This window comes from Ochotona curzoniae, unplaced genomic scaffold (genome assembly GCF_017591425.1).
Source record: "Ochotona curzoniae isolate NIBS_2020 unplaced genomic scaffold, NIBS_Ocur_1.0 contig_4612, whole genome shotgun sequence".
NCBI lineage: Eukaryota > Metazoa > Chordata > Mammalia > Lagomorpha > Ochotonidae > Ochotona > Ochotona curzoniae.
Genome location: NW_024466343.1, coordinates 12,975,489 through 13,047,577, shown reverse-complemented (window position 1 = coordinate 13,047,577; position 72,089 = coordinate 12,975,489).

Sequence of the window (72,089 nt, the reverse complement as noted above, 5' to 3'; positions counted from 1 at the left end):
GATTTCAGGAACATAGTTATTTGAATGCCACCACTACTTCCATGGTTTGTATTATATGGAAGCTGGAGTCAGCAGCTGGAATTGAGAGTTGTGTTCAAGTGCTCCAGTTTAGGATGGAAAAATCTTAACCACTCAGCCCCATGCTGATTCTTAAAATGGGTCTATTTTTAATAGAGGCTCTTATCCTCAAGAAATTTATGGCTTACTGATATTCAACATATACATGTACACCTTAAACATGCTTGACAATGTATAATTATATGCCCTTTAATATACGGTCTTGTGCTACATAGCTGTTTCTATCTAAACACATACTAAGAGGGTCCTGTAAAATGTAGTAGCTGTTTTCATTTATGTACGTGTACTCTACAATGCTCATGTAATAATAAAATCACCTAACAATACATTTCTTAAAACTTCTATTATAAGCTATGTATGGCTGTAAATGCAACAGATTTTCAGTGTCAGGGCAGTACTGTCTGAAATAGCTGGAGAGCTTTGTGGAGAAAAGCTAGCTCTTGAGTAAGGGATATACTTAGGGATACTGGAATAAAATCTGATTTGTTGGTGAGAAAAAAACAGCACATAGATTTGAACACATTTATTCTGTAATTAATAATAAAGCACTGAGGCATTTAGTGAAGTGAAGTGTGTGTGAGAGAGAGAGAGTGACAAAGAGAGAGGGAGAAGGTTGTGTGAGTGGGTTGGGCAGGGGAGAGAGTGAGAGAGAACAGGGAGTGGAGGGAGGTGGTGGATTTAATGTAAGAAACTAGTATATGTGATAGTGGAAACTGGGGAGTCTGAAATCCGCAGGTTGAGTCCTGCAGCAAGTATGTATCATGGCTTGAGTTGAGAATTAGTTTGGAGGCAAAATTTCCTTCTTCATAGGGAATGCCAATCTTTTTATCTCTTATGGCCCTTAATTGATTGGGTGGGGCCCATTCATATTATGGAAATGAATCATCAGCTTTCTCCCAAGTCTACTGATTTACATGCAAATTTAATATCAAAATAACCTGCACAGTCACATCTAGACTGTATTTTACCAAACAATTGAGTAAAATGGTCTAAGCTGAATTGGCTCATAAAATTTGTCGCTGGGTCAATTGCAACTTTATTCTCCAGGTAGGAGAAGAGGAAGAATTAGAATGGAGTATAAATAGTCTTGATGAGCAATGGAATGAGCTTTGAAAGAGTGTTTCTAAATGTGTGGAGCAGGTATCGTTACACAAAGTTAAAAAATCATTTTATTTATATAAGGTGAACAAATTTCATACATTTCACCATAGAGATATAGGAACACAGCAACACCTCCCCACCACTGCTCATGAGCCCCATCCATCCACTTGACTTGTTCTTAAAAATGTTTACAGTGACACGATTTTAATTGGCTTCACAATCATAGGCTTAATGCTCCCTTAGGTAAGGAACTCAACAAATAGCAAATAGAAAAAAAAATTTTTAAAGCTACCACTATCATTCAAGAGTATAGTCAAAGGTTGTAACAATAATCAAATGTCAGAATCTCATTTTTTTCTCATACACATTCCTTTTCTTGTACTCCTAAGTTTAGGTACCACAGATGAGGGAAAACCTGTGTTATTTGTCTTTTAGTGACTGGCTCATTTCACTAAGCATAATGGTTTCTGGTTGGATGCATTTTGTTGCAAAAGACAGGATCTCACTTTTTTATGGTTAAGTATTATTCCATTATATGTCCAATATTCCATTATTCCATTATATATCACATTTCCTTTACCCAGTTATCCATTGCTAGACACCAGGGTTGATTCCATATCTTAGCTCTTGCAAATTGAGCTACTATTAATGTGGGAGTACAGATGACCCTCTCATATACCAATTTTATTTCCTCTAACACAAATGTTTTCTTGCCACAGTCTATAGAGAGGATTTAAAATCCCATCATTCTTTCTCCTTAGTTCATTAACTCTACTTCTTACTGAGCAACAATGTGCCAGGCACTCTGCTATGACCCAAGAGGAAAAGAACTCTAAACCGTGTTGGCCTAAGGGTTCTCCAGGGTGTTCACAACTCTGCACTTGTAGCTTTGCAGAAGAAATTAAGAGCTGTTTCTTACATTTACTGAATGTGTTAAAAAGTTATTACGTCTTTTTATAATTTATGCATTGTAGAATGGAAAATCAATTGACTCTTTGTGCTACTGAGAGTTTCCTGGAAATGAGGGCAAGGATTCTTGGCACAAATAACAGTCAGGGGTGGCATTTGGCGTTAACACTTAAGATGCAACTTACATCCTGTGTTGAAGCCCCTAGGTTCAAATCCTGAATCTGCTCTTACTTGGAATTTCCTTGTTTATGCAGGTGCTGGAGGGCAGCAGGGGACGGTTCAGGTAGATGAGTCCTGATCATTCCTATTGGAAGCCTTGTTTGAGTTTCTAGCCCTGGCTTTGGGTCTTGTATTGACCTGGACTGCTGAAGAATGAACCAGCAGATGGAAGATCTCTCTTTGTCTTTCTGCCTTTCAAATATAATAAATAAGCAATAGAAATTTAAAACAAATAAAACTCAGCATTAGTACTTATGTTGTTTCTCTCTATTCCTTCTTTCCAGGAAGAGGAGTCAAGGCCTCTACTCTAGGGTTGTTCTCAATAATTGGTTCACATGTTTGACCTTGCAGAGCAGTTTGAGGAGCTGTCTCTCTGATTCTTACCTTTCTCCTCCGCCCCACCCCCACATTCTCCAATAAGCAAAAAAAGGCCTGCACACTTGGACAAGGTTCACCTTTATAGAATCCAAGGATTCTATAAATGCCCCATGAAAATAGAATCTCCACAAACTCTTTTGTCCTGATCCCTAAGAGCCTTGCAGAAGTTTCAATTAGAATGACAAGAATGAAAGTTAGAAGAAAAGAATGTTCTTCAGGGAAAATAAACTTTAAAATGTTTAGCATATTGTTACATATGTTTCCACATCTGTTTTTTCCATATTTATCATGCCAATAAAACATGCACCTGTTAGATTTTCATCACAAGCCATATTTTTCATCTGTCTTGCCTGGCCCTGTCACAGGACAGTTCTCTCTTGGCACTCACTTGGAATTTTGGTCCTGAGTTGGGCGTTGGATGTGATTGGAGTGCAGGTGATATCTTTTGACAAATATGATCCATTCACCTCATTAATGGAGGGGCATATTGGAGGTGAGCCAAAGAGGATGAGAAAAATTTATATAAGTATGTAAAACTCTAGTTCCACCTGAGTGATATATAATATACAATAAAAACCATATAATTATACCTATTTCACAGTATTTGGCATAAGCATATGTGTATATGATCATATGCTAGAAAATTCAATTTTATTATATTTAAATTGGAGATCTGTTATGATTGGTGGGAAGACAAGAGATAAAGGGAAAATCTTTTTTAGGTATTTGTCTCTTTTTGGTCTTACTAAATTCCTAACACAAATGAAAAATGGGTGGAAAGTATAATGAACACATCTTCATCTATTTATTATGTAGAAAGGATCACCAATAAGAGATCAACTTGCTTCACCATGCCCCTGTTGCTTCCAAAAATCCCTCAGGATTATTTTGAAGAAAAACCTAGACGTGCTGTCATTCATCTGAAAACATTGAACATTTATGTATGTGTATTTATAGATGTATTCCTTTTATGACATACAGCATAATGACAACTGAAGCACAACAGGGCAATATTAAATATTCACTTGATATTCAAATTTGCTTAATTATATCTTTTGTTTAAACCAGAATCCAAAGCTTACACATTGCACTGAGTTACTTAAATATCTTTAAATCCTAATACTCCTATTTTAATCTTGCAGTTGAAGAAACTGGGTTATTTGTTCAGTGAAGTTGTTCATATTCTTAATTGTGCTGAATGAATTCCACGCTGTCACATAGCATACGTTGTACCTTCTCTTTTTCCCCAACGTGCAATTCCTATAAAGAAGACATGTAAAATTTGGTCAGATTTTGGCTAGACCTATTCTCAAGAATACTTCATAGGTTTTGTGATGAATGTTCCACTATGTCGTATCAGAAGATGTTATTCGGTTTTCTTGTTTCTCTTTGGGTGATGCTAAGACTGGTAGGTTTAAGTACTCTTGGGTTGGTCCATCTTTATTAGTGATCATTGCCTTAGACACACTCATATTTTTTTTTCTGCAGGGATTGCAAAATGATGATATCCTATGTCAATCATCACTCTTTTGGCCAATGGAAGATAGTTGTTTTTCAAGTTTTTCTTTAATATGATCAGGTTTTTTAACATAAAAATGAAGAATTACATTTTCCTGAAGTACAAAATAACGTCGTCTTATTGAAAGGGAAACTTGGCTGCATTGGTTTTTGGAAGCATTGGTTTGGCTTGATAGGACTTGAAGGACATTTCTAAAAGATAGTTAACTTTATAAATAAAATCAAGGACAATAGAAATTAAACACATTTGACAGCAGTAAAGCAAAATGCTAAGACAATAAAGTCTTTAAATTAAAAAATAATCGATAATTCAAAATTTTAAATACTGTAACTCAAGTTTAAAGTGTCAAATTAGAAAGATGAGTAATGAACTATCTGTAAGTATTAATTTTCACAGCAAAACAAAAGAAATTTTCTTTTGGATTTAAAATTATTTGAATAAATCATTTGATAATAAGATTAGTTAATGAAACTATTAAATAAAATATTTAAGGTTTGATTAGCATAGATTTAAATTGTATAATATAAGACGTGTAGTTTATTTGGAAATCACGTGAATATCTTCAGTAAACATTTCATACCTTAGACTGATTCCCCAAGGTTAATTTTCTTGATTTTCATAGACATTTATTTGACTATATTTGCTTGTAAGTTCTACTTGTGTTAACTTTTGCTGAAAGTGAGCTAGATGATATCCGAATGTTCCTCATTCCAGCAGTTATTTCTCAGATAAAACTGTAATAATGGGGAGGGAGAGAAGAAGGGGATTAGAGAATAAAGGGGAATGAGGGAAGAAGGGTTTTCCTCTTGGAATTATACCTATGAATTGCATATAATATGTTCACTTTATATTAAAAATAAATCATCAGCAGTCACAACAACAAAGAAGCGGAAAACACTTTGCATAATACTGAACATATTAGGCTCCGGTGTTCACATCTGTAGTCTCAGAGAATCTGGCTTGTTTGCTCAAGTTGAATTATGGGGATAGAGGCCCAGAGTGATAGCATAGTGGTTAAAGTCCTTGCCTTGTACACGCCAGGATCCAATGTGGGTGCCGGTTCTAATCCTGGCAGCCCCACTTCCCATCCAGCTCCCTGCTTGTGGCCTGGGAAAGCTGTTGAGCATGGCCCAAAGCTTTGGGACCCTGCACCCGCGTGGGAGACCCAAAGGAGCTCCTGACTCCTGGCTTCGGATTGGCTCAGTTCTAGCCGTTGTGCTCACTTGGGGAGTGAACCATCGGACAGAAGATCTTCCTCTCTGTCTCTCCTCCTCTCTGTATATCCACCTTTCCAATAAAATAAATAAAAATCTTTTTTAAAAAATGAAAAATGGGGATAGAGAGTAAAAGGCAAAAAAACAAAAAACAAAAAACAAAATAAAACAGAAACCATTCGGTTCCCCTTGAATTACATGCCAATCACATATTTAATCACAATTTTATTTTTACTTTTTTGTAAAGTAGAGCAGCAAGAGAGAGAATCCTCTGTGTGCTGATTCAGTCTCCAGATAGCCACAAGAGCAGTGACAGATTCAAGCTAATATGAGAACTTAGGCTGGGCCTCCTGTTTGGGCAGCAGGGACCCAAGCACCTGAAACATCACCTACTGCCTCTCATTAGAAGAGGTTGCGACCAGAAGCACAGCCACGATTCAAACCCAGACACTGTAACATGATATGAGAGCATCCAAAGCTGGATTATAAATCCATTGCCTGTTATATATTTGAAATAATTATTTTTCTCCATATATTGATGAAAGACTTCTATGGATAATTTTTCAAAAATACTCATTCATAATCTTGGTAGGTATTTTCATACAAGCCAAGCCTTAACATCATTAAAGATTCATATTTGATAAGTGGCATTATAATAATTTTGAAGAAAAAGAAAGCAGAGAGTTTAGCCTGTGGAAGTTCAAGTAGCTTGCAAGGGACAGAGCCAGAGTTTGATCCCGGACATCTGTTCAACTCGTAACGCTGGCTTTTCCCCTTGGGTCACTGGCTGGATAGCCATGTTTAATAAGCAAACTGGCTCAATTTTCAGGAAATGTGCTATATCATTATCAATTAGCTGAATTTTGCAATGATTAGCTATTACAACGAGTTTTATTCTTTTTGAAGAATGCACTGTCTAGCAGATAGGATCTGATGATGAGGTACATGCTGCATGGCCTGTCCCTTCTTTGTAATATTAAAGAATGTGGAATTATACTAAACAGTGGTAACCTAGTATTGTGCTAGGTGAAGTAGAATTCTGTAAGGTTGTGCCAGAATTCACCAAGGAGTAATGTGCTTGGAAATCCAACACAGCCGTAAGTAACTCAGTCCAATGTCTGCGAAACATTATTTATTGTCCACCAAAAATGGTAACGTGTTGTCCTTTGGTGTCGCTTAGGCCTGGATTTTAAAATATATACATAAGGTAAATCAGTGAGAATAATTTATTGTTCCTTGAAATTGGTTACATAGTCCCAATGATATTATCAAAGCAGAAACTCATAAAAATATCGATTCACTCTGTATTTTGCTATAAAATTTAAATTAAATCAAAAACTTCCAGAATATACATAGGTATATGTTTGTGAATACATAAAATTAACAGCTGAAGTAAAATGTATTGTTCTTTTCTGTAAAAGTCTTTTTAATGAATTCATTCCTATTAGTGGTGATTGTGAACAAGGCCAGTGAAAACAGGTCTGGCATTGTTTCCATCTCAAACATTTGGTAGACAGTCACAAGCATCTTGACTCTTAATAGCACCAGGTATTTTTTGAGTGTTTACTGTATGTTAGGTTTTTATTAGTTTATAAGGAAATAATAAAGAATAGGAAAAATTTCTTCTTTGTCTTTTGTCACTTACAGCCAATGAAGAGAGACACATAAGTCACCAATTACAATATTGTGCGTTAGGTGTTTTGTTTGCTCTCAAAGCATGTGGCAGAGTCATCTGACAGCCTGGGGTAACATTTAAGAGAATTCGTGGAAAGCTTGCAGGAGACAGGGGACAACTTGGAGTGAATCAGACTCAGGAGTGATGTAGCTATGCATAGTCCAAAGCAAATAGCCTCTTAGGGTAGGCCTACAAGTCAGGGGAAGAATGTGATTTTTCACTAACTTACGGGAAGGTATGTTTTAAGAGTCTTGTAAATGTTCATGTATTTGGATTCCATTGGAGGACAATGGGAGAGAAAGTAAGAAAGGGAATTGCTCCAGTTTGCATTTTAGAAGCACTAATTGGCTGCTGAGCAAAATTAATGGAAGCATGCAGACCCAGCTGGGAGGCTTTCGGATGACCTTGGTAGGTTGCTGGTGGCCTCATCAGGAACTCTGCTTTGAGAGAGGATGAGCAGATGCTGATGTTCTTGATGAGTGGCTGTCAGAAACAATTTAAGGAGTCAATGATCATTTGGATGAGGGCACAGAGACTTAGAGTCCAGGATGATGCCTGGTAGCTGAATCAGTGGAAAACAAAGAATCCAGGAGGAGTAAAGAGCTTCCAGAAGAGGAGGGAGTTATGGTCTCATTTCTTGACAGTCTGGATTTGAAGTGTGGGGAAATCCTATCTCCCTCATATCTTAGTGTTTTCCAAAGAATAAGCTCATTGCTTCTGTGAAATGACTGAGATGATGAACTCACCTAAGCGTTCAGAAAATGTAGGTAGCATCAGAAAATCATAAGCAGTCAAGTTTCTGATTGCAACCTTTATAATATCAATATAACTGTGGTCTTACAATATACATGTAGAGCACATAGGGAAATTTTCAATAATTGTTTCTGTGACTAAGAACAATGAAAATGGACAAGCTGGCATGGCATTGTACTCTTCTCTTCCTAAAATTATCAGGGTTTAATTGAAATAGACCTAGAGCTGCTGCAAGATGTTGATGACTCAGTCTCTAGGACAGAGGAGAGTATGTGAGCTCTCTGAAAACTGAGAAAAAAAAAGGCAGCAGGAACAATAGTAGCTTAATCAAGACAATTCACATTCCATTTAAATCACTCATTTATAATACAGTATACAATACAATGATTTTGCTGTTTTCGTGGATAAGAGCAACTTTCTGCACAGCCAATTTCAGGGCATTTCCATCAAGTCAAGAAAAAATTCTGTAGACTTAGATATATCACTTCCCTGGGCCTTTACCCTACCTAGAAGCCACTGATATATGTTTTTTTTCTCACTAATATAGGCTTTCATATAAACAGAGTCATAATCTATGTAGTACTTTATATCTGACTCTTTATTAGCACGTTTTGATGCTTGTCCACATTGTAGCATGGATGAATAATTGATATTTTTATGTCCCATTTTGCTTTGATATTTGTGGATTGACATTTGGATTATTCCTAAAATTTAGACATTCTTAATACTATTATTCTAAACATTCATACATCCATTAACAAATTCTTAATTCGTGTGTGTATCTCCTAGCCTAACAAAGATGGTTTACATTCATGGGATCTCTCAGAGGCTATGTTAGCAAGCTGAAGCTAGGTAAAGTTAATAGCTCTCCAGCAGCCTCCAAAATCCTAGGCATGTCACAAAGTCAGAAACTTTTCATTTAACCGTTACTTGATTTATGTGTCCCATGGTAACCTTTTTTCTCCTTTCTTCAGGACTCAGAAAGTTGAAGTTCTGATACTTTTCAGAGTCTGCTCTTCTTAGGTTTCCAACATTTCCACTACCTGTCTTCTCTGATTGAAGCTTCAGTTTGACTGAATAGTTGATAAAGTCACACACACACACACACACACACACACACACACACACACACACACACAATGTAAACAATGCCTTAACCACAAAAATTTCTTTGCCTTTCCAAGCAGGCAAATTGGGGTAAATGAATCTTGCTTTGATATGGCAGTTTCTTTGATATTTGAGTGTGTGCCTCTTGGACAGAAAATAGCAAAAGGACAGTGCCAAAATTGATTCCTGCAGTTGACTTGCTTAACCTGGGTGGAACTTTCCTGGCACCACTAGAAACCAGGCAAAACCCTGATATAGCCATTAGAGTGGGGCTGTGCAAATAATGAGTAGTGTGAGTTTGAGGAAGTTTTTATATGACTTTTTGCTCTAAGACTACTTGAGTTGAAAGCAAGATTGCAGGAGGAGGTGTTGTGGTCAGCAAGCATTTAATGAGAGTATATTTTACACGTCATGTTAAATGCCAATGTTCATAAACAAAACAATATGACAACTGTTTTAAGATCTCCATCCTTAGAGGGTGAGGCAAACTTGAATACATGTAATTTGGCTTAAATGTCGGTTTCCCAGCACTGGATCTGTTTTGTACAACCTGTGTAACTGTGCTTATTTTGACATCATTCACTTTCACATGCTGAAGCAATTCCCAATGCAACCAGGACAGGAATATGAAACTCAGCTGACCATGAGGAACAGTCTTATATATGTGAGCCAGCTTAGTTGTTTCTTGTACCTAATATTTTTTCCATTTCTAGACTACCACAGTCTTGCCAGCACCAGTATCACCACCCCAAGTGCAGAGACTGGAAATCATACCTTGATGCAGTTACATCTACATGTGCTCAGAACTGAAAATGCCTGCTGAATAAAGGCATTGTTTTTCAGGCACCAGAGAGAATTGTGTAACTGAACATTCAGAGATTTAGGAATGTTCTTCCTTTGACGGAAAAGAGGACAGCAAGGACATATCGTTGCTTCTGTAGATTTTAAGGTTAATTCATGAACATTTTCATCTAACCTCCAGATTTTTCTTCAGATTTCATATTTGGTGTAGTTTCACATGTTGGCTTAACATGGTGATAGAAGTGAAGGCATGGACCCACTGTATCAGCATTCCATGTCATGGCCTAGTTTCTTAAAGTTGGCAGACTGATATATTTGTATCCAGTGATCATTATAAAAATAATAACAAAATCTTTGTAGTCTCTTCTCTGCCTTTGGAATGCACATCATCTTTTTTTTTTTTTTTGCCCCTCCCATATTCCCCTGAGAACAGTTTCCACTGAATGAGATGCAGTGATGTATGGTTTTTCCAAGCTGTATCTCTTTTAGCTATTTGGGGCTTAGAAAATGATACCCCCAAATAAGACACTTCGATCTGCTGAATCCTTTGAATACAAAAGCCCAAGAAGATCCTTATAAGCAAGTTCTCTCTGGCCTCCCGTTGACCTGTCTTCTCTGATTAATGGGTCCCGACGTGAATCATAACAATCAGAATGTTTTCATACCAAGACAATCATAGATAGTAGAATCCCTAACCCTCAAAGCAAGTAATAAAACCTAGAAATGGTTTTCCTTCCCTTTCCTCTTTGAGGACTCATTCTCAGGACATATATCTGGAACAAATGATACATAGGCAAGAGGAGTCTGAATAGACTGATTTTTTGGGTTCCTGTCCATTCATTCTAATGCCATTAGGCTCTTTTCCAGTCCAGTCACACGGCTACACGACATCATTACCAACATAGCTAAAGGTGCAAAGTTCCCACAGTTTTGGTCCTGAATACCAAGAAATACTCCTTAAAGAAGGAAGAAAAAAAAAAAAAGGAAAAAAAAAACCTGAAACTGAGGTTGTGAACCATGGATGCAATTTTCTTTATTTAGACTTTAAAGTGCTTTCTGTGCTAAATTAGAATTTTGAGTACATAATACATATCTGTGTGTATCCACAAGAGAGTGAAGATTAATGAGGGTGTCAAGAGTGTAAACATTGTAAGTAAAAACATAGGAAGAATGAGCTGTGAGTGTGAACAAAGGATCACCAAATTGCTTCAGGGTGGGAGGGCAGAGAGACTCCATTATCAGAGATATGCTGAGTTGATTCTTAGAGATTAGAACAGAAAACCATGGAGGAAAGGGCAGAGAGAAAGTAGAGCAGGGAAGAAGACAAAAAGCTTGGAAGACTACAAAAGAACATCATTTACAATGAAATGAAGCTCAGTGGTGACAGGAAATATAAGAACACCTGCAAATGAAGTGTTCAGATGATTAAAATTTTCACTAACATCACTGACGGGCTGTTAAATGCACTTTACTGGAATATTATTCCACAAATATTTAAATAAATGTGATCTCATATCTATAAAAATTTCTAGAAAAAGGATGGTGAGTCACTCTTCCAAGCCTTGGTGCTATGTGGTATTTACCTTTACTGGAGCTGGAATTTCCATGCCTCTTCCCTGCCTTTGGATTGGAAACTCAGTCACCTCCTGTGCATGCGCAGAAGCCCTTGCCAGGCATTCTGTGCAAAGCAAGGAGCTCTCAGTCTTTTGAGAAGAGTAGTTGCTCCGTTGGTGCTGATGCTTGTGTCCCAGGAGCTCGAAGCAGAGGATTGCAGAGACAGCTCTCAGGCCACAGAGGAGAGCGCTTGGTCAGTTGGTACTGGTTTTAGGAGTGGAGGGGAAACAGCACAGCAACTGGCAGCAATCACTACTGTTACAGGCAAGTTTGACCAAGATGAGGGAACAGTTCATGGGGAATTGTAGGAAAGAAGGCAGAATTTTGCTGTGTGAGAAGAGAGACAAAGAGAGAGAGAGAGAGACTCCCATCAACTATTTCGCTCTCCTAAATGCCCAAAATAACCAAGGCTTGGGCCAGGACTGAAACAAGAGCCTGGAATGCAACCTGAATCTCCCACGTAGGTCTAACAGAGATTTAATTACCTAATACATCTCTGCTGCTTTCCAGGATTTGAATTAGTGGGAGATTGCAGCCTGCAGCCTGAACCAGGGAGTAAACCCAACAATTCTGAGGAAGGATGTGGTCATTTAAAAAGGCACCTTAATTACCAGGACAAACACTTTCTCTGTTTTCTCTGTCTTGACTCTGACATGTACGCGCTTCTTGAAGAGGTTTTCATAACTGTGCTATGTGTGAGAATATGCTACCATCGGCTCTAATTGTCTATGTCCATCTTTTATTCCCCTTTATATATTTTCCTGTTTCATTTCATTACATGTATTTTCGCTTGTTTCTTTAGTATTTTTCTTCTTCTCAGACCACACATTCTGCAAAGGCATGGATTTAACTTTTTGTTTCACACCGATAGCCTGCAATCTCTGCTATATTCTCAATAAATATTTGCAGAATGGATGGATGAAAGCTTTGATGCCAATTATGTTACCTCTTTGCAGTATCTTCAACTATAAAATGAGAACATAACTTTACCTTCTTTGAAGTAGGTCATTGAGAGTACATAAAGTGCTCTATTTGTAAGAATGATTTAATGCATTTCTTTGAAAGAAATGCTTCTGCAATTCCAATTATCCTATTGTCTTAATTCTATTCACCCACATATGATCTTCCGCCAGACAGTAAGGGACATTTAAAGGAAGAATTTGTATGCCATTCAGGGACCAAGCCACTCATGCTTACCTTTTTTTTTTTTTTACTTTTTTTTTTCCCATTTCAGGAAGCTTGCTTTTCCTGTGGTTGTGAGTCTTAAAATTCGATTTATGGATACAGACTTCTAAAAACTTGTTGCTGTCTGCAAAATTGTTGTAAGGGGCAAAAATGTCATCTGATCGGAAAACTTCATGTAGTAAAAAAGCAGAATGACAAATTATCCATTTTTAAATTTTTAGCCAAATTGTTAAAATGGCAAAAATGTATTGATAGAGAAGCCGCAATATTCAGAATTTTCTCTTGAGGACACTATTAGCCCCAGTGCGGTTTTTTAAATTGTTCATTTTAGGAACTGAGTTAACGCTGAGGGAAGCGAGGACAAATCTGGTTGAATTTTTAGAGGCAAAGTGATGGCAATGCTACCTATTATTTACTCTCCTCACTTTGTTTCATGACTCCCAATATTTCCTCTTGACCTCTAAACAATTTAGACACGGGAACAAATCTCAATAGCCATGTCAGTTTCATAAATAATTACTGTTAGGGGTAAATGATGAGACTCTAGTGTAGAAAATCTCACAAGACCTGAGCAGTTTTGAGGCTACTTTTGCTACACAAGTTACATTAACTGGAGCTCTGTGTTTCTGTAGAGAATATACTAGCATGTAGAACTAGAACTACTTATATTTTCTTTTAATTAAAGTGTTTAAGTGTGAGCCTTGAGAGACTGGAGGTTTGTTTTTTTTTGGGGGGGGGGGTATTGTCTCCTGGAGCAATCTTACAACATGAAAGGCATCAACTTTTCCTTCAGTGTCTTCATCTCCTCTTCCAATGGTTTATTCAATACTCACATGTTTTCTCTTGAATTTGGGACTCCATATCTTGAGCTTCATCATCTGGTAAATGCGATAAGGAATGAAGTATGAGTCTGCTAGAGGATGAGACCTAGCCCTATTTACTCCTATCCAAGGTACGACATCAGCAGCCAAAGGATACTCCAAACCCCAATGTGTATTCAAACTCCTAGCCAATGTGTTCTGATTGCTCAAATAGAATACGGAGTAGGTTACTGTTATCTTCATGGAGGTAATCCTCTGTGGTGAGAAACACAGTTGAAACTGAGAAAATAAAATGTTTAGCCCTACATATGGCTATCATCACACAGAATGTACAGTGAGATGAAACCTAGTCTTGCTAAACACAATCAGAGTAATGCCATGCACTTTCTACTAAGGAATATGTGGTAAATCATACTGTCACATCTCCTAGATTAAAAATTAACTTGAATAATACAAAAGATTCATCTGTTAACACATTTCTGTCTCAAATACTCCTTAAACACTGCCTAGGCTGATAATGCTTCCAATTGTTTTAACAGTTAGAGGAGAAATAATTAAGTAGATGTTTTAATTAACACTAAACAGTATGGTATTGAATTTGAGTACACTTCAAAAAGTTAGTTTAAAAATGGAACTAAAAGATAAGCTTGTTTTGGTGCTAAAAAGCCTGGCATTTATGCATTTAAGAGATATTTTAAAAGTCCATCAAATATATGTATTAAGAAAAATATGCATGATTGTTAGATGGTTTTGCACCAAAAGAAACATTTCAACTCCTTTTTCATAATATTCCTGAAATATTCTTGTATAGGTGTTTTTGGTATTATTTGAGCACCTCTTCCTTAACTCTGCATTTCGTTTTAATTTTATCATTTTTGCTCAAGGATCAGCACTTTTGATACTTAGTGATCCTTTAAAATTCGTCTAAGTATCTATCTACCAGCAATGACTCAGCCGATTACTCCAATATAACTTTCACTATATTGTATAATTGTATACTTTTCCTTATAATAATGTAATTGTATAAATATATACTTATATAAATAAATATTATATAATTTTATAATTAGGCTTTTTACTAAAGTCATTAATTTGCTTCATTTTGCCCCCAAACCCAACTACAGTTACAATATTATGGAGCTTTCATATAAAGGCAGATTGAAATAGGTTAGTCAGTTGACTAGTTAGTGACTGACATAAACTTCAGGCCAGGTAATCTTACCTTCCACCTGACTGTCTTTCTCCGACAAAGACTGTTATTCCCTGATTATTTTATTTTTCTCCTGTGTGCAAGTGATTAGGACTGGCACTTCCAGGAATGCCATCTGCTTTCCTTTGGAATTGATTCTTCATTTTTACATGAACATTGCTTCCAACCTCAGCTCCTTTAGAACACGTGCATTTTAACCTCAGGTGACTCTAACTTGACATTGCATTGTGGCAAAATTTCTCCTCAGATCACATCAACTTATCCTCCCACACACATTTATGAATGAATTCGTATCTTTGAGTTTATTCAGTTTCCTAATATTAGTTCTTTGGCATTTTTCGGTCATGACATTTTTGGTAGAGTTCCCTATCATTCTCTCCCCACCTCTTTTTTTGATGTTAAGCCATAAGGTTCCTTGCAGACAGTAGCTCAATAGCAATTGACAGACAACAGAAGTGCAGAGGCAAGCTGTCTCCTTTTGTCTCTGTCTTATTGCTCTAGGGACAAATGGATTTCTTTTTCTGTTGATGTAGTGCCTGTTCAAGGCTGCTCACATTAGGCCAAACACATTCTGAAACAATTCTTGTCCTTGGAATTATGACATGATTGAGAGACATATTACAAGCAAATTGTTACTTGTAATAGTTACAGTACTGGGTTTGGAAAACATGTATTTGTTTGTTTATTCATTCATAAATTTATTCATGATATAGTTCAATAGGTTCAGGGATTTTCCTTTCCACTCCCCCACTCCCACCTTACTCTTTCTCCCCATGTAGTCCTTCAAGGAAAATATTTACTCCTTAAAAAATATTTAATTTCTGTTTTAAATTTCTATTTCTTTAAAAAAACATTCTAAGAGAGAAGGAGAAACAAAAACAGAGTGGTCTTCCATTACTAGTTCACTCCCCAAATGGCTGCAATGGCTGTTGCTGGGCCAATCCGAAGCCAAGGTCAGGAGCCAAGGGCAAGAGCTTCCTCTTGGTCTCCCACTTGGGTGCAGTGGCCAAAGGGCATGAACGAACCTCTGCTGCTTTCCCAGGCCGTGAGAGGAAGCTGTATCAGACATGGAGATGCCCATGAGTTGCAACTGCCACAGGCAGACGCTTAGCCTACCCATGCCTTGGCATCAGGCTCAACATTTAGTTTTATTTTTTGAAGTAGAAAGAATTTAAAGTTATTCCTATAATATTACTTTTAACATTTACATTCCTGAATAATTAGATTGAGCACTCTTAAAAGCTAACCTTGAAAAAGCTCTGTTCTGCAATTTCATAGTTTAATTTCTAGAGTTCAGTTTATTTCTCAAATTTTTTCACTCCTGGGAGGCTTAATGTGTCAATTACAGTGAAGGTTCTGGGGTTTTAGTCTGCTTACAAGCTACCGAAGTTAGCCTGCCAGTTTCACAGCTGACAGAAGAAAAATGGTGACTTTTAAGTCAGACAAAGAAACATTTATCTCTTAAAGGAATATAAGAAGCCTATGAAATAACATTTACACCAATATTTAAGCCCATTTTGTGGCAAGAGCTAAGGAACACTTGCATAGAGTATGCCATGTTGCAGAACTCTGAAACCTAAATCTTATGGAAGGTAAGCGTATCTACCCAATCTTTTCCCTCAAGGGGGACATGCTCACTATAAATCTGTCTTGAAAAGTAGTTCACATTGTGCCCATCTGCCCGTCAACTCACAAAACACTAATAGAAGAACATCATAGAGAATTGTCTCCTGACAAAATAATTTTGTCCTCATATCAAATATGTGACTCTGTCCATATATAAAGTCATAGCAATGACTTCCCACAAAGACCTCATGTCTTGGTCTCAGTCAAGCCAGGTAAGAGATCATACAGTGTAGAAGGCAAGTGAGTATTTTGTTCAGTGAAAGCCGCAAAAAAAGGAGAGCCTCAGTGGTTGCTGGATAGAAAGAACAGTTTGGTTAATAGAATTAACAGCATTATGGTCTATGGGGAATACATGTTAATGGGGAGAACAACTTGTGGGATAGCACAACCGGACACCCAAAAGCAATTGAAGAAAAACGAGGTGGTACTAAGGAGAGAATGGGATAGCAGAGGGAGATTGAGGCACAAGACAAAATGTTGATGAATGAGAAAGAGAAAGCAAAACTCATGAGATTTTATTTCGCTTCCATCTCTCTCAAAGAAACCAATATTCCTAATGGAATTAATTTCAGTAAATTATGGTTTGTGAAACAATTCATCTTATATGTGTTTTTTTTTTAAGTGTAACATTATTGAAACATAGGTTCTCTCCTCCTCCTCTCTCTCTCTCCCTTTTTCTTTCTACCTGATATATGGCTGCTTTGAAAGTACATACTACAGAAACCAGATGGTTTCAATGCCTAATGTTTACTATTTGCCCTGGTACACTAAAATTGCATGACACTTGATTAGATCAATCTAATTTAATGGGTTAAATCCTCAAGAGTGTGGATACCTACAGCAGAAATCAATAATCAGGCATCAAATTCTAGTCTCTCTTCTTTGGAGACTATAGCAAGGCCACATTTTCTTGACTCCCTGACTGTGAGTTGTGGCCATGTGACCAACCTCTCTGCAGTGGGACCTGAGTAGAAATGATAGGTAATATTTTGCAGACTCATATATAAAACCCTCCACAATACAATGTCTGCATTTTTTCTGTTCTAACTTCCTGAGAATCTTAACATTCAACATGATCAGAAAAACCACATATTTAAGCACAAGAGGGCCTGGGTCTCTAACTTGCACTGCCATCACTACCTTAACTGTGGACTATTCATAAAAAGGAAAGACATTTATTTTTAAGCTGTTGAAAGGTTTACATGTATCAACTACTCAGTGCTACTCTAATACAAACTGGGAAAGAAGACTGAGTGAAAACCCATCCTCTATGAACTTATGGGAATGTTTTTCCCTAATGTTGATATCAAAATATGGGATATGAATAATTATCTTCATCATGGATATTCTACAATGTCCTGCAACCTTTCTTGATTGACAAATCCTCAAAGAAATAGAGCAAAGAATGCTGTCTCCTGTTTCACTTTATGGAAGCCATAGGAAGTCAGCCATGTAATCTCCTGTCCTTTCTGGCAGCTGACACAAACAGATGATCATGGTGTCACCAACTAAATAACTCTAAGACTCTAATCTTGAGCAAGTGGAACAAACAATACTGTAGCATAGCAGTGCACACCCAGTTGTGGAGAAGAATATTACATCAGCAATGTCTTTCTTTTTTTAATTAAAATTTCTTAACTGTATAAATTCTATGTTTGATAATTTTTACATATTTGATTAGGGTGTGAAGGGTCAAGGACTAGAGGAAAGTGGGTGGAGCCATTGTTTTGACATTTTCCTTTTTCCTTCTTGTATCTGGGGGAGGGGAGAGATAAGGGAGAAGCCACACCCAGTACCCCAGCCATCCCAGGGTCTCAATGTGGGGCATACTCCGAGGGTCTTGCTTAAGCAGTTTTGATAGTTCAGCAGTTCTATATTACTGCTGATCTTGCCAGGCTAATCATGATGAAATCTTTCCAGACTCCACTAGCTGAAATAGAGTCCAACTTAAAGTCTCCATTTGCCCAGCTATTCACTGCCAATTCTTTCTGGAATAGTTGATCAATTTGTTCTGCCCTTAGTCCTCTGTTATGGCACCAAGTACCCTCTGCAGACTCCAGTGTACTGCCATTCTCTCCATGTGCATCTGGATATGCTGTCCACTGCTCCATCTAAGCCACTGAGGTTCAGCTCTGACACATGCATTCCACAGTCAGACCATGGAATCTGCAATTTCCTCCATGGTTGGAGTTCTGAGTCCAGTGGTTCAATTGGGGGGATTTCTAAAGAAACTTCATCTGAGGTTATCCCAGACCTGATTCTTGTGTGTGCTTCCCGATACAGGGTCTGGCACAGTCTGTTGCCCAAATTGGCTTACGCACACTGTTAGTTGCAGTTGCTGGGTTGGTTGTCTTCAGCCCTATCTTCTAAGCAAACCAACAGGTGTTACAGTTCAGCCCAATCCTGCCCACTGCAACTCAGCCCCCACGCAAACCATTGGGAGCTGAAACCTATTTGGAGCAACCCAAACTAACCCCCACCATGCTTGCCTCCTTTTCTGGTTCCCATGCTTGCCAGTCTGTACAGGAAACTGATCCTGTCTGTCCCACATGCCATTCATTCTTACACATGTCAATAGGCATTGAAGCTTAGTTTAACCCAACCAGCCCCACTATCTAGCCCACACATTTGTTGGTGGGTGCCACTCTCTGTCTAGCCATGCCTTTCCCAGTCCTAATTCGCATGCTCACCAGTCAGAGTGGCAACTCAAGTGGGAGGTGCCTACTGTTTCCGTCCTGTGCCCATTCCCACTTCTGGATCTTGCACTCTCCAGGTGGTACTGAAGTAGCTCAACAGAGTTTTTCCCCTGTGTCAGCATCTGCTAGCTGATGCTGTGGCAAAGCCCAACCAATCCTCACCTTCTCTGGCTTATACTTATATGAGTAGGTACAGTCTGCCCAGCCTGACTTGTCCTTGATCCAGCTTACATGCAGGCCAACAAGTGTTGTAGCCTTGCCTGGTCTGGTCTGCCTCCAATCCCAGCTCTTGCACTCATCAGTGGGAATGGTGGCCCAGCAGGGCAGCTCCCTGCATTCCCCTTACTGGGTTCTCCCACTCTTTCCTGGGTCTCACATGTGCTGGTTGGACACTGCAGCCCAGTCTGGTTTGGCCTGCCTCACCTCAGCATTCATCAGTGGTTGCTGTAGCCTGGCCTGGTCCAGCCCATCCCCAGTTCCAGCTTATGCTATGGGATCTAAAGCCTAGCCAGCTCAGCCAAACCCAGTCTTGATCATAATGGGAACTGGCTGGTATTGCAGCCCAGCCCAGCACGACCTACACACCATTCTGGCTCTCAGATTTGCCAGTGGGTGATATAAACTGACCCAGTCTAGCTCGCCTCACACCTGCGCCAAAGGTAAGCCTGCGGGTACCATTACATGGCCTGATCTAGACTGTTCTCTTTCTTGATTCTTGCACTCACCTGAGAGGACTTTGTCCCAACAGAGGAGTTGCCAAGCTCCTCTATCACAGCCTTTCCCAATGCCAGATCTCGCACACACCAATGAGTCCATGGGCCAGCCCTACTTAGTCTACCTCCCATCCTAGCAGGAACAGTGGCCTTTCCTGTCTGACCCTGACACATTCAAGTTCTTACTGTTGGGTGATACCACCCAGCCAAGCCTAGTCCATACCCAGACACAGATCTTGCATGACTCAGCAGGGACAGAAATTTAGCCCAGCCTATCCTACCCATCCTGGTTCTCACAAGCTCCAGTGGGTGCTCGAGCTTAGTCCAGTCTTGCATGCTCCAGACCCAGTCTGAATCTGTGCCAAGGGAGACTGAGTCCATTTCCATACCAGACCACAGCCACCTCTCTGACCCCCACGCTTACCTATGGGATCCACAACCCAGCCAGGGTCTGCCTTAGGCTCTCCAATCAAGCCTGATCCCAGCCACAGATCTCGCGCATGCCAGTAGTTGCTCTGACTCAGTTTGGCATACTCCTCACCTGTCTTGGCCTTTGTCTGAGGATGCTTAGCCTGGCCTGGCCCAGCTGGTCCCCAGTCCCAATTCTCACTGGTATGTGCTGCAACCTGGCCCTGCTGAGTCTGTCCTCATCCCTGGCTCATGCAAGCCAGTGGGTATGACAGCTTGGCTTGGCATGACCTGTACTTTATTCTGGTGTGTATAAGGACCATTACTAATCATTTGTTTGGCTGCCTCCTGAAACAGTCACTTTTACAGAACCCACCTTCTTCAGATAAACTCCACAGTCTCCTCCTGGAAATTACACTTTGGTGACTGGCTGCTTGGAGAATGAGTCCTCTGAGATCCTCTAACTTCTTCCTGGATGTTTCTTTCTGCCAGAGACCAGCTCCAGCCGAGTTCAGGACTCACTTCAGAATTTTATTTTTTGCTGATTTTATAATACAATAAATCTCTTATCACATAGCATGCAATAGTTCTAAAAGCAACATATTCCAGTTTATCTCTGAGAAATACACACTGTTTGCTTTGGTCAGCAAGGCCTTCAGTCACCATGCATGGCCCTTCCCCTTTAGCATCATCTGCTATGCCTTTGTGCTTCAACCTATCTTCCCCCAGCACATTTGAAGTTGTATTGGTGACTGAATTAAAGTTGGGAGGGATGGTAAATATGGTAACCAAGAACTGCAGATATCGTATGGCTTTGATAATAAGTGAAATTTAAAAAAAGATGAATACAAAATTCTGTACATAAGTATCAACACTCAATGATAATATGTGCAGAATACAGCAAAGTTGATTCTTAATTAACTCAGGAAAGCACTACTTTTAATAATTAGAATCATTATCACAAAACAGAACTATCTTACTGGGATAATATTCTGTCCTCACTGGATTTTATAAGTAGAGGCTGACTGGGTACTCAAAAAGGCTTCTTTGGAGAGGATGCCACTGCCTGCCCTAGTCCTACCCATGAATGAAGGCTAGGGGAAGCAGCCACTGATCCAGGTGTTTCAGAAGTCAAGGTCGGTGGATGTAGAGCATTATTATGGTATAGAAATTGCTCCATTCTGAAGCTAGAAGTCAAGCTGGCTTCTCAGCATCAGAATAGGCTTTGGTTCAGAGACCCAGCAAGGTGGGGCATTATTGACAGAAGAAAATGTTTCTGAGGGCATTTGGTGTGAAATATTCCCAAAAAGCATTATAAATTAATCCTCATGGAAAACACCAGAGCATTGGTTGGCCTACCTCATTACAGTTTTCTTAATGTATTTGCACTGAATGAATACTTGCAGTTCTTTTAGAGTTCTTTTAGAGTTCTCTGAAAACCTTAATCTGGCTTGATGAGGAAATGGAAATCCTGGCCTTGGTTCTGTCTTTGGTATACCGTATTTTTGGGGCTCTAATTTCCTTTTCTTCAAAAATAGGAGTTTGAATAGATAATCATCCAGACACTCTGGTGACCTAAATTACATTGTGCTTTTTCTTTCTCTCTGTGTCACCTCTCAGAGAAGCAGGGCATGCCTTTTCTAGCCTTTCATCTCCATGCATGACGGCAGCTTTAAGGCTTGGACCAGATGCCTCTAGCCTGTGGCAGGAAGAAATAGACTGGTTGAGTGTTGCCAAACCTCTGGCCCACACTAGATATTTTAGTTCATATTAAAAAGTAAATCTGGAGCTGTTTAACATTCCCAAGCCAATTGCATAAGTTTGCATGTCTCTGTGTGTGCACAACATGCAAGTCTTAAAAACAAAGTGTTGCATCCAGTCCAGAACCTAGCATTTCCCTCCAGCTGTTGGCCTTGGCCTCACAACAGGCTTGCAGCCTGTATTAATAGCTCCTGTGAAATATGTTACTTCACTCAGGCAGTAAGATTCCCAACAGCTGCGGGGAAACATCTTTTCATGACGACAAGAGACAAACAAGATTCTTCATCTGGATAGGGCCTGGGGCCCAGGGTCTGTGAAACAACACTGAAATCTTTCCTGCTAGACAATCAGTGTCACTTTATCAGTTACTGGATAAAATAAGTTTCTGCCAGAAGTCCGTATGAGATGCAAATGTTTCTATATTTTTGTATCATCACTTACCTATGATGCTTTTTCCTTCTGAAAACCACACAGATGTATTCAGACCATGAAGAGAAAGGAAGGACAGTAGGATTTAAAGCACTGTTTGCCAGCTTCCAGGATGTCATCCCAAGCAAACAAGCGGTATTTTAGGCAGGATTGCTGCTACCGAGCTCTCTGTACATTATGATTAATATGAGGATGTGGGAGGCAGGAGAAGGTTTTGTGTCTGCCATTGATTTGCTGTGTGGTCTTAGAAAGACACTTAATTAGTTGGGATTCTGATGAGCAACTTGCCCAAGACAGCCATGGAATTTACTGTCAGTGATCTTAGTTGGATTGGAGCAGTCTGTATTGCAAACAACAATGTTACCATTGATTCTTTCAGCAATGTTTGAGACCGAACACACACGTCACAAATGTTTATCCATTCCTGCATTTTCCTCCTTACCCTCTTTTTTGAGAAAACTGAGTGGAATGTCTTGTGCCTAATGATGATCTAAAGTTACTCAGGGCAGCTGGGTTATCTGAGACCAGAGACTGTCACACTTATGTGATAACATGCTATTTAAAAAACAGGAATACATTTGAACAAATAGCTTTAGATCTTCACTGGAAATTTTTCTCATCTTCCTGCAAGTCTTAATTTAATTAAAAGCAAAACAAAACTCCCAAACCCTTCTTCTGACTCCTATTCTATCAAAAATCAGACTTATTTTTACTCTAAAGTATTATATAGTACTTACTTATTGTTCTTTGATTTTTTTTTTCCAAGCTGTTCAGTATCTAAACACAAAAAATTCACTGTATGATCCACATTAACCTCTTTATATTTTGAAGACTCAAAGGCAACAAAAAAAGCTCCTAGGTTTGTACTCAATAGAGAATCAATTTTTGTTACTTTCCAAATAGTGTCACAGTAAGTCAGAAAAGATGCTTTCAGGAGTTATTTGGAATCACATGCTATTTCCCAGTAATTATGTGAATTAATAAAGTAAAACAATGTTATTTAGAAGCAATTCACAAGATAAATGGAAAATAAAACACAAGAACATAATTAAATGCACTTCCCATTTTTACATTTTAGCATATTAACTGAGATGAAACTGCTAAGCTTTCCTTGTAAATTGATCTATTTGTGGCAAGTTAACATTGTTACTAAAATTAAGCATTAAAAGGTAGTTTCTTTATACTCAGCTTGATAATATAATGTATTGCTCAAATAGCTATATTGTTTTAGAAATATTTATTAACGTTAAGTGTCATACAGTTTTTAGAGTCCCATTTCCTGTTTTCTTAATTGTAAACTAAACAAGAAAACAGATACGGCAATGCAGCTCTTTTATGTATCAACTTTTAGAAAAATGTGCCTTTTCTGCAAATTCTGAGTAAGTTTGCTGTTTATTACTTTAACTGACCCTTTTCCCTGTAGTTAGCTGATGTCCTTAGCTAGCAGAGACAGTAGGCACAACTGTTCCTTGAAAATTCATCCTTGTCTTCAGAACCATCAGTTTCTTCTCACCATTCAGAGGCTTTTTCATTCTCTGACTTCCTGCTCTGTTCTTTCCTCTGCCCACTCACTCATTAGAGTCACTGCTATGTAGTAGTAGACATGGCTATCATTGGCTCCCAGGAAAGACCCACGGCCATCAGTTGAGGAGATTTACATTCACTAGGGAAAGCAGTAGAAACTCTATTTTGGAAGGGATTCCAGTAGCTGAAGCCATTTTGCTCTTATAACTTTAAAGACAGAGTTTATTCCTTTCCCACCTTTATTGATGAATCCTGGGGTCTCTCTCTCTCTTAGAATTCTTTCTTTTGCTGAGCTAAATCTGACTCTATTTTTAAATCACTGATCTTGATTTGCCCTTTGGGGTAATTAGCAAGCCTAACTATCATTTCCACTTGACAGCTTTTCAAATATCTGCAAGGAATAACCATGTCTGTTCTTTCCTTTCTTTTAGTCAAGTTAATCATTCCCAGTACTTTCATTTGTTCCTCATTTGATATGGTTTCCAGATTCTGCCAAGCATTTCCCTCCTCCCATGACCGTCTTGATGCCTAGCAGTCCCTAGTAGCAAACATGCTCTAATTTCTCTGTGCTCTAAAGTATGGTATCTAAGACTGAACATGAGGTTTTCTAAATGATATGGAGATAGTAATTGAGCCATAACTTTGCATTTACACTTCCTTTGAGGCCATGTCCAGGGAACCTGAAGTTTCTTTTACTTAATTTTTACAGTGGAAATATGATAGTGAGAAAAGTTCAGTTCTTGACTTTGAAGAACCATAATAGCCATTTTAGTTCCATTAAAGAATAACTATAGCATGTAGTGAGTGCAATGGTGTCTGTGGGTTTAAGACACAAAAGTGAAGGGGCACCAATGTTTAACTCTGTGTAGGTTGGCGTGGAAATAGTACCGAGTGGAGATATGACTGGCTTCAAACTAGGTCCTTCCTAATGAGAGTATATTTCCAAAGGTCACAGCCTATTGTGACTTAGTGTATGTCTTATTGTGAGATCCATCAAGAGTAGGCTAGATATGATTCACCTTTGTTTCTTTCCCCAAGCAACGCAAAAGCTAAATTAGGAGGGAATAATACTTAGTTCTAAATCAATGGAATCTTTTGAAATCCATGATATTGTATTTTGCTTTTGGATCTTTTATTTTTTCACATCATCTTTTACATGACAAATGTTGGTATTGTATGAAGGTGTAGCTGCTCTCTGTAGCTCAGCAATTGTGGTTGTTCTTGGCTTTGATTACAATAGAAAGATGTCAATAAATAAGACCCGACACTTTGAAGCCTCTAGGAATGAGTGCTTTGCTAAATGTTGGATGACAAACAACTCACTTCATTCATTTTTGGTATTTCTTTCTCTAATAATACTTGACTAAATCTCCACCAACAACCTGTGACTTATTTACAGTTTGAACCAGTCATTCAACACCAGGCTACACGATTTACCCTTGGATTTTTCTGTTGTCATTCCAAGCTGTCCCCATCCGATTGACAAAGCTTTCTGCAGATCAGCTTCAAAAGCATGTGACAAGTGAGACTGTATAGGATAGAATTCAAAAAAGGGTTCTGTGACTGGTTCAATGCTCTGTTGCCATCAGCTTGAAATTTGCATTAACTTTTTTTTTTTTTTTTTAAAGATTTATTTTTATTATTTTTTCATTGGAAAGGCGGATATACAGAGAGGAGAGACGAGAGACAGAGAGGAAGATCTTCCGTCCGATGTTTCACTCCCCAAGTGAGCGCAACGGGCCGATACTATGCCGATCCGAAGCCAGGAGCCTCTTCCGGGTCTCCCACGCGGGTGCAGGTTCCCAAAGCTTTGGGCCGTCCTCGACTGCTTTCCCAGGCCACAGGCAGGGAGCTGGAAGGGAAGCAGGGCTGCCGGGATTAGAACCGGCGCCCATATGGGATCCCGGGCGTGAAAGGCGAGGACCTTTAACCACTTGCGCCACCGCGCCGGGCCCTGCATTAACTTTTGAATAAGAGATCCATTTTGTCCTAGGCAAAAATGCCTAGAACTTCATGTATAGGCCTCTATCCAGGAAATCAGATATAGGTTTGCCTTCATCTTATATGGAATTCAAAAAGCTTCCCAAGATAGAAGGATTTAGGACCATATCTTCTTAAAAAATAAGAAATACCATCATTGTAAAATCAACTTAGGTTTCTATTTTACAAGAAATACTCTATTAGCTTAAAGCAGAGAGAGAAAAAAATCTTCTGTAGGTAGTTATAAGTAGCTTCAGAAAGACTTCCGGGCCTGGGTGATGAAGAGTTCAGAAAACTAAGAATAGGATGCTCTTAAATGATGCAAAGGAAATGCTAACCCATCAGATGAAATAACGGAACATTTTTTTAAAGATTTATTTACTTCTTTGAAAGGCTACATGATAAATAGGACACACACAGGAGAAAGAGAGAGAGACAGAGAAAGAGAATGAGATCTATTTGCTGAGTTACTCTTAAATGGCTACAAAATCATGGCTGGGCCAGGTAGAATTCAGAAGCCAGGAACTTCATCTTGTTCTCCCATAAGGGAGGCAGAAGCACAGGAATTTAGGCCATTATCAATTGCTTTTTGAGGTGCATTATTAAGAAAGTGGATCAGAAAAAAGGGTTGGGACTTGAGCTCTGACATGGGACATTGGTGTCTTTGGTATAACCAACGGTATTGTAATACTGGGATCCTAGAATAAATTATTTAAATTTAAGGTTTTGAAAGGGTGAGGGGAGAAAGTGAAATTATTCTCATTTACTGCTCCTGCAATGGCTGGTGCTGTGCCTAAACCTGGAGTCAGGGACGTAACTCAGGTCTCCCATATGGGTGGTAGGAATTCATTTACTTGAACTGTCATGGTGGACTTCCCGGGTCTAGGCCAGCCAAAGTTGAGAGCCAAACCTAGCACCCCAATGTGTGATGTGAGCACCTGTATTACTAAGTTAAACACCCACTTCTAAAATTGATTCGTTGTGGCTCTGACTATAGAATCATGTATATAATTCTTTAAGGGGTTGACAAAAGAGTGTTCTTTCCTTGTTCCGTATCCTTATTCTGTCATTGATTTTTTCAACAATACCTTTACACTTTTTTTTGCTTTTTGTATTTTCCAGGTCTTCTTCAATTCCATTTTTTTTGACATTTCCTAGATTTAAAAAAATATTATTTTAAAGTCAGAGAGAATTAAAGAGAGCAAAAGTGAGAGTGAGAGAAAGTGAAAGAGAGAAGTTCTGTCTATCTGTTGGCTTCCTCTCCAAGTGCTTATCATAGCTGACATTTGGCTTGTTGAAGCATGGTCTCAGGCACTCATTCCATGTTTCCTTCAGCTATGAGCCATCAACACTTCATCACAGGGTCTGCAAGATTAGGTCAAGAGCCAGGCTTAACAAGCAACCAAGTATCCTGATATGGAATAGAAGTAATTTACCACTAGGGCCACTTTCACATTTCCTAGCTCTTTCTCCTTGTTTATGCAAATTATTTGATTTACTGACTGCAGTTATGTCCTCAGTTAAAAAAATCAATTGGAATTTTATATATTCCCATAATGTTTGCTTTTTTATAAGGCTGAAATAGGAGAGGAAAAATAAATTTGAAAAAATCAGCAATATTGGCAAAGTTGAAGAGTTCAATGATTTTCTTTGTTTCCTGCCCAAATAATTAACAAAAAATCTGATTATTAGATTTATTATGTATGGTTCTTCAAAAGTTGGCCTTTATTAATTACAAAGTTCTCCAATCCAACAATTTTACTATTAGACTATCAGTTCATGAAAGTATTTAAGTACACCTTTGGTTTTCTTTTTTTAAGATTTATTTATTTATTTATATTGCAAAATCAGATACACAGAAAGGAGGAGACAGAGAGGAAGATCTTTGGTCTGATGATTTACTCGCCAAGTGACTGAAACTTCTGGTGCTGAGCCGATCCGAAGCCAGGAGCCAGGAACTTCCTTCAGGTTTCCCACATGGTTGCAGGGTCCCAACGTCTTGGGCTGTCCCCTACTGCTTTTCCAGGCAATAAGCAGGGAGCTGGATAGTAAGTGGAATTGCTTGGATTAGAACTGGCACCCACATGGGATCCCAGTGTGTGCAACATGAGAACTTTACCCGCTAGGCTACTGTGCCGGGTCCCCACCAATGGTTTTCTTTTCTTTCTTTATTTTCTTTTTCTTTTCTTTTTTTTTTTTACTTTCCAAATTGAGGTTTTTCTTTTTTCTTTTTTTATTTTTTTTACATTTTATTATTATTATCATTATCATTTTATGATATAGTTCCGTAGGCTCCTGGCATCTCCCTTCTCCCCTTCCCAATTCCCTCCCCCTGCTCACCTAGTTCCTCTATATCACTACTAAAGTATAGTTCTTCATACACAGTCATATGTCCATCATTGCGGGCATGGACAATGGCAGAGAGTTCAGCATCCTATTGTCAAGATATAATGAACAGTTTCATTGTAAGTCCATCTTTGTCTGGAATAAAAATACATACTACATTGTATCCTCACATCTGGATATGTTAGTCTCCATTTCACAGCTACTGTACATCCCCTCAAATGAAAAGTCATAACATAAAATCAATAATAAAAAGAAAAATAGAAATTTACAATGACATGTCAAACTTCAAACTAAGTGCCCATCTTTTGATGTAAAATTTGACTCTTCCTCATGTTCTGCAAACAGAAACATTGCAGTACAAAGATGAAAAATATATTTTCTACCTTAAAAATTTTACACATTAGTGGGAAAAGTTACAATAGAGATTGGGGGATGATGAGTGCAGAAGCAGGGCCTGCTTAGGTGGAATACAACTGAAGGTTTGCAACATGGGCCCATCAAGGCTAAGAAAGTACTACCCCATTATATGCTTCTTTGACATGCTGAGGCCTCTGGTCCTACAAAATAGCCTTAAAACTAAGGTCTCTCTGAGTTCCCTCCCAATATCTGCTTTCGTTTCCATTCTGAAGCACAGGAAAGGGCCTGCCTCTGAAATTGTCTTGTCCACCTGAAGGCCAGATGCTCCCAACGATTAGTTCACAGTAAAGAGGATTAGAGTGGATGGCACACCAAAGGACCAGGTGAACATCGTTCAAGGCTATTGTCTTTTCTTGGGGTCCGTTCATCTCCCCTGAACATTGTTTACTCTCTCTCTCTCTCTAAATTTCTTAAATCTCCCCATTTCCCTCTTATCTATGAATGGCTGTGTAAACTTTTCAGTCTCATTGGATTATTGGTTACTCACTCTTCATTTCATGTTGCTCGCATGCACATAACAAATGTGTATGTCTCTTCCCCTGTAAATCTTTCTACTGTCAGGTTATCCCATCAGACACATGTAAGAACAGTGTCTATTTCGTGTATGGCTTATTGTGAGAATTGAGTTTGCGTGCTTAGCATAGTGAAGTAAATATTAATGTTATTATCCTGGCAGCTTCAAAGAAATATCTATACTTAAAGAGATTTTCTTTAGAAGCAATCAAGCCAGATACATATTTTTTTCTCATGCATCTTTTAAAGCTGAATGTCAAGCAGGCAAATTAAAGGCCACTTCGTTAATCAGTGGCATTGATTTCACTTTGTCAACATATCATTGCTCATTTGTATTGGGACTCAACAGAGAATGCTAAAAATTGTTAACCAGCAGTCTTGGTTACAAAGGACTGGAAAGAATGCTAGTAACTGAATGGGCAGTGAGCTTCTTAGAGAGGCAAGCACTGGGCCATGACAGCAGCATCCTCCATGGCCCACACCTATCTGGAAACCCCTGGGTTCAGAGCCAAAGCTTCTGCTGCTTTTCAACTGAGTGACCATGGAGAAGTCACTTAGCAGCACTGAGCCTCGAGTCCAGGCCTCTAACAGAAACACATAACAATAAAAAAAGAAGAAATATGAGAAAAGACTGCTTTGTTTACTGGGTTATGTTGAGATTTACATGGAAAGATGGACGTAAAGGTCAATTTGATATTCAAATTATAGTTTTATTTCTTCCTTTGGTTAAAGCTAAACCTGTGTGAATGCAAAAATATTTATTTCCCCTTTCTTCATGAAAAGCTTTCCCCTTTGTCCTGCTTATTCCTTAGTAATGGATGATCTGGGCTGATGTTCCACCAGCTGATTGTTAGGATCACCTGAGAGGCTTCTAGGAGACCTTCACATGGAGGAGCTCCCCTTAGCTCACTCAGATTTAGCTGTTCTGGATTTTGTGGAATCAGTACAGAAGCAGGAATCTTTACATTCACATACCATTCATGAAAGAGGCAGGATTGGAGAATGCATGAAACTTTTGATGAAATAGCAACTAGATGCCTATTCTGTATTATGTCCTAAAGCACTTTCTCAGAAGCATGATATGTTAATTAAATCAAACTGGTTGTAGACACTTTCACCATCATGATAGTTTCTTTTTTTTTTTTTCAGCTATACTCAATAAAAGTACCTGTTTTACCAGGATGATGAATTTCTACAACCAATTTCAAGGAAATCTATGATATCTACCTGCTTTGCCAAGATTCTTTCCCAATTTATTGTCTTTGTTTTGACTTTACATCACTTGATCTTACTCTACTGACAGGAAACTGCCAGCTGGGACGCATTGAGGAACTCCTTGTTACTCTTGCTAGATTGGGCTCCTTAGTATTGATTGTGTTCTATATGCTTTGCATCTTTCTCTCCTCTCTCTACTGCTGACAGTGGAGATTGCTCCTACCTCTCATCATATCCAGTAGGCAATTCAAGGGTAGGCATTTGGCCTACTGGTTCAAGTCCTGCTTGGGATATCCAGGCTTGAGTCCTGGATCTTCTGATTCTATTTTCTTGCTGATTTGCATCCTTGAAGATGCAAAGTCAAGTGGGTTGATCACTACAACCCACATGGGATAACTGATTGAATCCCAGATTGTAGTTCTGGTCCCAGAGCAGATCTGCGTATTATAGGCATGAAAGGGAAGATAAGAGCACTCACTCTTTCTGCCACTACCCTTCTCAAACAAAATTAAAAAAAAAGAATAAAAGTCAACTCAAAATTGACCAAAGATCTAAATGTATAAACAAAGACTATGAAACATCTAGGGTGAAACATAGGGGAAACCTTCAAGACATTGATATTAGGTTCGAGTTTTTAGATTAGGTCCCTTGAGCACATCCAACAAAAGCCAACAACAGTAACAAAGACAAATGGGATTATATCCAACTAAGAAGCTTCTGAATGGCAAAGGCAAACAATCATCAGAATGAAAACAAGTAATATAATTGTAGAAAAATCTTTACAAGCTTTAACCTGACATGTGATTAATATCAGGAGTATTAAAGGAACTCAAAAACTCAACAATGGTGAAAGTCAAATAATCCGATTTTAAATGGACAAAAGATATAGATTTGTCACAAGAAGAGACACAAATCACCAATAATTACATGAAAAAAAAAAGGTTAACACATTTACCCATCAAGGAAATGCAAACTAAAACCATAATGAAATATCTTATCCCAGTTATAAAGGCTATTATCAGGAAAAAAAAGTAACAAATTCTAGTGAGGATATGGAGAAAAAGAGAAACTCATACAGTACTGGTTAGAATGTAAATTAGTACAACCATCGTAGGGAATAGTATGGGAGTTCCCAAGAAAACTGAAAATAGATCCAACACTATATACTTAATTCAACTTTCCCACTTTCTGGCTATATATGCAAGAAATTTTAGTCAGCTATCTAAGAAATATCTTCAGTCCCATGTTTAGTATATCACTATTCATGATTGCCAAAATATAAATTCAGTCAAAGTGGTCACTGATAGATGAATGATTAAAGTATGGGACACATATACTCACACACCCTGGAATATTATTTAATCCTTGAATGTATGAAAAATAAATGGTGAAACTGAGAGACATTGTGTCAAGAAAAACAAGCCAGACACAGAAAGTCAGATACCACATATTTTATCTTACATATAGATGTTTCAAAACTTGAACTTAGTGGTTGCTGGAGAATGGGAAGGGAAGTAAGCAATGAGGCTGGTGAAAGGTTAGATAACAGATACAAAAGTACAGTTAGATAATAAATCAGAGTAAAATGTAATACACTATAGTATAGTAGTGTGACAACAGTTTACTAAGCATGAATTTGAGAATTATAAAAAAAGGAGCTCAAAAATTCTAAATATGAAATTACAAGATAAAATATCAATTACCTTGATTTTGTTAATATCAATATACATGCATATGTAGATTAAATATTATGCTATATTTTATGAATATAACTATCACATATTAAATTAAAAAATTTTACATAAATGAAGATTGGGACAAGCGCCATGGTGTAGAAGGCTAAGCTTCTACCTGTGGCCTGAATTCTGTTTTGGCTGCCCACTTCCAATCCAGCTCCATGCTTATGGCTTTGGAAAGCCATGGAGAATGGACAAAAGCCTTGGAGCCTTGAACCCACGTGGGAAACCCAGAGGAAGCACCTAGTTCCTGGCTTCTCCAGCAGCTCTTGCAACAATTGGGAAAATGAACTAACAGATGGAAGGTCCCTCTCCTTCTCTCTCTCAAACTCAGTGCAACTTTTTCAAGTAAAATAAGTGATAAACCTTTAAAAAAAAAACCCATTTATTTATTTTTATTGGACAGTCAGATATACAGAGGAGGAGAGACAGAGACAGAGAGAGAAAGATCTTCTGTTCAATGGTTCAGTACCCAAGTGACCGCAACGGCCAGTAGTGCGCCTATCCGAAGTTGGCAGCCAGGAGCTCTTCTGGGTCTCCCACGTGGGTGCAGGGTGCCAAGGCTTTGGGCCATCCTCGACTGCCTTCCCAGGCCACAAGCAGGGAGCTGGATGGGAAACTGGGCTGCTAGGATTAGAACTGGAATGCATATGGGATCCTGGCGCATTCAAGGTGAGGATTTTAGCCACTAGGAGACTGCACCGGGCCCCATTAAGTGATAAATCTTAAAAAAAAAAAGTCAGGAAAGATTAAAAAATAAGAATGTGGTGAACATAAAGTTTCTTCTTGGATCATATTAGGGATTAGAAACTTTTATGCATGCCTTGGTTATTTAACTATTTACAGCATAATTCACAAGCCATACAAAATTTTCAACCAAACAATTCACTTGCTATGTAGATCTATTGAATTTTAAGCCCCACCTTCAGAATCCTTGACAGGACGAGACCAAATGAATTCACAATCCTTATAAATCTCAGGGGCCAAATGTTTGGTATTACTGCAGGTCTCTACAATTCCTACCTTTTCAAATAGAGAGAACTCATATTTATGTACACAGTAAGAATATCATATTCATACTGTGCATAGATATACATAATTGTATGTGTGTGTGTGAATCTGAACCTTAAAAAGTTCATGAAAATATATAGTATGGAAACACTATGCATGGATTTTTTTTTCACTAAAATGAAACTATCATCTAAGCACATTTTCCATAATTTTTTGAAGTATGCTTCAAAAATATATTTTTGATGAAATCCAAGATATGCATACAATATACATTTTTACTTGGTGCCATGAAAAGGATTTCAGCCGTATCCATTTTGTGTTATATGAGTAAATCAATATATGCTATCCCTTTTTTCCACACCAGAGTTCTGAATCAGCTGAGATTAACAAATATTAGAGATACAGAGATCAAAAGATCTCATTTTTAAAAGAAATATTTATTTATTTTTATTAGAAAGATAGGTATACAGAGAGGAGGAGGAGAGACAGAGAGGAAGATCTTCTGTCCAATGGTTCACTCCCCAAGTGAACACAACGGCTGGAGCTGAGCCAATCCAAAGCCAGGAACCAGGAACTCTTCCAGGTCTCCCACATGGGTGCAGGGTCTTAAGGCTTTGGGCTGTCCTTGACTACTTTCCCAGATCACAAGCAGGGAGCTGGATGGGAAGCAAGGCCTCTGGGATTAGAACTGGCTACCATATGGGGCCCTGGTGAGGCAAGGACTTTAACCACTAGCTATTGGCCAAAGATCTCATTTCTGATGAAGAATACATAAGTCACAATGGATGTACCAAGACAAAGACCAGAATTTAACTGATTCAATCATCAGCCACAGGCAACATTAGACCATGATGGCTCTTCCGCCCCTGTAAAACGTCTGTGAAGTTAATCACAAAGTACACGACCCAGGGCCAACTGAATCACATGCTACAAACAAGCCAACCAACTCTGCAGCAATAGCCGGGTACAGGTAAAGCTGTACCTGCCATGCCTGCCTGGCATGCCTGCCTCCACCCATCCCTGACATCCACCCATTGCTGTGTGGGGTATAGCAAGAAGGAGCCTTCCTCCTGGACACTGGAGGAGTGGCGTAGATGGTTTTCTCTCTCACCACTTTGGTCTTACAGAGGGAAAACTGAAACCTGGAACATTTCTCCAGCTTTGTCTGAAGCGCACAGCTATTTAATCTCAGAATTGGTACTTTCCTTTTCTCTTTCAATGGGTATTCTTTCCAGAGGAAAGTAAGCAGGTGAGATAATTCCCTCTAAGGACTGTTCATCCTTTCAACAAATACTTACCAGATATCCACTTTGTGACAGCCACTATCTGGTCTCTGGGAATGGTACTGAACACTAAAGCTAAAGAACTTGCTGTCTTGAAATGTGTTTCCAGTCTGGGAGATGAATGCCAAACAACCAGCTCAGAGGAAGCCAACAGATACCATGGCGACATGCAGAATGTACTAAGGGTGACAGATGCTGAACTTTTCCATAGAGTGGGTTGCTACCCATGAAGTGAGATGAGAGGAAAGGTAGATCCAGGAGCAGAATTATTGGAAAGTCAGTATTTTGGGGTGAGAGAGTGGCTTGGTTTGGAATGTGTCTGTGTGAGATTCAGAGAAGCTCAGAGGTCAGAAGCAGGGATGTGGCAAGGAGGAATACTCCCAGCCCAGGACTGGTCTTGCTGGCAGTTATCAGTGAATAATATCCTGGATGAAATATTTCTGGAATACTGTAGCAAGTTCCCATCTTATTTCTCAGTTGAGCAGTGTTAGTCAAGGTTACTCATCTGGAAGAATGCTTTAGAATAATCTTTATTGCCCTTTGATTCTCCCATGCTAATAAGGCAGTGCTATCTCCAAGGATGGGAGGCCAGTCACATTAGGAGCTAGTGTCAGAAACCCCTGAAGCCTGTTTTACTGCTTGTTCACTGTCATCTTCCATTAGTTAAGGTGTCATAGACTCGACTCACATCCTGTTAGGCATTTTGTACGTATCTGATGAATGCTTGTATTACATTGATTTTGAATCACCTACCGTATTAAATGGGTAAACAATCCAGTTTTAGAAGAAATCCTCTGAGCTTTTGGATAATAAAATGTTCTTAACTTAGGCTCTATTTTTGTTGCAGCTTAATTTCTGTTAAGTCCTAAACAATCAGATAGCCTGTTTTAGCATTAGGCTCATGATCTGTAAAATTTGAATTTGAAAGGTAGTTACCACCATCACTACAGCGTGACATGATAAGGACCCACATTGGAGTGTGATTTCGGAAGAAACTGTGCATAAAAAAATCAATCCACTCAGTTCATCTGGAAGAAAAGTTGTTGGGCAAGACATGGGAGGGTAAGCAATGCCCAAGAACATTACTTTACTCAGCATGGCGCTGCTAGTGGCTGCTAGGGGAGCTACACAAGTAAGGCATTGGCCTCTTCTAACTATGGGATGGGAGAAGAGATAATTGCAACAGGAACATACCTGGCAAAAGTCTGTGTGTGAGTGCATTCATGTTTTTAAAGCACAGCTGGCCACAGCTCCTCTCCTCTCCTCTCCTCTCCTCTCCTCTCCTCTCCTCTCCTCTTCTCTTCTCTAAAATGTATGAGGAGAAGATGCCAACAGGCTACCAAAAGGGGTAAAGCACCCAAGCATGCATGGGATCAGGTAGGTAATAGACCAAGCTAGGCATAACCATGGAACTTATCAACACCCATGGGTGCTGGGGTTGGGAACAGGCCAGACAGTTCCAGACTGTAGCACATTGAGGTGTACCCAAGAAATGGGTGTGGGGCAGGCCAGGCTGCAACATCCAACAGCATACACAAAGACTGACACTGAAATGCAAATTGTGCCAGGTAAGTGCCTAGAACCTGCTGACACATGTGAGATCTGGGTCTGGGAGTGGGCTTGCTGTGAGGAAACTTGGGGAAATCCCCTGGTGGGCTGTACCTCACACTTGGTGAGCATGTGGATTGACTGGGTGTTGGTTAAGCTAGGCAGTGCTGCTTCATTTGTTGGCAGGTATGTGGATTGGGTCAGGGGTACGGGCAGGAACAGATTGGGCAGGACTAAGCCATGAGCCATGATGGGTTGTGGGTCATGCTGGGCTCGGCTAGACTGTCATACCAACTGGTTTGTATGAAAGCCAGGGATGGTGGTAGACTGAGCAGGGCTAGGCTTCCGTAACTATCAGAAACCACCAGCAAAATTTGGGACTGGGTGTGGGCAAGCCAGGTCAAGCTATAGCATTAATTGCAAAGGCCAAGCAGAGTGATGAGTTGTCAGGCTTGGTTGGAACAAGAACTGCCATGCACAAGATCTGGTCCTGGGATCAGACATGACTGGGGAGCTAATGGGCCACACCAGATGGGCTATGTTTCCCACTAGTGAGCACATGAGCAGGTGTGAGTGTTGCAACCTGGGCTAGACATGGCTGCAGCATTCCTTGGCATGTGGGTGGACTAGGTCTAGAGTGTACCAGACTGGACAAGAACTCAGCAACCACTGGCATTAACAAGAGCCAGAGTGGGTGAGGACTGGCTGGGCTAGGAGTTGGTAGCTGCTGAACCATGATAGAGAAGTAGGTCAGGCCAAGTTGAGCTGTAGCACCCAACAGTAAGAGCCAGGTGTGGGCTCTTTGGGCAAGCCTGCTGTACCATCCAGGACAGGAGATGATCCTAGTCAGGCTAGAACAAAAGCCTACCAGTTCTGTGATTGGGATGTGACCTAATAGAGGAGCTTGGGAAATACCAGTTGGATGCATTCCTTGCAGATGAGCACAAGGACCAAGGTTGGGAGCAGCCCAGGCCTAATCAGGTTACACTATGAGCCAGTATGCATGTGGGTCAGGTCTGAGGGTGGGCCAGGCTGTGCCAGGTCATAGTTCCCACTGCCATACGTGAGAACTAGGGTGCAGGAAAGGCCGGGTCAAGCAGCAATACCAGTCAGTTCACATATGGGTCGGGACTGGGAGCTGGCTACATGTTCTTGGTTAGGCTGTAGTGCGCACCAGCATGAGCTGGAACTGGGGGCAGCCCAGGCTGAGCCAGGCTACAGCACCGATTCGTGAATGCCAAGGTAAAACAAGACATGCCAGACTGGGCTGCAGCATCCACTAGCACATGTAAGCCCTGGGTGGGGAGGGTAGTGAGACAGGTAGGGGGCTGTGAAGACTCCCCTGCTGGGACACTGCTCCCAGTGGAGGGTGATAGTCAGGACCAAGGACAGACCAGGTTAGGCAGGGCTACAAAACCTGTTGGCCCTCATGTGAACTGGGTTAGTGGGAGAACCAGGCTGGGCTAAGCAACCATACCCACAGGTAGGTGCATGAGCCAGAGTAAATGTAGGCTGCTCATGCTTTGCCACAGCATTGGCTAAAAGATGCTAGGCCTGAGGGAACTTCCTGTCAGGCTGGGCCACAGAATCACCTGGAAAGTCCAAGATCTGGGGCTGGGAGTGTACGTTGTAGGGATAATATGGACACTCTTCTGAAGGGCTGTAGCTCTCACTGGTGAGCATGAAAACCAGGGCTAGGGACTGGCCTTGCTGGACAGGCAGTGTCACCCACTGAAATGAGTGTGAGTTGGATAAACAGGTTGGTCAGGCTGAGCTAGGCTACAAAACCCATTGATGTATATGACAGCTGAATGGGATGTGGGACAGACCATACCACATCAACATGCTGAGGAAACAGGGTTTACAGGGGGATGGGGCTGATGGGGGTTATTGGAGATTGCTCTAAGTTGCAGTTCCTGCTGGTGTGTGTAAGGGTTGAGTGTGTGGTAGGCAGGGATGGGCTGAACCACAGCATCCATTGGTGTGCATATCAGATGGAGCTGAGGACAAAACTGCCTGGGTGACTAATGCCAGCAGTGTGTGTAGTGATGTGAGTGCTGGACTGAGCCAGATCCCGGGGCACACATAGGAGTCAGGTCCAGGGTCACCTTTGGGGAGGTTTCTTCGGAGATCCTCCAATTGGATCACTGAACTCTTAACTCCAACCATGGGGAAAAATCACAGGATCTGTCCTGGAGTGGATGTGTCAGAACTGGGCTTCCACGGTTGTTAATGCCTGTGTAGCACACAGCATTGCCAGATGCACATGGGGTATATGACAACCAGTTCATTGTAATCTTCAGAGGATGTCTAGTACCATGGAGGGCAGAACAAATTTGACAGCTCTCCTGGCCAAGTTTTACCCTGAGTGTTTGGGTAAGCAGAAACCCTAAGGTGACCTATGCCAGCCAAATGACCTTGAAATGATTTCCTCAACCTTAGAGCAATGATATTAACAGCATCTCAGAACTATCAAAACCACTTGAGCAATGCCCTAGAAACATGCTTCACATCAGGGACCATGGGATGACGTTGGATGGACAGCCCCCATCCCCAGGGTCTGATTTATTTTGGCCTCTGGGAGTGGCCCTCTTCCCTTCTCTCTCCACTTTCCCTAGATATAGGAAGAAAAAAGAAGTTTGGAAACAATTATCTATTTTTCCCCATTCCTTTACCCTCCCCACCCTAGTCGGTTATCCACATGGGCATGCATCCTTCTTTTCTATGTAAACATTCTAAAAAATAAACAAATTTATTATTATTATTTTTAAAAGCACAGATGTAGGAGATGGCTCCCAGAAGTAAGGGAAAGCAATTGAAGTGGCTGATTCATATTTCTATCTTGGGACAGAGACAGTGAGAAGAGAGATAGGGGAAATAGGGTACAGTGTGAACTTCCCTTTGCAGAGAGCACAGTGCATGGACTGATGCAGAGAGCACAGTGCATGGACTGAGGGTGCCTTGACTGGTCAGGATTCACCCCTCCTTACCATTCTCTAATGCAAGCTGGGCACATGACTTGAAATCACACCTTATTTATCCAGAGAATTAACCAATGAGTAGATAAATTAGTGGGTTTGGTTTTGTTGCTCAAAGATCCAACTAAATAGCCTCTCTGTATACAATTCAGTTTTAAATAAAGTCAGTTCATCAAGTAAGCATTAAAGGGTGAACTGTGGCCAAGAAGCTAAGGAATAGACATGAGTAAGTTTGCAGACTCAATGCTTTTTTAACAATATTTATTGTATTTTTATTGCAAAGTCAGTTATATATATAGAGAGAAGGAGAGACATAGCGGAAGATCTTTCATTCAATGATTCACTCCTCTAGTGCCGCAATGGCCTGAGCTGCACCAATCCGAAGCCAAGAGCCACGAGCTCTTCTAGGTCTCCCATGCAGGTGCAGGGTCCCAAGGCTTTGGGCCATCCTTGACTGCTTTCCCAGACCAGAAGCATGCAGCAGGATGGAAAGTGGGGCTGCTGGTGCTCATATGGGATCCTGGCATGTTCAAGGCGAGGACGTTAGCTGCTAGGCCACCGCACTGGGCCCTGCAGACTCAATTTAATAAGGAAACATTTATAGGAAGGTTTTCAATGCATTTTTGATCACATCATGAACTTGCTACTGCAAAGTTTCACAAATTATATGCTCAGTCCTTTCCATCGTCTTCAGCAGGAAATTTAGAGGAATGTCGAAGTGCCAGTGGTTGACACAGAAGTCCTCAGACAATGGTCTGATCTCCAGTTTCTGAGACCACATGCTGCCCAGTTAGTAAGCTATCTAGGCATATTACCTGAGTTATCACTTCCATTTTCCCCGCTACTCATTTTTCTGCCTATCTATCCACATGCATTCATGTAGCACCTCACTCATCTCTCAGGTTTTTCATCCATACATCTGTCTCTGTATCCACTGGAGAGCCACTCAATGCATGTATGCTTCCACTTACTCTTTATATTTATGGTAAGCATGGGATGTGCACTAGATGGCAGGTATTAGGAATAGACCTTAAGAGACATAGCTCTTTGTCCAAATAGCATGTTGTCATTCTATAGTTACAAGACACTTTTTGTGTTGGCTCAACACCCTGTAGGCCTCTATGGAACTTCAGTGTTGGTCTATTCATCCATTTTTACGATTACAAAATTAGTTCAAAGAGGTAATAATTTATTCTGATATCTTAATTATTTAGTTTTGTGGTTTAGGAAGAAGGTGTATAATTTGTCACAACCAACCTAACTCTTGATGTTAGAAAGGAGATTAGAGCTTTGTGCATTTACTATCACTCCGTGCAGTTCTCCCTTTCCTTATGGTCTCAGGTGGTTTTTATATAGGACCAATGTGGAGTCCGAGTGTGTATGTTTTGTGTGTTGCCTCAAAGTTCTGGCTCTAGCTATAATTCATTAAAACTTCTCATGTCTTAGAAAGCAAGCTATTAGAGAGACCTTGAGAGGCCAAAAAGAGATCAGTGCTATTCTGTGTTTTAATTTCTCAGAGAATATTTATGATATGCCATTAGAGACCCTAAAACCTCCAGGAAACATTGCATCTACAGATGACACCCACTTCAGTAAGTGCCTAAAGGGGGGACTCATTAGCAGACAATTAGTTATTCAACTTGTTAAGCATTAATTTCTCTTATGCCACTTGTCTGCCTAGCATAAGAAAAGGAAAAAAAATTACAAACTAGAGTATGAGCTAGTCCAGTTTGGCCTCTTCTTTATGCACCTAAGCATTGCTTTGATAACTCTTTGTTATTGCATGGTTAGGAAGGATGAAGGATTTTAATGGGTGTGTCCATTGAGCATGAGTCTCAGATTTCAAAACAATTTTTACTCTGATGACACAAGTGAGTCTGGGTTTGCACAGATATGAGGATCACATTGTGGGAGAAGAAAAAAGGAGAGTGAAGCTTTTGCAATGGAAATATGGAGCAAAGTAAGTGTTAGCACAGAGTCTAGGTTCCTAGCTACAGCACAGAGATCCTGTACTACTGAAACAGAGAGCTGTAGTGCTGGGTCTGGAGATACACAGTTCTCCTGAAGTGTGTCCCTAGAGTGGAGCTGGCACAAATTAGCGGAAGCATTAGAGCTCTGACCAAGTGGTATAGATTCAATATATAGCTTCCAAATTAGAAGTTCCCTCCTATCCACATTGACTAGGTTAACATAGATAAAATTGGAAAGAGGCTGGGTAGACAAAACTACTGCGGGGACTGCATATGCACACACTTAACATTGAGTCAATAAAAGCTGTGGTCTCAAAGGTGAAGAGGCAATGGCCAGAGATAGCTCAGGAGCAGGCATTCGATCCAGCAGTTAAAATTCTGTTTATGATGCCTATATCCTACAATAGAGTGCCTGCTCTACTCCTGACTCCAGCTACCTGCTAATACAGTTCCTGGGCAACAACGATGATTCAGGTAATTAGGTGATATGAGAGACCCGGACTGAAGTCTGGGACCCTGGCTTTAGTCAAAGTATTTGCAGACTGGGGGGTCTTACTACCATCATTATTTGTTCCATTGAAACAGAAGCCAACAGTTTTGAGAAAAAAAAAAAAAAACACAGGAACAAGCCAAGAGTTGCAGAAAGGGAGGTATATTTGGAGCTGTGTGGCTCTATTTCCACCTTGTCACCGTGACCACGGACCTTTTCAAATGAGCCAATCTATTTTCTTGTTCTACTCAAATACCTTCTGTTGGTTTTCTTACATTTGCAATACAAAGTAGCCTGAACTAGTTAACTGTGTCTCTAGAAGTAAAAGTTCACCATAGACTAAATATCAAACAATAATTATTATCTTCTGAGATCTCTTTTCCATGAGTACATGTTGAGCTCCTGGCTACCCACAATATGGACATTTCTTACTTTACAAACAGACACACCAGAATTCAAGAAGTTGAAGCATCTTGCCCAGTGTGGAAACTTGGTAAAGCTGAAATCTTGATTTGATCAACTGTGACACTCAAATGTTTTCCTCTTTGCCACATTGCCCCCAGCTGGTGAAGTTTAATCTTCAACTCCTCCCAGTTCCCCTTAAGGATCTTTTGTAGTCCTCTGCACCAGGAGACTTCCTTTCCACTTTTCTGCCTGGTGCTCTGTAAATGGTTCCTTTCACTTTCTCTGTTCCAGTCACTAACATATCTGGGTGGTTTCCAAAAAGGTCCCCAGGATTTTGCTCACTGCTAGGGGTAGCTACTTCTCTGTGAATATCCTGCTGATTAACAAAGACCTACATAATATCTATATTTCCTGAGCTATTGTTGTGTATATTATGATGTAACTCATGTAGATTACACCTCCTCTCTTGACAGCTGTTTTCCTAATCGCTAAGGAGTTTAATGTTTGGAGCTTGACCAGCCAGTGGGATCTGGGCCCCATTTCCCTTTCTGCCTCAGCCTCCTCACAGGGAGCTGTGCTGGGTCCTGCCTGTCTGTCTGCCAGCCTGCCGGGTTGGTCTTTCCTGTTAGTGTGTTCCTGCTGCTTTATGTAGTGCTCTGTGACTGATTTGACGACCTGTGACCTAACTACCCATCTGGTCACTGCACAGTTTGCCCGATTATTGATCTTCTTTTTTTTTTTTTTTCTTGCTGTGACTGAATTTTCACTCTTCCCCTCAGCATCTGACTTGCAAACTACTCTGCTCTGTCTACTAAATGAATGAAAAGAGAGAGCAATCTCCTGCTGCCAGTTCCACCCTGTGCCTCCTTGTCTTCAATCAGAATGCACCTGTGCCTCTGATGCTTCTTTCTTCCACAATTGCTACTGCTGCCATGGCCACCACTTCAGCTTGCCATGTGGGCGGTGCTCGGGAAGGGTGAGACATTTCATTTTGTACTTGGCAGACACTGAACTCAACTGGACAGTGAGGCCCAGGAAATGTGACACCATCTGCTTCCTGCCATGTATTTGATGCCAGGACATCAGCGGTTACCTGAGCAGCCTGGCTCTGGAGAAGTGAGACATTCAGGAAATACTCCTACTAACACTTTCTCATGTAACATGACTCATAACAGGCAAGCTGCAAGACTGAGCATTTTGTTTTTCATGACTCCCAAAGTAAACAATTGTCTTTCTGCTTGCTAGTTCTGAGTTTTCTAGAGAAAATACATACTGTATCCATATGCACGAACTTACTTTGTTGACTTATTCGGCTATCCTTTTTTTCATGAGCATTTCTCTACCTTAAAGTGGTGCTATTCACTTTCAATCAATTGCTGATGGCCTTGAACTACTGATGATCTGTGACTTGTTTTCTTGCACTCTCCAAGTAGGGACAATATCCTTAATTTGTGATTAAGTGAGGACTGGGTAGTCCCAGGGCAGGGTTAAGCAAACAACAGTGTCACAGAAAATAGGAAACCCCACTGGGCCTCCTCTATGCTGGAGTTCCTGTTGTAACTGGCAGCATCCAGGAGGGAACAGGACTTCTGTTTCTGTTTTGCAAGTGGACCTGCAAATCTCGAATTTCTCTGAACCAGTGACCTGCCCTTCTCTACTTCCACAAGCTGCCAGACAGGTGGCATGGGAGTTGCACTGAAGACTAATTCTTTTCCTGACTTGCTGGTTGTAATCTCTTAGTGGGTAGATAAATCAAACCACCTGTATGTAGTATTAAAAATGAAACAAAACACACTCACAGAACAGCCCTGTAGATATGTTAATGAATTCTTAGACTCAAAGTCTGCCATCTGGACCAGACACTGCAGTTTCTGAAATCTGTGTTGCTTCTCTCTGCTTTCTTATGCTGTTGAGACGGTTTTGGTCAGCTATTCCTATTCTGATGCCCAAATAGTGGTGTTAAACCAAGTCTGAATTTTAATGGGCAATGTATGCTTTTCCCATGTAAATTTGTTAGCTATTGAATGAGCTAGACATTGCAAAGTTTTGTTGGTGGAGTCCCTGAGAAAACTCTTTTGGTCACCAGATTGTCTCCTAAATTAGCTGATGCCTTTAATCTTTGTATTTAAAAAGATGAAACAATCTGCTTTAATACTAGAATGTGCCTTTAGAGCAAATACTATGCTTGCATTGCAAGAGTGACTCTAGCCCTCCTGCAAGACTGTTAGAATTGGTGGGTTGCACATGCAGCTTACCCTAGGCAACAACAGTCTGATCATGATCAATAAGAGCCATGACTGTTCCTGGTCAGCTCTACAGCATCCTGAGTTCTCTCTCCTTTCTTTGAGCGGATTTGTGAAAAGAAATTGTATATGCATCCTTGTAATGGTTGATTAAATGCAATTGTGTGCATATTCATATGCATACACATATAAACACACATACTATGACCCACAGCATTGTTGCTTACAGAAATCCTGGAGAGAGTCACTGTCCTTCAGCTGACCACCCACTCTCTTCTACTAAGCTATGTTCTATCCCATGTAGAACGTTGACATCTGAGAAATCAAGATGGCGGAATAGGGTAAGGACACATGTAAACGGACAGAAAAAAAACATTTAATCAGGATGAAGCAAAGAAGACACATTCCAGGAAATAGAAAAGGACAGAAGAACAGCAGAAAGGTACCTGGAGACTGACAGACACAGGAAAGCAGTAAACACAACAATGTGGTGTTACAGTGAAATAAAATTTGTCCACAGTAAAGAAAAGTTAAAAGAATTTTTCTCTTGTGAACCTGTCCTACAAATGATACTTCAAGATGTTCTCTTGACAGAGAAGAGGAGTAGCACCCAACAAAACCAAAGGCAAAGGTGAAGAACATCCCAGTAAAATGACAGCAGAAGACTAAACCAATGAACAATCCATTCAAAACATGACAGGACCAAAGAACCATCCATACATATTAACTCTTAATGTAAATAGATTAAGCTCAATCAAACATCATAGACTAGTAGACTGGATTAAAAAACAAAACCCATCTATTTGTTGTGCAGAAGAGACACATTTCACCAACAAAAATCAACAGAAGCTATATTGCATGGGTTTTCATGTTTTCTGTTTCACCTCTTCAAAACACTTTCTTCTGATTAAATTCTTCAATTACTCATAGATCATATAGTAGCATCATTTTCTGCAAGGAGGTTCTTGATTTTCATGTCTTCAGTGACACATTAGTCATTAAGTAGTATGTTATTTAACTTTATGGTGCTGTTAATTTCTTTTTTCTTCCTGATGTTGAATTTATTTTGTGGGTTTTTATTTAAGGAGATGTGTAGTAGCTATGTAATGGAGACTGTCATATCTAATAACATGTTATTTAACTTCATGGCATTGTAAATTTCTATTTTTCTTTTTATTATTGATTTTATGTTATGACTTTTCATTTGAGGGCATGTACAGTAACTGTGAAATGGAGACTAACATATCCAGATGTGAGGATACAATGTAGTATGTATTTTTATTCCAGACAAAGATGAACTTACAATGAAACTGTTCACTATATCTTGACAATAGGATTCTGGGCTCTCTGCCATTGTCCATGCCCACAATGATGGACATATGACTGTGTATGAAGAACTATACTTTAGAAGTGATATAGAGGAACTAGGTGAGCAGGGAGTATTGGGGAAGGGATAAGGGAAATACCAGGAGCCTATGGAACTGTATCATAAAATGATAATAATAACAATAATTTTAAAATGTAAAAAAAAGTTAGTATTTGGAACTTGAAACAGAAAAACTGGAATTCCTGGAGATGCTAGAATATTCCTGGAATTATAAATCTTTCTGTGTTTTTATATATTATTTTAAATTTAATATGAGTGATTTTATAAAAAATGTTGACATCTTTAATGTACTGGTGTCTGGAGGAGGCAGAGGTCATATTAAAACATGCTGCATATTTATGTAGATTATACAAAGAAGCTAGAATTATTTATTAATCTTAGTGGAATCATGTTTTATTGTTTAAGATTCCAGGCAACAGAGGAAAAATGACCTGTTTTTTCCATTTCACCTATGAATTAGAAATTATCTGGAGTACAATAACTGAGAGGTTATATTCTAGAAAAAAAAATGTCAAAATATGTAGAGAAGGACCAGATATACATTGGCAGGATATTTAACTGATATGTTAAACTTTTGGTTTTTCCGCAAATACCCTCTGTGCAAAACATGATGCTTCTTCATTTCTCTCTTTCCCCTTCTTCCTCAACTGATACACCATGATGGGGGCAGTTCATTGATAAATTTAAAAGATCGTTAAGATTAACTGTGCACAGGTTTGGCCTTGCCTGTGGCCAGTCCTCAGCTGCCTGAAGCGAAGCCCTGTGTGCTAATAGCTGCTTGGCTGGTAAAGAATGATAACAGCTTTGGGGATCTTAGAAGGTGACCTATTCTCCTCACAGTTGACCAAGAAAGCAAAGTATTAAAATTTCTATAATGGGTGTCCATTAAATACTGCCATGTTAGTAATGATTCAGTAGTGTTTTATGACAACACCAGCAGGTTATTCAAGAGAATAATTCCTTTCAGGGTTTCCCCTTGCTCTCTATAGGTAAAGGATTTAGATGGATTTACGACATTGACTGAAACAAATCAATTGATGAGAGATTATAGGATTTGAGTGTAGTTAAGCTAAGATTAATGTCATTAATTCCTGGGCATGAAGGAGATGACTGTCACCCAACTAGCTGAAATTGCAGTTCAAGATGTGCAGGCTTCTAGCCAGCAGCTCACATTCTCTGGGCACCCATACATGCACATAGAATCCCAACCATAACATAGCATTCCCATATCACACTGTGAAGTGTGATAAACAAACAGCGATAATGATAGAGGGCTTGAGATATGGTGAATAAAATACTCAATGTGGGCAAACTGCTTCTTCCTAACACTTTCAGGCCTCCCGGGGCCCATTTAGGCTGAGGCCTTAACGAGGTCATTTACCTTTGCCTACACCAGAACCATTACCTTAATTGCTACTCAGCCTTCATGAAGGTTTTTATGGGTAAACAGTCTCCATCAAGGGAGTTATTAACTACCCCCTGGATCACCATAGGATCAGGAATCATAAAAATCATAGCAATTGTAGTCATAATAACCTATGTTGTGTAAGTATCTGCTATAATATCTTAAATTTTCACCACCACCACCACCACCCAGAGCAGCTTTAGGGTGAAGCACTGCACAACATCGTCAGTGCTGGTTATTATGTAATGTGGAGACATAGAGAATCCTCCTATCCTCCTCTTATGTCATATCTGGATATCAACAACAACAACAACAACAAACAGAAATAATCTACCTGTTATCCATACGGCACCATGCTTGTGTTGAGAAACGAGTGGTAGGCTTGTGAATTTCTCTCACTTTAATAGAGGGAGAAAATGTGATAAGTAAATATATTTGCCTGCATGTCCAAGGTGTGGGTTGAGCTAGAATTTAGTAAGTAATATTAATTGCTTCCCCATCAGCCATTCTAAGGCTACATACTACTCAATTAATAAATGAATGCATATATTTCAACCTATGTCTAAGAACTTTAACTAATTTCAGTTTATCCGGGGACAGTGGAGATCAGGCCCTCCCACTTTGTTGATGGCTTGTCTAGATTGCAGCTATGTGTTAGTCTAGTGAGAAGTGTGTCTCAAAAGTACTCAGTGTTCTTGGTGGAGCTTGGCTAGAAATGTCTCCCACATCAGGACTTCGGAGTCCTCAGCTGTATTGTCTAACAAAGTCCTTCGCGCTTCTGACTATTGCAAAATATCCTTTTTGGTTCTTTGCACTGTCTATAAAACAAAATTCAACCGGAGAGGTTTACATTTACATTTCAGGCACGCTGTTCCAGCTTGCTTTCCAGTTCTCTCTCACAGGCTTCCTGTACATGAAGCTCTCTGGATCGGTCATGTCCCACTTTTTACACCTCCTCTCCCAGGAGAAAGCAGGATAATGTAGTTACAGGATTACCCAACTTGAACCATGGAGAGGTCATCTTTAAAGAAAACAGAGGATTGAAGGTTTCCACACTGGCTGGTAAGATAAATAAGCACAGATTTTAAAAAGTAGGTGTGACTTGCTATAACACTCTTTCTTGTTCAGTTGAGGACAAAATGAATGCAAGAAACATAGCTTCATCAAATCTTCCCCTCACCAAGATGACCATCTACATTTGTTCAGTAATAATAATAATACTGCTTATTAGAGATGGATAAAACTTTTCTCCCCTGCAGTTCACCTGTTAGCTGAGATCCAGCTGCCTCATGTTTCTCATGCAGCATTACAGTGTAGAACCATATTCTCCTCTTGGTCCAGATCCCACACATCTAAGGGTTTTCCCACCAATTGTTAGATTATTTGTTGTAGCCACTTCTTTCATGATAGATTCATATGGAGCTTACTGTTAATCATTACTCTTTTTTTTTTTGTAAAATATATGGTGGATTATTACTAAGCAATCGCTCCTTTAATTCTAGCCTGTGTAGTTGGACCATTGAGTATAGGTAAAGGACTTTACACTCACCTCCACTAAAATTCGGCTTGCTGGTCTGCTTCATATTGCAACTATCCAGTGTTTGATGATCCTGATTCATTATTTCAATTGCTCAATGAATTATCTTGAACATATTAAATGTTCCTGTGACTTCCCTACCTTCCAAGCAAAGAAGAGCTGTCTCAGACTAGATTATGAGGGCGAAGAGGTAGGCATTAGGGAATAGTAAAGCGTGTGATGAACTGAAAAAGTATGTTAATGTGTTCCAGTTCGCATTAGGTATGGAGAAATCTAAACAATAACAGCATGGTAATGAAACAGTGCGAAGTGCACTGTGGCAAGTGGCAAGCAGGCAAGACAAGCTGTGTATGTGGTAGTACCCAGCGACGATCATGCAGGAGGGCATCTTCAAAAAATGTGTGTAAGATATGTATTTGAAAAAAAGCTGTGTGTGGATTTCAATTTTTGGCAGCAAAATGAATTTATCTTTCACTTTTGTTTCCCTCGAATTTTCTGAAGCACCTTTGCATGTTTAAACTAAGACAAAATAGTGCCTGCTGCTTCCAACATCTCAAGCTGCAACAATGCAGTCTATTTTTCATTTTGAGATAGGGCTCAAGATGCGAACCAATCAAAATAGGGCACAACAAATCATCAAATGAATTTCCTTGTAAACAAGGTCACCCATCTGCTGTTGCCCTCATCAAATTCTGCTCAGTAACAGCCAGAGCATCAGAGAAAGAACGTCCTTTGTGGCTATAGCCAAAATTCTGCACTGCTGGGTAGTAAATGCAGCCCAAAGCAGGTGCAAAGACACATGCTTCTATATCACCAGCTAGGTCAGGACAAGAGTTCTGTTTTCTTCAGGAAAACAAAGTAATTTCCACTGATGTAATTTAAAAAATCATTCTACCAGGGACAAACACAGCCTACATAAACGTTTCTGTGTTCAGTCCTGGCTCTGCTGCTCACTGGCGCCCCTGCGAGGCAGCAGGTGATGGTGCAAGTAGTTGAGTCACTGCTATTCAGGGAAGAGGTCTTGATTGAGTTTTGGATTCCTGGTGTAGGCCTAACCCAGCCTCCTTTGTGATAGGTATTTAGGGAGTGAGCCAGGGAATGGAAGATTATCTCCAATTGTCTTCTTTTCAAATAAATTAAAATAAATAATTTACATTTTAAAAACACTACGTGTGTACATATGTACGCATATATGTATGTGTACGTATATACATATATATATGCCTTTTGCATACTACGAATGTTTGAATGTATGAATGAACAAATGAATAATGAAGGGCTTATTCAACATGATCTGGGTTTAAACTCACTGCTGTTTTCTCAGGTAATGAAGATGGCTATCTTTGTCCAGAACAGATGCTATGAGATCATGTCTCCAAGATTTGAACTGAGAATAAATTCACTTAAATTATGGTACTCACAGAGAGGATTTCAGCTTGAACGTTTGTTCATATGATTTACGGAACCCTCCATCCGGTGGAGTCAATGCAAAAAAAAAAAAAAAAAAAAAAAAAAGAAAAAGAAAATTACAGCATCCAGGCAGCAGTTTGCTTAAAAGAGAGCTTAAAGTTTGCAGGGGTTTTAATTTTTTTATGAGGCAGGAAACTTATCCAGAGGAGAAGGAAAGAAAGAATAAAAGCTTTAGAAAACATTTGCACCAGCTCAGCAGTGGTGAGGCTCTGACTTTTGGTGTTTGGGGGTGGGGATGGTGCAGGCTGTGAGTCTAGGGGCTCTCCAAGTGAATGGCCCCGACAGCATGTCCCTCTCTGCTACCACCTCCTTCAAAACTAGCCTCTTCCAGATTCCCTTTTATTTTCCCCCAGTCTTTCCCTTTAGGAATGAGAGCATCTTTATTGTTCTTTTTTCCTTTGGCAACTCCAGTCAAGAATTATATGTTTACAGCCTAGGAAGTGTTTTGGAATTTATATAGCTCGGAAGGTATTCTTATCAAATCCAATTAAAAACAGTTCCATCTGCTAATAAAAAAAGTCAGCACCTTTCTGTGAATCCAGGACCCACCCTTACATTAGCACCTTATCTTTCAAGGATCTCTTGGGGTCCTGGCTTCTGAGACAAGGCAGGATCCTCTGGATCAGTGGCCCTGTGTGCAGTACCTCCCAGACTCTTAGCTTACTAAACATCTGAATCTGGCCCTTAACCCCTCTACACCTTCTGATCTCAAGAGCCCCTTCCAGTGGTACTTGCTTGGCAAGGATTGTTAAGATCTACAAATGAATTCTGCTAATGAATAATACTAATGCTCATGATACTCAGTGAATGATAATTTGTCCTCTTTGGACCATTTAGGACTCAAATGCCTCCACCCAACTCATTACATGAATGGCAAGCAACCTCTGAGGGTCAGAGGCATACATTGCTTTTACATTTGCAAACCAGTACTGCTCTAATGAACAAATAAAATACAACAGTGAAATGATACCTCTAAACCCTTGCATAGCATTTGATAGTTTTCAGCATGTATTCAAACAATATACATCATGTAACTTTCAAGCAAACAGCATTTCATCTTCTTTCAGATGTGCGAAGACCCTGGGGTTTCTGAATTATCAAAAACGAATCCTAAGTGCTTCTGAGACTGACTGTTGGGTCTACTTTCCATAGATTTTGTGGTTAAAAAAGTGATCGATGATTCTGCTTCCTCTCGAAGAGTCTACTGAATTTTTCAGCCTTTGATTCTCGCCATCACCTGAAAAAAGGTACCTGGTTTGGGCATCCCAGCTTAAATTCGATTGTGGGTTGCTGGGGGAAGGAGGTGGGTAGACACCAGTGCAGTTCATCCTCTTTTCTTTATTACTCATCTGTCAGTCTTTTCCTGCCCTCACTGTTCCTGTAGCCTTAATGGTGGGCATCCAAACTGAAGAGTGACTCTGTAAATGAAAGTGTCTTCTGGGTGCAGAGAAACGAGCCACCTCCAGCACTAAGCTTCACCTACGGACGATTTATCTAACAAATTCCATTCCCTGCGTGCCAGTTGCTGGCATTTGTCTAGTGTGTGGGCTTCTGTGGAGGAGTGGCCTAAAAGATTGTTCTGTTACAACCCAGAGACATATATTTCCATCTAAATAATAAAGAGGCTTCAATTCCCTTTCTGTTTTGTTTCCTTCTGCCTGGATCAGATGTCCAGAACAAAAATACTTTATTATTAGGAAAGTTCACACCTGTTATTTGCCTAGGCAGAGGCTTTTTTTGTACTTTCTTTACTTAAAAAAAAACAAAAGATGTGTTGAGTTAGGCAGGTGTGATTACTCCTCATCCCTTCCTTGGGCTCTCCTCTCCTTAACCCTTCCTTCCTTCTTACCTTGCCTCTCTCCTAACTTCTTGCTTACATGTAAATTGACAGCTTTTTCCCTGTCAAATTGCTTTTGTTTAGAGATTAAAAATAATAATGAAGACTGCCATTCATAGACTTGCCTGGCAGGTAGCTGTGCTTTGTTTTTCCAGGTTTCGAATTAGCACTCAGATACCCCTGAGGACTCTGCATTAGGAAAGCTTCTCTGCTCTCTGCCTTTTTTTTTGAAGTCCTCCGATTGCAAGCCATTCATTTTCACATCTCCATGTTAAAGATATGACCCTAAAAGTGCATTACCTTAATAATCAATAACTCAGCGGGGGGTCCTAATGGGACGCATTCACTGGAAGCTACATTCCAGCTGAAGTAGCAAAGGCCCACCATAGGCCTGCCGGCTATAATTAGACAACCATAAAACTAGGAGGGAAAGGGTGGCAGACTACATTAGCAGTAAAAATGCTAACTTGCAAGTAATAAGTCTCAAATCTTTCATGTCTACTCGAGTGTCACTTATACTTGAACAAGGAAAATGTTATGTTAAAGAACAAATTTACATTTAGGATCCCTAAAGCTTAAGGACTGGTGAAAGTTAGTGTGGCAATGAGAAAACAAATGACTAGGAATCTACACACTTCACAATTCTCACTTGAGGCTCCCTTCCTCTCCTCTGCCTTTCTTCGGCATCCTCTTGTTCTCCATCCCCCTCCAGGGTTTGGGAAACATCACAGAGCTTAAACACAGGAAACCAATATAAAAACCCTCTCATGCAAAGAAACAGTGCTGCTGACTTTACATTGTTTCTATTCATGGCTGGCTAGTTTTACATTTTCTGATCAGTGACTGCCACTGAGACCAGGAAACCAGTTTCTTCAAGAGCGTCTGTGGACTGACTGAAGGCCTTGCATTATTGATTTTCTGCTCAGAGATTCCGGTTGCTCTGTCAATCATGGGCCAGAAATACAAGATGGCAGTCAATAAGCAAAAGGACTGCGCTCCCAAGAAGACAACGAAATAATTCAGGCGGTCTGACTGAAACAGAAAATGCCTAAATCCTCAAAAGAGAAGCCATCAGAAGCTTTCCTGGAAAGAGAAGTCAATGGTCTCTGCTCCCCCGCCCAACAAGATGCTCTGTCTTTGTGAGGTAACACGGTCCTGCCAAGCAGTACTGGAATATGCTCACCAAATTAATTAACTGATAGAAACACTTATTAAGCATCTGTTAGGCAGTATTATAGGCCCTGACAACACAGACTTTGTCTTAATGGAAAGAGATGTACAGCATAAATATATGCTTATAAGAAACTAGATCACAGTGGCGCAGGTAAGCACAATTGGTTTTGTGAGTATAGACAAGGTGGATACGCAACCTGGGAAGACAGAAAATCTTATGAGTGCCAATTGACTTGAGTCTTGAAAAATGCTTAGGAATTCTAGAGACAAAAGGAGTTTGAGCACTCCAGGCTGAAGCCCTGGCAAGTTGCAGTAGAGGGCAATCACCCAATGCTTGCTTGCTCTTATTAATACAAATTTAATGGACTTATAAATTATTGAACAAGGCATTTTTAAACTAGAAATATGAACTGAACACCCTGCTATGTTGGTTTTCAACTATTTAATGATTTTTGCCTTGTCCTGTATCAGCTATGATCCCAGTGTCTAACTTATGCTTTGTAAAAAGAAACTGTTCAATAAATATTTGCTAATGGATTGATTAGGGAGAGGAAGACTAGGCAAAAAGTGAAGTAGTAATACAATGTCTTTGAAGAGTTATTAGCTGTTTTTAGGACCCTTAATGTTGTCTTCAAAGTCTTAAAACCATTCAATGATTTAAAAACAAAAACAAAAAGCAATAAATTAGAGGTAAAGCATCCTGACTACATACCCAATGCTTAGCTAATGGAATTTTCCGATTTTCTGGCAAAGGTAAAGATATCTTATATAAAGCTATCTTAAGGTATAGAGATATCTTTATATACATACACATATATAGGATATCTATCTTCATATAGATATCTTATGTAACATATCTTCTGATTAAGATATCTTACACTCATTATTATAAGATTTTTGGAGTTGTATTTGTTGGAGTTACTATCAATCCTATCAGGTAGGGCACTAACAGAGCATTATTTTCTGAATTTGCTGCCTAATCTCCCTCCTTCAGTACGCTCCCAAACAATCATGTATTCTCAAACACAGTGCCATTTAACATTATGTATTTTCACCCTTAAAGAACATATCCACCGCTGTAAGCTATTGGGGTTTTACACAGGGCTAGGATGCCTTTCCTTTGTGGTTTCAACTGAGCTCAGCCAACATAGGCCTCTAAAACCTGCTACCTTACAGCTGCCTTAGCCACTGTAGCAAAGGATTTGCAGGTGCCCATCCCAAGTCCACTATAAGCCTCCTCAGTGTGTCCAGGAACCTTAGTGATTATCAGTGGAGAATAATCCTTTTCCTTTCTTCTTTTTCTATCTTCAACTTATTGTCAGAGTCTAAACTCATACAATCAGCGGAAGAGGATTTGGAATAATGCAGCTCCTATTTTTCTGATGCTTGGAAGAGGTTTTGGGAAAGGAAAGTAAGGTTGAATTGATTCCTGCTGACCCAGAACCTGGCTAGTTCCTTTCATTTTCACTGAGTACTTCCTGACACCTAGACAAGGTTATCCTCTTGTGTCTTACCATGTTCCTCGTCATGACAAGGACAAATTAAATATCATAGAGAAATACATAATTGTAGTTTAAATGGTTTTATCTTCTAGTAGAAGCACCAGTGATTTGATTTAAACAAAGCCCCCACTAGCTGCTCAATCAATGCTGGCTAAATGGTAGAATATCTTAAGTTTCTCAATCATTTATACTTTGTGAAGGTCTCACTCATCCTGTCTGAACATTGCACACTGGTGACTGTGTGATTTAGAGGCAATAAGGAGAAGACTTTGTGTTTTAAGTGCAAGGGAGATGATTTGGCCTTCTCTATTAAAAGTGTCTTAAAAATGTCTATCCCTTCACCAAGAACTTCTAAAGACATAATTGAATAACATCTTAAGCTGTGAGAGATGGATGTATAAGAATGACTCCGTGTGTTATTCATTGTATATCCTGGGAAGAGCTGTCCTTTATCTGTGTTTATACTTGTTCGCCTTCCACTTAATCCTTAAACCATTGGTATGTCTTTAGTCCCCACAAAACCACTGACAATGTTTGTCTAAGGACACTAATAATCCCCTTTTCATCAATAAAGTCAGAGGATATGTTGGTTTGTACCTCATTTGACTTCCCAGAGCACTTTGCCTACTAACCACGTTCTCCTTTAAACATCCTCTCCTTTGGTCCTGGTTCTCGGCCTCTGGTTCTCTCGGTCACTATCTTTTTGTAAGCCCCTTTTCCTTTGCTTTGTGATTCTGGCTGGACTTTTTCTCTTGCTGAGCAAATCCATTCTTTCTTATCGTTTCAATCATCTATCATACTTGTAAAATCTCTGAAGTCTTTGTCTCTGGAGAACAAAAATCACAACATTGGCATCTAAACATATCAACTCAGCATATTCAAATATTTAGTAATTTAACTGTATGAAAGGCAGTGTAACAACAAATAAAACATGGGAATGAGTGAATGAGTGAGAGAGAGACAAAGAGAGAGAGAGAGAGAGAGATTTTACTCCATAGGTCCAATGCCCAAGTCAACACAAGGGCCATGGCTCAGCCAGGAGGCATATAGGGTCTTCCAAGTATATTCTGACAATCTTTCTGTGGCTTTCCATTATCAAGTGAACTGGACTGGAAATGGAATAACTACTGAGACGTGATTCAGTACTGATGTGGGATGCTGGCCATCACAGTCAGTGGCTCAAACTTGCTCACCAAAATACCAACCCCTCAACTCAATATGTTAACCTCAAATTATCTGGAATGGAGCTGTAATTATTCCTGGGCTTGGGAAATGTGCTTCATGAATTTACTTATGAGAGAAAAGTGTGTGTCTGTGTATAAGAAATCCACTCCTGATTTGGTAGTAGAGTTACTGCTAGGTCTTTAAATTTGGGGTTTAGATATCTTTTCTGGAAACTTTTTAGGTGTATTAGTATAAGACTTTTAGATTTTTGGAATTTTTAATCAGAATTCATAAATATTGTATAAATGTCTTCCTCATTTTACCACACAGAACCATCAAAGTTTATTTAACCATATTCTAGTTCCCTGTTCTAATTAAGGCTGATTCTAGAATAAGTCTAAGACTGGAAGTAAGGTTCCGGGTCAGGAAGGTTGCAGCTAGTGGTTTTCACTATATACCAGTCTTCTTAACCTGAAAACATTTGATTTGAAAAAAGCATTCTATTTGTAGGGAAGGTCTGGAAGAGACATATTTTTTGAGCCTTTTTTTTTTTAAACTGTGTAAGAGTTTCATTTCATTTTTTCCTTCTAGACTCTGGAATATGTCACTCCATTCTCTTTTTTCCTGTAGAGTTTCCCATGATGTATCAACTGTGAATCTGATGGGCATTCCTCTATATGTCAGCGGATTACTGTTCACACGCACATTTAAGGATCTTTTCCTTATGTTCAACTAAAGAGAGCTTGATTATCATGTATCATGTGTTTGGAGTTCTGTGCCCCTCCTATGTTCTGTTTCTCAATTCTTATTTCATATTAAGGAAATTTTCCTTTATTATTTCATTGAATACATTTTAAAACCCATATTTTCTTTTTTTTTAAAGATTTATTTATTTTTATTGCAAAGCCAGATATGCAGAGAGGAAGAGAGACAGAGAACAAGATCTTTTGGCCAATGATTCACTCCCCAACAGAGCACAATGGCTGAAGGTGAACCAATCTGAAGCCAGGAGCCAGGAGCTCTTCCGGGTCTCCCACATGGGTACAGAGTCCCAAGGCTTTGGGCCATCCTTGACCGCATTCCCAGGCAACAAGCAGGGAGCTGGATGGAAAGGGGAGCTTGTGGGATTAGAACCAATGATCATATGGGATCCTGGAATATTCAAGGCTAGGACTTCAGCCATTAGACCACCGTGCCAGGTCCAAACCTAGCTTTTCTTTCTATGCCTTCTGGAATTCCCATAACTCTTATATTTGGCCTTTTAATACTGTCTCAGATTGGAGGGGGTGAAGCCGGCAGGGGAAATAAGGGGGGGTTCCCTTGCTGGATAGCTACTCTCACTGGAGAGCGTGAGCTGGGATGGGGGCAGACCATACTAACCAGGGCTACAACACCTGTACGCCTCATGTGGACTAGATCAGGGAAAAGCTAGGCTGGGCTGATTATTTGTACTGGTGCAAAAAAAATTAGAGTGGGTGAGGGTTGTTTGGGCTTAGCCACAGCATCAGCTGGCAGAAGCTGGCACTGGAGACTAGTTTTGTCAAGTCAAACCACAGAACTACCTGGAGAGTGCATGATCCAGGAGTGGGAGAGGCCTAGGAGGGAAAGAGTGGACTCATCCCTCTTGGGTTACCACTTCCACAGGAGAGCATGAAAACCAGGACAGGGGCTGGGGTGGAATGGGGTGTGGGACAGACTGGACTACTGCTACACATACTGGCAAACCAGGGTAGGGGGCTGGCCTGGTGGGGGTTATTTTGGGTTGCTCCAACTAGGCTGCAGCTCCCACTGGTTTATGCGAGGACTGAGAATATGCTGGGCAGAACCAGGCTGGATTGCAACACCCATTGGTTCCAGTGGAAGTCGGGACTGAAAACAGAGCCAACCTAGCAATTGCAACCACCAGCTGATCAGGGCAATGGACTGTGCCGGGCCCTGTACTTGCTAGAACACACAAGAATCTGGTCTGGGAATACCTCAAAGTTTCTTTGGGGATCTCCCCAATTGAAATGCTGGACTCAGAACCCTAACCAAGAAAAGAGAGAAGACAGAACAGGTCAATCAACCATCTCAGCTATATGCTGGCAGTGAAATACAAGGCAAACGGAGACTCTATGATGGACTATGTCAAACAGTGGATTCTTCAAAGACCTCATGGTGCTTAGAGTGGCAAGATTGGCAGTGATTCATCAAAACCATTTGAGCAAGAACCTCGGAGCATACCCTACATGCGGGACCTGGGGAGGGTGGGAAATTGGGTGGGCCTTCTCCCTTAATACCCCCCTTTAAACATGAAGGAAACAATATGAAAATAGTAGTCTTACCCACTTTCCTATAGCCCTTGAATCTTTTTACCCTAATTAACTATGTAAAGATTGTCAAAATATAATAAATAAATAAATAAAATACTGTCTCCTAATTCTTGGATTTTTTTCTTAGCTTGACTCAGTTCCCCTTCCAGCTTTTTGATTGTTTTGCCATTGTGGTGAGAAGTATTTTCCAATTCTGAGATTCTTTCTTGTGCCTCTTTCCTTCTATTATTGCGACTTTCCACTAACTTTTAAACTGATCCATTGTGTCCTTTATGTATAATAATTCTGCTTGATTTTGTTTCAGTGTTGTTACTTCCTGTGTGACATATTCCTTGATCTCCTGTATGTGCTTCTTGTTGATAAGAAGCTTTATAACAAGTGTTTTGAGTTATTATCCCCCTCATTTTCTCAATGTGTTCCTCAGTGAACTCTGAGGTTGGCAAAGGTTTTTGCTCCTGTGCAGGGGAGTCTAGTAATGTTCATTGTGCCCCCATCACTTTTGCTCTTGGTCGTTGTACTTCTGTTAGCATATTCTTCACCTTAGGGCAGGTTTCTAAGCTGTGTCACCCACAGGTCAATATTTCAATTTTACTGACTGCATTTAGTACCCAGTTCTTTATTTGCAATCACTTGTGCCACACTCTCCAGTGAGTTTCAGGTCTGGATTCTTATGTTAGACTTCCAGCATGGTCTCCAAAGTCCCAATTCCTGTCTTACCACTCTTCACCTCTGTGATCCTGTTCTGTGGCTGCACTACTGTACGTACAATCGTTCTCCCACTTAGAGCAGTTCTCAGGATTGGGGAGACACTAGGTGTCCTAAGTAACTAGGTTGTTGGAGGGAAAAGAAATAGCACACACAAAAACCAAGGCAAATGTGAAGAACATCCCAAAAATATCACAGAAGACTAAATCAAACAATGAATTAAGCCATTGCTAAAATGACTGGACCAAATTACCACCTATTTTTATTAACCCTGAATGTAAATTACTTAAACCCAGCAATCAATCATAATAGATTAGTAGACTGGATTTAAAAAATCTATCTGTTACCTACAGTAAGAGACACATTTCACCAGAAAAGTGGAAACTGTATTTTATGGATTTTGATTTTTTTTTTAAATTTCTTCAAAACAGCTTCCTGTTTTTTATCATGTTAAACTCTTCATTGACTCATAGGCCACATAGTACCTTCGTTTTCTTCAAGAAGGTTCTTGAGTTTTCTTTTTCAATTCCTCAGTGACACATTTTAGTCATTCGGTAGCATGTTATTTAACTTCATGGCATTGTAAATTTCTATTTCTATTGCTGTTGCTGATTTTGTTTTGTGGTTTTTCATTTAAGGGCATGTACAGTAACTGTGTAATGGAGACAATCCTATTTTGATATGAGAATACATTGCAGTATGCATCTGTATTTTCAGATAAAGATGGACTCCCAATGAAATTGTTATCTAAGTCTTGACAACAGTGTGCTGGACTCTGCCATTGTTCATGCTTGTAATGATGGACTTAAAACTATTTATGAAGAATCATACTATTGTAATAACATGGGGAAATCAGTGTGTGCAAGGAGCAATTTAGGGAGGGTTATAAGGAAATCCCAGAGCCTATGAAACTGAATCATAAATTAATAATAATAGTAGTAATTTAAAAATGTAAAAAAAGAAAAGGTACATTCTAGCAAGAACATATTTATCTGTGTTTGACATACTTTAAAGAGATTTATTTCGATATCCTGAAGATGAATATCAGAAAAAAAATGCAATGCCATCTTTTAGGGATTGGAGGAGTAGAAAAAAACCTTCGTATGTTAGGTGATTACGTCATATTTTACTCTGCCTTGGCTGAGGATTAGGGAAGGAAGCTTTCAAGATATTTCTTCTTTATTGGTCTTTCCTAAGCCAGGTCAAATTAGAATAAATCTTTGAATGTTTGATGAAAGGAAGACCATAAGTTATTTTGCGGAGTAGTATACCCTCAGTTTGATCCATCTGACTACTGAAGTTTTAGAATTTTTAGGTTGTTTTAACAGCTGCACATTTGGGTCTGTGACTTTCACTCCCATAGAAAGAGAAAACATAAAATAACTCTGGAAGATTCAAAGTGATCCTAAACTCTTATTTTAGCCCACAGTTTTACTCTACTCCAATGACTGCCACAGACATCTTCTTCTGCTTCTTGTAATGTCTTACATAATTAATGTGTAAACAGTGAAGGTTTTGTCTCTTCCTTAGTTAGACATGGGTTATGTTGCACAATGTGTATAAAATGTGAAACATACTTTAAGGTGAAAATAACATTGATGAAAAGAGAAAATATGCATAGCAAGTGTGGAAAGTAACAAACAACTGGGGTTCTTGAACCTGGAAAATGCTGGAAGTGGTGGAAGTTGAGGACCAAAGCAGAAATGGAAATATGGTAGAGTTTGGATAATAAATATTTTAACCATTGTCATATTGAAGATGAATTTTGTTTCCTCAACTGAATATTAAAAGACGAATCTCGCACAGGGACAGAAATTGTGGAGAGTCATCTTGCAATTTTAAACTGGAACAGACTTGACAGCAGAATGGCTCATGCTGAAACAGCAAGTACAAATCTTGTCACAACAGTTATCCAAAGAGATGCTAAAAAGCGTGTACTGATACAGATAAGGAAAGGATCTGAGAGATGGATGTAGGCCTTGTGAAGGTCCATTCTGCAATTGAGGTCCTGTTTTCAAAACAGAGATGACAGAGCTTTCTAAAATAATTGGACAAAATGCTATATTCAATTATATAATGCAAGATTTATTTATTTTTATTGGAAAGGCAGATATACCAAAAGAAGGAGATAAACAGAGCAAGATCTTATGTCCACTGATTGACTCCCCAAGTGGCCACAACAGCCAGAGCTGAGCTGATTCAAAGGAGTATCCAGGAATCGTCTCTGGGTCTACTATGTGGGCACAGGGTCCTAAGGCTTTGGGCAATCCTATACAATTTTCCTAGGCCACAAGCAGGGAGCCGGATGGAGAGTGGAACAGCCGGGGCATGACCTGGTGTCCATGTGTTATCCTGGCCCTTGCAAGATGAAGATTTTAGCCACTAGACTCTTGTACAGAGCCCCAGTTTTAATAAATTTAATGTGACAGGTCAATAAACAGGTTTTGAGCATGCCAGTATGTGTGGTATCTTGTCTTCATCAGATTCACAGTTTCTATGATTTTAAGCATGTCATGACCACCACAACAGTGTGAGGTCCTGGTTCAAAAGCACACATATTCAGCTCTCTCAGTTCAGGTGATAGACTGCTGCCCACAGGAACTAAGGTCTAGGGGCACAAATACAGGGCAGCTAAGTCTAGAAAACAGAGGAAAAGAATGAAAAGGAAGCTGTGCTACTCAATTGTGGGGTATGATTTTCTGTATTGGCTCAAAACCAAAATCATCATCTTGCTTTTGCAGTACAGTTCACTTTCAAAGATTAAAACTTGCACCCTCCATTCAGCCAGGGATCTTCAAGGAAACACACACACACACACACACACACACACACACACACACACACACACACACACACAGCTATTGCTTGATGAAATGACCATGTACTATTTCTCTGCACAGTTGAAATAAGATAATAACGACCACCATGCTAATATCATTCAGGCTCGTCATTTTTATTATTTTTGTTTCTCATTAAATTTAGGCTTTTTCTCTGGAAAGAAACACTAAGACAGTTGTCATTAAATGGAAGTGGGATGAAGATAAACAGAAAGTCAGGACTGAGCATGATGGTTCAGTGCTTTTACATTATTGCCTTTAACATACTGGGATCTATATGAGTGCTGGTTCATATCCCAGTTGCTCCACTTTCTATCCAACTCCCTGCTTGCTTGTGGCCCAGAAAAGCAGTAGAGGCTATTCCAAAGCCTTGAGCCTCTGCACCTGCATGAAAGACCAGGGAGGAACCTCCTGGCTCCTGGCTTCAGATCAGCTCAGCTCTGGCCATTTCGGCCACTTGGGGAATGAAACCAGCAAATGGAAGATCTTTCTCCTAGTATCTCCTTCTCTCTGTAAATCTGCTATTCCAATTAAAATAAATAAATATTAAAAATGAGAGAAAGAAACCACATATGTACTTCATAGTTTTGTGCATGATGACCTTTGAAAAAAGTAGTTGGTCATTGGTAAAATCACTTACATCACTTCCCAAGGAGTAAGAATAGATGGACTTACTCTTACTTTATTTTTTTGAGATGGATATCTTATATGACACAAAACACTTTAATGGACTGTCTTAAACCTCCTCAGCAAGTTATATAGGAAAATGGTAGGTATTAGTAAAAGTTTATTGTTTGTGTCTTTAGTATATTTTATCACTATCACAATAATAATTGCAATAGTAAGTTATGATTCACAGCAAAAAAAAAAAGAAATTATTTTGTGACGCTAGCATTGTAGCATGGTGTGTTAAACTTCTGCTTGCAACGCTGGCCTCCAGTGTTGAAGTGCTGGTTAGAAATCCAGCTGCATCACATTTTGCTTTAATTGTTCACTTTGTAACTGGGGAAGCTAAAGAAATGAGAAGTTGAGCAAATAATTTTCCAAGTAACAGAGCTAAGATTCAAGCCTCTGTCTGACTTCAAAGTTTTTCTAAATTTGTATTTCGTACTGCTTCTCAACTTGATTTGCAAAGCAACAGAAATAGAGAAGGAAAGTACAGTGCTAACACTGGGATATTTAATGCTGGCCTTTTAGTGTCAATAAACAAAGTGGCTTCTATTTTTAAAGATTTATTTTATTTTATTGGAACGTCAGATATACAAAGAGGAGGAGAGGCAGAGAGGATGATCTTCCCTCTGATGACTCACTCTCCAATTGGTTGCAATGGCCAGAGCTGAGCTGATCTGAAGCTAGGAGCCAGGAATTTCTTTTGGGTCTACCACATGGGTGCAGGGTCCCAAGACTTTGGGCCATCCTTGACTGTGTTCTCAGGTCACTAGCAGGGAGCTGGATGGGAAGTGGAGCAGCCAGAATTAGAACAGGCACCCATATGGGATCCAGGTGTGTGCAAGGAGAGGACTTAAGCTGCTAAGCTACTGTGCTGGGCCCCAGATTGGCTTCTTACAGCAGGCAATACAGAATGGGCTCTGAGAATTTCAGGGAGTGGTCAAAAAGAATTTCTTGGATGCTACCAAAAGTTGTTGCAAAGCTCTTTTGCTAGGTTCAAAAATTATTCCTTGAGTGATATTCCAGTGGACACGTTCTCAACAGAGCTCAGTTTAGAACATTTCCATTTTACATAATTTATTCTTCAAAATTACCAAAAAGCTGTAATTGGTATTTAACAGAGTTTGTGCTTCAGAAAGGGAGAGCCAAAAAAACCTCACTCTGCAGCATTAAATAAGAAGGAAAATGGGTGAAAATATGACAAGATTATTTTGGGTCAGTCATGAACAGATTAATATGAGTGTCTTTAAATATACCAGCATTTTTATGATGTGAATGTTGGACTTTCTAAAGATTTACCCTCCAAAAGCGATGTGTTAGCTACATGTGTCATGTTTGCTATTTTGGTTTAAATACTGACAAAATCTAATTTATTATATTCCATACAATTCTCACATCAGACATGGCAGGATGCAGGAAACCACATCTGGTACAAGCCAAATGTCCCCAGAGATTTTTCTAAATATTTTTTACATGCTTTACTAGAAGTTTCCCCTTTTACTCTTTAGTTCACATGTTTGTTGAAAGACTTTCTTTGGCACATAGCTTAATCATTCGTGTCCCATCAATCAAAGCTCTATAAAGTAAGGATGTTTTATTTCCAAATAGCTTTGTTGGCTATTTTGATGTGCTTAAGATTTCCTATTGTGCATTACAAACCATTTTTTTTTCCTTCTAGTGTAAGTGTGTTTAGATTTATGAGTTCTAAATAAATTCTCAATTTATCAAAATTGCATCGTTAAATCTGCCAAGCTGACCAGTATAAAACAAATTTTTAGACTTCCGGATTTGGGGACGAGTCTGAGTGTCCAAGATACACATGGAAAAAAAAATGATACTTTTCATTAATTTATGCTTCCTACTACTTTCAGAGAAGTGTTATTTGGATTAATATTAAAGAAAAGTAGCAAGTAATATCAAGGCATATCACTTGATTTCTGCCAAAACTGAAATTGCCAAAAAGTAAGCATGTTATTTGAAACAAGAATTATGGGGGTGGGGCTAAATCTTTTTTCCTATATTATGTCAGGCCCAGAACAGACACATGCAAACCACAAAGAGGTTTAGGATGCATATATATGTAGTGGAAGGTGATGTTTGAGAGTTTCCGGACAGCTGACGACCCTGATAAATAACATTATCTTGAGGATGAAAACATGCAGAGATGGCTCCTGTCTTAGGCTGTTAGATCATACGCTCTTCTAGCCTGGAATGACTTTATCTCAGATAATCACATGACCTGGGATTCACTCAAATACTATCTCTTTAGAGTCCTTTCTTGACCATACTATCAGAAGTAATAACCTTGACATTTTGTCGGTCTTTGTTGATTTTTTTCTTCTTGGCATTTATCATCACTTCATTATGTATTGTATGTTCATTCATTAACCATTAGCTTCTTTATTTTTCTGTCTAATCCTCAACTAGATAAGGATCTGATGGTATAGGACTTGTGCCTAATGCATACTTGCTATTCATGTTGAGTCTCATATCTTTATTACAAACAGGTTTTGTGTTTATTTTTAAGTACTGCACAAACACATTAATTAAGAAAAGTCCATTTAAAGTATTTTCAAAACTCAAAAGCCCAGAACCAGGGAAATGAAGGAAGCTGAAAGTTCATTTTATAGCTAGTGAGAAATGAAGATCCAAGAGGTAAGTTTAAAATTGTTCAAGTTCCCATAGTTGTTAAGGATTGTTGAGGTTTTTTTTACCCTACTTGCCAAATAACCTGAAATAGCTTCATGGATTCTGGCAGGTAATGTTAAACTGCTGAGTCACAAATAAAGGACTTCGTTGTCCTGGCAGAGCAAGCAACGTGAATTTTATGTTTGTTTCTGTTGCCTTGTCTGTTTTCCTGATCTGCCAGTCTCTTGGTTTTCAAGAGAAGGTTGCCGAGGTGTGTGCTACAGTTATACACCATGGGTCTGTGTCAAAGCTGAGGAAACCCTGATTTAAGAATTGGAATCTTTAACAATGCACAGTAACCAGTATCCATCTGTGTTCCAGAAGAGTCATTATTTCTACCACCCAAAGTTGTACAAATTCTTGAAGAAATTAAAACAGTTTGGTGCTGATTGGTGGCACAGAAAACTAATTCCCCACCCTGGAGCACTGGCTTCCCATATGAGTGTTGGTTCATGTCCCAGATGCTCCATTTCTGATCTGCTCTCTGCTTATGGCCTGGGAAATTGGTGGAGGATGGTCCAAGTCCTAGGACCTTGCACCCATGTGAAATACCTGAAAGAAGCTCCTAGCTCCCAGCTTTGGAGCAGCTCAGCTCTGGCCTTTGCTGCCTTTTAGGGGGTGAAGAAAATCAATGGAAGACCTCTGCTTCCATCTCTCCTTCTCACTCTGTAAAATTTGCCTTTCAATAAGAATAAATTAACCTTTTTTTTTTTTAAATAAAGACTGTTTATGATACTGCTCAGAAGTCATGGGTTATTGCTAGGAAATTCATGAGATAATGCCTCCCAAAATTGAATGGTAAATGCAAAAATTTGAATAGCATGCCTATCTTTCAGTTATTACATAAGTTACCTGAAGTCTACAGAATACTTATACAATTTATGGCATTTACTAAGTGCTCAAATAGAAGTTAACTATTGTTTCATTAGACATATTCCTCTAGGTCTTTGCATCCTTTGGGGGGATTCTCTTGTATTTCTCACAACAGGTGTTATGGATATTAGCATAGATTTATTTGGTGAAAGGGTTGTACTAGGAAAAATAGAGGAGTTGTAATTCAGTCAGTGTTGAATTATATTAGAAACACATTGATAGAAGAAAGTTTTTTATGACAAATAGCTCCTTGAATCTATATTCATCTTAAGTATTCTGTATCTTGTAAAACGTAATATATACCTTGGATCTCAGAGTTGCAACCTTGAAGATCAACATTTCCAGCTTTCCCTCTTTCTCTGGTGTGGCCCATTTGCCAGTGTGGAAACAAGTTGAAGGAAACAAGGCTGAATCGCTTGCCCACAGTCATATTAAGTTGACAGCAGAGAGGGAATGTGACAGTCTTAATGGCTGTAACAATAACTTAGGTCTTATAGTCTCATACTGCATTTTAAGAGTATTCACAGTGTGCGTGCTTTGATTTAATTGCCTCTTTAAGTACTTATCCAGGAGAGTGAGGGACTGCCCAGACCTGAAGGTGATAACTGGGGATGTATTGAAAGGTAAGTCCATGGCTGCATGAGGTTAAGAGTACAGATTAAGTGCTGTGAGAAGTCTTAACAGCATCAATTAATCAGTACTTATCTACCGAGTGGGAAAGGATAGTCAAGCCAGGTATAAACTCTAGAGTCAAATTTGGGAGTGAATTTCTACTTTATTTTGCTTTTGAAAGTTATTTAACATTGCATTGTCTGAAATTCTTGAAATATATTTTGGAAGTAATAATTGTATATTTCTTACAGCATCATAGAATCAAATTCAAACATACTACTTATCACAGTTTGTTCATGAGAAGCGTGCAATAGTATTAGGAGCATTTATATTGTTATATGCTCCAGATTGAGTAACTTAGGTTGTATATCAACTGTTGGCCCTTCGAAGTATTTCCTCCATCTTTCTCCACCTAAATGTGTTCATTTGTGAAAAAGGCAGGAGAGATTCTTGGTGAGCTTATTATAAAGTGCACAAAGGCTCCTAGTTTTTATTAGGCTGTTTCGTCACATTGCCCTCTGTGCATGAAGGTTTCAGTAACTCTTCAACTCTGTCCATCACTCACAGGGAGGCCAACTAATACTAGTGGTGGGGTATGACTTCATTCCTGGTGGTTTCTTTAATCTTGCCTCCACTTTGTAAAGAGTCACTTTATTCAATATTTTTCAAATTTAATTCATCTGAGTGTGACCTCAAATATTTGCTGATACATCATTTCCCCATTTGGTTTTTTAAAACAACTGCATGAATTAAGAATCATTTCCTCCTAAAGTATGAAGATACTGGGGCCTCAGTAAATTGATTTTGAAAATCATTTGGCTAATAAATGACAATTTAAACACTATAGTTCATGTTTTCTGGCTCCAAAACTATGGTCATTGTACTATGTCATATATATGTCCTTCCACCACAAGCCCTGGGTCCTACGCAATAGGGTCAGGATTGCAACTTAATGATCTTAGTATGAAGATAAATTATATTCCAATGACATGAAATATGATAAACATTTTTAATTTTTATCAAATTTATTTAAACTTGAAGGTTGTTTTTAGGGAGAAGTAAACCACCACTTAGTCAATATTTTTTCACATCATATAACTTGAACATAATGTTTTACTATAATCTTACTACTCATGCATTTGCTATTAAAAAACCAACAAAACAAAACACAAAGCACAAAAAAATATACACAGTGAATAAAAAAATGCTATTGGGATGGTAGAGAAAATAGAAGGAAGACTTGATGAATAAGCTCCTGTTACTCTGAGTGCTTCTTGGGTTCTCTGTCTCTCTCTCTCTCTCTCTCTCTCTCTTTGTTGGGCCTCTGAAATGTAAGAAGCTCTAGGATGCTGCCTGGAAATGAAACAGGTGGATTTTTGTTTTGAGAATCAGAGGGAGGTGGGTGTGTTTTGCCATATTTTGAATTTAGTTCTTTTCCAGCATTGTAGAAAACTTCAGCATCTGTTTTGTGATTTGATGAATAGCTTTGAGCTGTTAATTTAATTGCCTCCTAGTAAGACATTAATGACCTTTTTGTTCCACTAAATACTAGTGTGTTTAGTTATAAATTAACCATAACTAAAGACTTGGAGCTCTAATACTTAAAATTCATATTGCTCAGGTAGTTTAGCAACTGTGGTAGGCTTTATATGGATTTTGCTTAGGGTCTGTGGACTTTGCTTCAAAATCTGTGTAATAGTGGGAAAGCCATTACGTTTCTCATAACACTAAAGTTGGAACAAGCCTACTGCAAATTGGGCAAAGGAGATCAAAACAAAAAAAGAACACTTTTCTAGGTGTGAGAAGTCACCACCACTGACATTTTCATTCTATGAGTTGGCAGCTTGGACTTTGGATGTTTCCAGCCACAAATACCTGCTAGTTCTTTGCACTCTGAGTGGCCACCTAGTTTGGCCACCTAGTTTGGGATACGATAGGAGGTTAAACTAAAGATGCAGCCTCTCAATTTTATCTATTGATCACCAGGTTTTAAATGTTTCTTTGTGAGTGAGAACATCTTTATGTAATTTCTGGGAATAAATAACAATTCACCACTCTGGCTCCTCTGGCATGACTCCTGAGTGTTGATTTGATTAGTAATTGAAATTAGAGCATTGCAGCTCCCACTGGACTTTAATCGGTTTCCTCTTGGAATACTGTCAGTAAGATCTTCTCCCGAAGGTCCCAAACTAAACAAGGGAGGTCATAGGAGGTCCAGGTCTGCCTTTGGCAACCAGAGTAACATGACTGCTACGACGTCTACAGCATTAGAAGATTTATTTTTTGCCTTCTCAAAAAAAGCACTTTCTCACCAACTAGAAATTCTCCCAAAGCTCCAAGATAAATATTTTTGGAAACTTTATGATATTTGATTTGCTCAAAACTGAGACAAAGATAAGAGGTATATCCAGGAAAGAAAAAGGCAGGAGTCTCACTCTCCACTCCTAACTGAAGCATATTTAATTTCCAAGCTGCCTACAAATGAAGCAGCTGGAAGAAACGCAAAGTGAGCTGGAGCTGGGACTGCAACAGCCCCTTCAGTGCCAGAACCCAGGGAGGACTGCTCCGTGGAATGCGGACCTCCCACACACAGACGTGATTTTATATCAGAGAGCATGAAGAGCCAAGCAACACCCTTACCAGGAGAAAGAAATCCCGAGGACAAGATTTCTGATCATGATGCTAAAGTAAATGAAGAAATAATTGTGTAAGCCAAATACTGAATATTTTTTCCTTAATTGTCCCACCTGCGTATTATAAAAAAAAATGTTGGATTTAGTGCTTCAAAAGCTATGCATGCTTTAGCTGAAATGATTGTTTTATTATTGAGATTAAATTCAATCTTTAAAAAGAAGCCTGTAATGATTGAAATTTTTAATCTTCACTATCTTCATCCTTTTAGTGATTAGGAAAGAATATGTGACTACTTTTTAGAAATAGTTATTTAATTTTTTTTTAATTTTCTGGAAAAGATGTTTCTAAGTTTGTTTTGGTTATATGTGTTTATTTTATGCAAGGCATGCAGTTTGTATTAAGAAAGGATTTTAAAGTCTCTGAAGGGAAAACTTCACATTGAACATGCAAATCACTGACATCAAATTCATCAGCAAATACTGTTAACTTGGCTTTCAGAATAAATTATGATTTAAACTATCTCACTGACCTTGTTTTTGCCATTCTAATCTGAGCCACCAGCATCTCTTATAATCACTTCCCAATTGGACTCCCTGAATGTAATTCTGACTCCTTTTAGTCTAAAACTATATTCCAAGTTATATGGAACTATTCCTTCACTGGAAATGTTCTAAGAGCTTACTGTGCCACTCAATGCCAAATCTCAGGATCACTTATCATCATCACATTACTTTTATTCTTTTTTCTCTAAATTATTTTAAGGAGTTGCTGGAAACTGTAGAAGAGTATCTGCATTTTCTTTTCCTATAGCATAGCCTGAAAAGTAAAGCAATAATAAAGCTTAAAAAGTTTATGTCCTCTTTTCAGGACTCTGTCCTTTTCCTGATGGATCAAGTGACTTAAAACTTGCTGTGTGGGCCCAGTGCGGTGGCCTTGCATCTAAAGTCCTCGCCTTGCATGCACCAAGATCCAATATGGGCACTGGTTCTAGTCCCAGTAGTCCTGTTTCCTATCCAGCTCCCTGCTTATGACCTGGGGAAGCAGTCGAGGATGGCCCAAATCCTTGGGATCCTGCATCCACATGGGAGACTGCGAAGAGGCTCCAGGCTCCTGGCTTCGGATTGACCCAGCTCTAGCCGTTCTGGTCACTTGGAGAGTGAATCATTGGCTGAAAGACTTTTCTCTCTATCTCTCTTCCTCTATGTATATGGGACTTTCCAATAAAAATTTTTAAATTAAAAAAAAACTGACTGCATACATTATCTTTTGGTTGTGTCAGATAAAGTATAAATCTGATCCTATTACTTCGATTTGTGGGAAAATGAAGTCTGCAAACCAAAAATATCAATATCATCCACTTTTAAAATTCACATTCACACCATAAGAAAACCTTTAAGATGTATCTAATGTCTGACCATTATTCACCATTTCCAGTCTTATGAACCATATCTAATTCAAAACCATCACAAACTCTCATAAAGTTGAAAGGTTGTTGAGAAAAGTAGATGTTGGTATTCACACCATAAGAAAACTCTATTTAGTATACTTTTAAGGCATATCTTGTGTCTAACCATTATTTACCATTTCCAGGCCTAAGAACCATATCTAATCCAAACCATCAAACTCTCATAAAGTTGAAAGGTTGTTGAGAAAAATCAATATTGGTATGCAAAAGAAATGACATTGTACTCGTTTTAAATTTTAATTTAGTATTTTATGATACAGTTCCATGGACTCTGAAATTTTCTTCTCCCCTCCTCAATCCTCTCCCCTCACCCCAAATTTCCTTATCACAATAATATTGTCATTCATAAAGAGTCATAAGTTTATCCTTCTGCTATTAAATATATCCTGGTATTTTAGGGATGGACAGTGGCAGAGAGTCCAGCATCCTGTTATCAAGATGCCTTTAACAGTTTCAGGGGAGTCCATCTTTGATTTAGAAGTAGAGATGCATACTGTATTGTATCATCACATCTGGGACGTTATACACCTACCTGATGGAATTAATTGTAATAGAATAACTATAAAAATTCTAGAAAAAAAAAACAGAAGAAATGTCATGGCATTGAATTTGGCAACAATTTTATGAATACAACACTGAAACTATAGAAAATGGAAGCAAATTAATTTTATTTGTTCCTTTGGGATTATCTTATTTCACTGGGCATAGTCATCTCTAGTTGTGACCATTATGTTGCAAATGGTAGATTTTCATTCTTTTTAATTACTGAGTAGTATTCCATGGAGTATATGTACTAGTTTCTCTATTCATTCCTCTTTTACATGAGCATCTGGGCTGTTTCAATGCCGTCACTATTGTGGATCATGCTGCTATAAATATTGGGATGCAGGTCAATTTTTTTCTTTACAGATTTATTTATTTTTGTTGGAAAGGTAGGTATAGAGAGGAGGAGAGACAGAGAGGAAAATCTTCCCTCCAATGGTTCACTCCCCAAGTAGCTGCAATGGCCTGAGATCAGCTGAGCCAAAGCCAAGAGCCAGGAGTTTCTTCTGGGTCTCCCACGTGGGTGCAGGATCCCAAAGCTTTGGGTCGTCCTCAACTGCTTTCCCAGGCCACAGACACAGAGCTGGATGGGAAGCAGGGTTGCTGGGATTAGAACCGACACCCATGTGGGATCCCAGAACATTCACAGCAAGGATTTTAACCACTTGGCTATGGTCCTGGGCCCGCAGGTCAATTTTTATATGCAGGTTTCATTTTCTTCAGATGTAGTCCAAGAAGTGGGATACTGGATCAACACAGCAGGTCAATTCCAGTTATCTTAGCACTCTCCATACTGACTTCCACAGTGGTTGTACTAGCCTACATTCCTACCAACAGTAGTGTAAGGAACCTTTTTCTCCAAATCCTCAACAACAGCAGTTATTAATAGACTACTAAATGTAGGATAGTCTCATTGGAGTTGGGTGGAACCTCAGTAAAGTTTTTATTTGTGTTTCTCTAATAGCTACAGAGTCTGAGCAAGTTTTCATTTATTTGTTAGCCATTTGTTTTGCTGTTGTTGAATTTCTGAAGCTCTTTGTAAATCCTGGCTATTGGTCCTATCTGTTATGTAGTGTGCAGATTTTCTCTCATTATAACTGACTCTTTAATCAGTAATATAACAATGCATTACAGGTGTTTGCAAACTATGAGTAGGCAAGAACATAAAATAATAACATAAATAAGGAAGCAGAAATACAAGTATCTTCATGTTTTATACTTTATATACAGATTTGTATAACATCATTTGAATTTAGAATGTAATTAATTTCTGTAGTAGAAAAACGAAAGAAACCATTAAAATTGCCAAATACAGCCAATAACCTAAAATAAAGATTTAGAAACCCACAAAGACACTTAACTAATGTGAAGATGCATAAAGAAGACAAGAGCAAAAACAA